The sequence below is a fragment of the Dendrobates tinctorius genome, unplaced genomic scaffold (genome assembly GCF_039654945.1).
Source record: "Dendrobates tinctorius isolate UK_male_01 unplaced genomic scaffold, ASM3965494v1 ptg000015l, whole genome shotgun sequence".
NCBI lineage: Eukaryota > Metazoa > Chordata > Amphibia > Anura > Dendrobatidae > Dendrobates > Dendrobates tinctorius.
Genome location: NW_027361683.1, coordinates 36260326 through 36332414, shown reverse-complemented (window position 1 = coordinate 36332414; position 72089 = coordinate 36260326). Strand labels below are relative to the sequence as shown.

The 72089-nt window shown below is 42.9% G+C and overlaps 1 protein-coding gene and 1 long non-coding RNA gene across 4 annotated transcripts; one reads left to right on the top strand and one right to left on the bottom strand.

Annotated features, from left to right (window-relative positions):
* Positions 1 to 35429: 35429 nt before the first annotated feature.
* Positions 35430 to 59964, bottom strand: LOC141074820 (uncharacterized). The gene is made up of 3 exons (XR_012227213.1): positions 59919 to 59964; positions 37752 to 37817; positions 35430 to 35564 (listed from the first exon to the last, which is right to left on the bottom strand). It is a non-coding gene; the product is annotated as an uncharacterized lncRNA (long non-coding RNA).
* Positions 59965 to 62428: 2464 nt separating this feature from the next.
* LOC141076253 (cbp/p300-interacting transactivator 3-like) lies at positions 62429 to 65348 on the top strand. 3 transcript variants are annotated; one of them, XM_073563620.1, is made up of 2 exons: positions 62429 to 62549; positions 63973 to 65348. In XM_073563620.1, exon 2 carries the CDS (start codon positions 63978 to 63980, stop codon positions 64521 to 64523), a length of 546 nt encoding a protein of 181 aa, XP_073419721.1. In that variant the 5' UTR covers positions 62429 to 62549; positions 63973 to 63977; the 3' UTR covers positions 64524 to 65348. The 3 variants fall into 3 exon arrangements, with proteins under 3 accessions (XP_073419721.1, XP_073419738.1, XP_073419729.1); XM_073563637.1 differs by having other exon boundaries at positions 62469 to 62648; XM_073563628.1 differs by lacking the exon at positions 62429 to 62549 and adding an exon at positions 63470 to 63492.
* The last annotated feature ends 6741 nt before the right edge of the window (positions 65349 to 72089 follow it).

The window sequence follows — 72089 nt, the reverse complement described above, 5'->3', positions numbered from 1 at the left end:
GCGATCTTGCTAGCGAGATCGCTATGTGTGATGGGGCCTTTAGGCCTCTTTCACCCCACCTTTATTCCCCGCCCAGCACCTGCTTGACTGACAGCTTCTATGTTATACAACTTCCAGGATGAGTGTTATGGATCGGGCTTACACTGGAGAGGCATGACTAAATGTCTACCGAGTTTTCATTAGAGCTCCTGATGGTGAGGATAGGGTGGGCAGGCAGTATAGGGTGGGCAGCCAGTAGACACCAGGTACCACTCCAGGGCAGTTCCTGATTTTACAGCAGTTGACTGGCGGGTCAGAGACACGGTAGGAGGTACAGGAGGATAGGAGCAAAGATGAGGCTAGACAATCTGGAATCATGGCAGATAGCACAAGTTCAGTACATGTAGCTGAGGTCAAGAGCGTAGAGGTCAGAATAAACAGTAAATGAGCCAGGTGAATAGCAGGAGATACTGAACAAACATGCACCTGTAACAACTCTGTTGTCAGAATACCCAGGGCCAAGGACTCCTTCCCTGTCCCTACCTACTGCGAGGGGCACTCTAGCTATCCCTGCTCCCCAAATTACTTCTGATGGTGGAGAAGCTGGGGCCACGTGCCTTGCTGAACTCCTGAATCAGCCCTATATCTCCCCCACCCAGGGAAGTGGGGAGTAATAGTGTATGTATATACACAAACTATACTAACAAGGGAGGACGTACAGGGATAAATGAAAATACCAAACATACAAGTATGTACTCATAGATAGAAATGAGTAAACTTGTTCAGAAAACGATGGACAATCTAAAATTCAGAACAGATGTAGCACATTTGTATTCGTGTTCGGATTCCCGAGATTTTCCCTCAAAGTCTGCAAAATTTGGGCATAGTTTGGTAAATGATTGTGCTTCCAACAATGCTTTTGATATGACTGTGGCTAGGATAGTGGTTCTGTATGATGAGCGGGGGGGTATGTTTGATGAAGGAAGTGGATGGGTTAAGGTAGGAGACGAGGAGTAGCGACGGACTGCAATTTTTTTAAACTTAATGGGTGGAAATTTCGGCAGCCAATCAGGGCGCAAAAATAAAAAATTCACAATGTCCAGATACTGTACAAGGGTTTCTGTAATTGGCTGCGGAAGCCACATGTCCCTCTCCATATAAAAAATGGATATGTTGTTTTGGTGCCATTATGTCAGTGTAACAGCGCAGAGAGGATGCTCCTGCTGCAAGTAGTCAGATAGTTAAATAGGCGATTTCTTTTCAGCTAGATCAGATAGATAGGATCCTGTGTGAAATCGACCTTCAAGCATGTAACTCGTTTGTGCTAATATTGTGCTGCATGCAGGAGGCCACATTTGCTAATCTAAATAGTGTGTGATAATGTTGTAGTACAGTCAGGAGGCCACATTTCCTAATCTAAATCGTTTGTGCTAATATTGTTGTGCAGGAAGGAGGTCACATTTCCTAATCTAATCGATTGTGCTATTGTGGTGCAGGCACCAGGCCACATTTCATAATCTAAATCCTTTGCGCTAATACTGTGGTGCGGGGACACAGTACATTTCATAATCTTAAGGGGGTTTTACACTAAGCGATATCGCTAGCAATATCGCTAAAACGTCACTGGTTTTGTGACGTTATAGCGATATTGCTAGCGATATCGCTATGTGTGATACTTACCAGCGACCGGCTCCCCCGCTGTCCATCGCTGATCGCGCGAGAATGTCCGGCTCCATTTTTCGTCGGGCGCTTCCTGCTGAGACTTCCTGCTGTGACGACGAGCGACGCGTGGAGGCGGGCGGGAGGACGTCAGGATTGCTGTGTGTGAATGGTAAGTATCGTGCGCTGCGTCGCTGTTGCATCACTGTGAGATCTTTCTGTATGAAAGCTCACTAGCGATCATTTAGCGATGCACCAGCGATCCTGACCGGGTCGGATCGCTGGTCGGATCGCTGGTGCATCGCTAAATGTAAAAGGGCCTTAAGTCGTTTGTGCTAATACTGTGGTGCAGGCACCAGGCTACATTTCATATTATAATTTGTTTGGAATAATACTGTGGTGCAGGCACCAGGCCACATTTCATAATCTAAATTGTTTGGGCTAATTTCAGCATATCAATACTTTGTGCTAACACTGTGGTGAATGCAACACAGTACATTTCACAATCTAAGTTGTTTGTGCTAATACTGTGGTTCAGGCACAAGCCCACATTTCTGAATCCAAATCCTTTCTGTTAATTCTGTGGTCCAGACACACTATCTCAGCAAATAAATAATGATTGTTAATTTAGTGACAGGAGACTGACATGTCTTAGCCTAGGATTGTGAAACAACCGGTTTAAAGGGGGGAAGTGTACATCCAACATGAGTGTGAAAAAGTGAGGTTGTGGTGGAAGTCAGAATAGGCTTGGTGTTCTAGGTGGTAATGTTACTGAAAGCTCTACTGAACAAACACTGGCTCGTCCTATCCAAAGACAAGTGATAACTTCTGTTACTGGATGGGCTTCTCGACTACCTTTACTTGGTAATAGCACAGCGGTACGCCTGGTATATGAGGGCCAGAAAGAGCATGTGCTCCAGTGGATGGCAAGAGCTGCATCAAGTGACCTCTCCTCCTCTTCCTCCACCTTAACATCACACACAGTACAGTCCTCAGAGGTGACACCCCAATTACCCTTGATTCCCCCCTGCATCACAACTCTCCAACCACCCAACTGACCCAAAGTACATATAGTATAATTGCGCAGCATGAATGCATGGAACAGTGCTTGGACCAGCATTTCTAGCTTAAACATTGATCAGCAACAGGTGAATGACTGACAGGTGCAGGCCTGGTGCTCGGAGAGCCCTTGCCAAATTCAGGCAACACACATGAAGGAGACCCAACTTAGAGTCCAAACATTTCCAAAAATTATATATACCAAAAAGATCAAGGAAGCATAATGCCATAAAATGTAATTTACTTTATTGAATGACGTATAACAAAGATAGACATAAAAAATAGACATAAAAAGAGATGGATATATCGGTGGATATCACTGGTACAAATGTGCTAAACGTGTACAGATACACAAAAAATGATATACCTAATAATCCGATGTCGAAGATATCATAACCAAGTGTATCAATAAGAGGTATAAGAAGTATATAACGTATGTGCGTTCTTAGGCGACTGGATTGTAAAATGCTATAGTAATATTACTATCAAGAAAGAGAGCTATAGGCATCCATGGCAGTGATATGGCCACCACCCAATATTTATGACCCAAATGGCCAAAAAGAGCTCTTAGCAGCTAATACATTAATATGGCCAAGTTAAGTGCACGACATTACTATAATACTTTGGACAAAAATTCATGTCCTAACAGAGAGGTAATGATATATGTATTCACCCCCTGTCACCGCTATGACACTGCATAGACACATATACTATTATAATATAACACTGCTATAATTTGGACAACCCAGTCCTAAAAAAGTGCTAATAGTGCAAAATGTAAGTCTGCTGTCACAGCTGTAACATTAAGTAAACGTGCAAAAAGAATAGGCCAGAATGTTCAATGATTGTAAATGCGCTGTTTTAGGCAATTAGAATGCCAGGTAGCATAAAGTAGTATATACCCACATAGTCATATCACAGACATGGGTACAAGGAATGACACAGAGTGTGCATAGCATATAAGTCCCCATAGAAATGCTGATAAGCCCCCTTAATTAAGAGCACATATGACCTGAGATACCGCGGTCCCCGACGCGCGTTTCGCCTTAGCTTCGTCCTGGGAGGTAAGTGAGTATGGCTGTGGGGTGTATTAGAGTATATATAGCAACATGATTGCAAATCATTCACCGCTGAGAAATCATCCGGTGCCCGGCGTGTGACGTCATCATGGCGTGCGTCCCCCGGCCGCACAGCCACTCCCCATCATACACGTCATGATGTGGAGACGGCTGAATGAGGCCAGGGTGAGCGCGTTGCCACGGCGACGCACCACGCTGCAGGATGACGCTGCAGATAGGTAAGCCACTCCTCCACCCGACGTGTCAGGGAAGAGAGGCAGGCTTAACCCATCCAACAGACGTATCCGCACAGAGTGTGCACGGTGCTCTGGGAGATGCATAGAGATTAAGGTATGATAAAGTGTCTTGAAATCATGTTGCTCAAATGCATCATTTATAAATAAATGATAGACTTAAATAGCGTCCTGTCAGATTATATATACAGAAATACATGTTTCCAAAATTTTCACCATTAAACCATACAATATACATGGGTGAATATCTATTGATGAGATATAAGGAGAAAATTCTAAAGATTATTAATATAGAGAGAACTGTATGGTTAATAAAGATTTAGGAAGTTGAGCAGTAATATATATAGCGGCAAAGTTGAAAATTTCAACTGCATACAGTATGAATCACATCGTACACTAGAGAATTGCAATCAAAGGCATATGATGTCATGAATTATCCCCCTAATTGTCAACATAACTAGAGCAACATTACACCGTTAAGTAAAAGATGGCCATATGGAGATGTGAAAATGTAACATAACGTATCACTACGTATTCCTTCCCTAAATACTTTGTATGGAAATATAGTTATAACCAGGGTGTCAACCATGTGCAAGTCAATTAGCACATGACTATATTGAAATTACAAAGGTGAGGACTCCAAAACAGGTAATGTGTGAACCCAAGGACGTACATGAATGTACTAATGAGTGCACACTCTATCTAGACATCAGAGTCCACAGTATAGACATACAGCAGTCCTGAAAAATAAATCCCACGATGATCACATTCTCTCTTGATTTCCCATGAGTGTCGACCAATAGATATTCGAGTCCCTCCAATATCAGATGGGATGTAACAGCTTCTCAATCAGTAGGCTTGGAGGTGTCGTCCTGACCCGATGTCCAAATACACCACACACCAATGTAATACAGAAACTAGGAATAAAATGAGAATAAAAAATATAAAACAAAGAAAGCCAACCTACACCTTACAACAATAGCATCCTACAGAAATGGGGCAAAGCTCAGAACCTCATTGAGTCCCCTTGGTTGGACCGTTCCCAGCTTGTATATCCATTCGGCTTCTTTTTGAGCTAATATTTTCTTCCAATTTCCACCACGGTGGTCAATATGAACCTTGTCTATTCCACAGACCTTGAGTAGTTTGGGATTACTCCCATGGACCAATTTAAAATGTCTCGGAACTGATTTGAGAGTTGTGTTATCCTCGGTATCAGAGGCATTTCTAATGTCCCTAAAGTGCTCCCTAACTCTGATTTTTAAAGGCCTGGAGGTCATGCCAACATATATTTTTTCACATGGACATACAGCATAATATACTACACCAATAGAGTTGCAGGTAATGTGCTGCGTGATGTTGTATGTTATGCCACCATCACTGGATTTGAAAGAAGAAGTCTGTTGCATATTAGGACATGCAATGCATTCCTTACATGGGAAGAAACCCCATTTGGGACCCTTCGACCCAAATGCTCTCTCAGGTTTTAAACCCATATGATAACTGTGCACCAATTTGTCCCGTAAATTGCTGGACCTCCTATATGTAATCGAGGAATGTTTGGGGACATATTTCGCTAGAGTTCTATCAGTCATGAGGATTGGCCAGTATTTATCTAACGCCTGTCTCATTTCGTGCCACTTAACATTAAATGAGGAGATAAATCTCACTTTTTGTGTTTCTAGAGGTCTATATTTAGGAACAAGCAGATCTATTCTCTTCGCCTGATTAGCCTTTCTCATTCCTCTATGGATGCTTCGTCTAGAGTACCCTCTAGACGTGAACCTAGATGTAAGATCCTCTGCTTGTCCCTGATACGCTTCCTCACTCGAACAAATGCGTTTTGCCCTGAGAAATTGTCCTGTTGGAATCCCTTCCACCAGTGATCTGGGGTGTGAAGAAGTGGCGTGTAAGATAGAGTTTACCGCCGTTTCTTTGCGGAACATATCGGTATGTAGAAAGCCGTCTGATCCCTTGAAGATTTTAATGTCCAAAAAGTCTATGTCGGACTGGCTATGCTTACACGTAAGCCTAACATTAATGGAATTATCATTAAGCATACTGAGGAAATTGAGAAGGTCCTGTTCTGTTCCCTGCCAGATGAGAAGAATGTCATCTATATAGCGGGCCCAGAACAGGACCTTCTCAATAAAGGCAACCGGGCGGGTAAAGAACATGTCCCTCTCCCATTTGCCCAGAAATAAGTTGGCATATAATGGGGCAAACGCTGCCCCCATAGCCGTGCCCTGTTTTTGTAGATAAATAGTTTCCTTGAACATAAAATAATTGTGCTCAAGGGCAAATTTTAATAGTGTCACCAGAAAATCAACAAACCTCTCTTCATAGTCCGCCATCATTAAATAAGTCTGAGTAGCCCGTATACCATCCTGATGTTGGATGGAGGTGTATAAGGACTCGACGTCAAGACTAACCAACCACATGTCCTCTTCAAATGGGATGCCTTCGATTTTACGAAGGACATCACTGGTGTCTTTCACATAAGATGGCAAGTCAAAGACCAAGGGTTTCAAATGGAAGTCCAAATACTTGGACACAATTTCACATAGACTCCCATTGCCCGACACGATTGGTCGTCCAGGTGGGGTAGTACAATCTTTATGGATTTTTGGTATAAAATATATACATGCCACCTTAGGAAATTCTGGTACAAGGTTGTCTCTAAGTTCCCGATTGATCAGCCCGTCTTCAAAGGCATGTTCCAAAATTATTTTGATTTCCTGTAGATATGCTGTGGTGGGATTGAAGGTCATTCTCTGATAACATCTCTCATCCCTCAATTGCCTGAATGCCTCCCTCTCGTATGCTATAACGGGCCATATCACCACGTTACCCCCTTTATCGGCAGGTTTTATCACCACCTCTTTCATCTTACTAAGTTCTTTAAGTGCTTCCCTCTGAGCGAACGACAGGTTACCATGTGAGACATGTCTCGAAATCTTTTCAAATTCATTGGTAACTAGCCGTACAAACATTTCAACATTTGAATATAGGTTAAGGGGGGGAAATTTTTTTGGAACCGGAGGTTTGAACTTACCCTTATTGACAGGTCCTTCATTCTCTTCATTAAGTTCCTCTAAGATGGCAATAGCATCCATTTCTTTGGGACTCCATGTATCCCCATCATTGCCCTTATCATGTAGTTTTTTAAGTATTAGTTTTCGTGCAAATAAGTGGAGGTCTTTTACCGCTGTAAAACAATTAAATGGAGCCGTAGGTGAAAAGGAGAGTCCTAAACTTAAAACTTCCATCTGTGATTGAGTCAGCTGGGACTCTGAAAGATTAATTACCTGGAGTCTAGAGGATGTCAATAAATCCATCCTATTATCCCTCTTTCTATAATGTTCATTCCTTCTTTTATTGGTATTTTTTCTCAGATTATAGACCCGATTGCTGGATCTAAATTCATCTTCTCTAGAAGAGATAGAGGATATGGAGGACGATCTAGAAGTCTCCAAGCTGCCCTTGGTATTAGTTTGCCACCTATATATTCGGCCATTTTTAGAGTCATCAAGATCCCTTCGGAATTTTTTGGCCTTAATGTCTTTTACTTCTTTTTCCCACATGTTCAATTGGGCATCAATTTCCTTATTAAAGGCCTCCACCTCTGATCCAGATAGTTTCTCAAGTAATTGAATTCGAATCTGCTCAATCTCTGAATCAATTTTATCTAGACTCTTTTTATTATTACCAATAAGTAATTCTATGAGGGATCTTGAACATACATTGCAAGCCTCCTCCCACCTTGTACGAAAGGTGGAATCTTCCACAGGGTATGATGGCATGATTTTAACCCTTAGACCACGGGGTATGAGATTTCTCGCCAAATAATTCTCTAATGATGCCTTGGTCCACCACATCCTAGTTCTTTTCTTTAATAAAATCTTAATGGAACTCTTGAGGTCTGATCTTTGCCCACTCTCTGCAGAACCACCAGATACACCATCTCCATTAAAAACAGTGTCCATAGACGTTAACCAACATTGGTCTCTAGCTTTTGTATCCATAACGGCCCCACAGCTCTGTAACAAAGTACAGAAACCAATAAGTATACAAATATCCACAATTCGGGCCTGAAAATACATGGCACTCCCCAACTACTGTATATACCAAAAAGATCAAGGAAGCATAATGCCATAAAATGTAATTTACTTTCAAGACACTTTATCATACCTTAATCTCTATGCATCTCCCAGAGCACCGTGCACACTCTGTGCGGATACGTCTGTTGGATGGGTTAAGCCTGCCTCTCTTCCCTGACACGTCGGGTGGAGGAGTGGCTTACCTATCTGCAGCGTCATCCTGCAGCGTGGTGCGTCGCCGTGGCAACGCGCTCACCCTGGCCTCATTCAGCCGTCTCCACATCATGACGTGTATGATGGGGAGTGGCTGTGCGGCCGGGGGACGCACGCCATGATGACGTCACACGCCGGGCACCGGATGATTTCTCAGCGGTGAATGATTTGCAATCATGTTGCTATATATACTCTAATACACCCCACAGCCATACTCACTTACCTCCCAGGACGAAGCTAAGGCGAAACGCGCGTCGGGAACCGCGGTATCTCAGGTCATATGTGCTCTTAATTAAGGGGGCTTATCAGCATTTCTATGGGGACTTATATGCTATGCACACTCTGTGTCATTCCTTGTACCCATGTCTGTGATATGACTATGTGGGTATATACTACTTTATGCTACCTGGCATTCTAATTGCCTAAAACAGCGCATTTACAATCATTGAACATTCTGGCCTATTCTTTTTGCACGTTTACTTAATGTTACAGCTGTGACAGCAGACTTACATTTTGCACTATTAGCACTTTTTTAGGACTGGGTTGTCCAAATTATAGCAGTGTTATATTATAATAGTATATGTGTCTATGCAGTGTCATAGCGGTGACAGGGGGTGAATACTTATATCATTACCTCTCTGTTAGGACATGAATTTTTGTCCAAAGTATTATAGTAATGTCGTGCACTTAACTTGGCCATATTAATGTATTAGCTGCTAAGAGCTCTTTTTGGCCATTTGGGTCATATATATTGGGTGGTGGCCATATCACTGCCATGGATGCCTATAGCTCTCTTTCTTGATAGTAATATTACTATAGCATTTTACAATCCAGTCGCCTAAGAACGCACATACGTTATATACTTCTTATACCTCTTATTGATACACTTGGTTATGATATCTTCGACATCGGATTATTAGGTATATCATTTTTTGTGTATCTGTACACGTTTAGCACATTTGTACCAGTGATATCCACCGATATATCCATCTCTTTTTATGTCTATTTTTTATGTCTATCTTTGTTATACGTCATTCAATAAAGTAAATTACATTTTATGGCATTATGCTTCCTTGATCTTTTTGGTATATACAGTAGTTGGGGAGTGCCATGTATTTTCAGGCCCGAATTGTGGATATTTGTATACTTATTGGTTTCTGTACTTTGTTACAGAGCTGTGGGGCCGTTATGGATACAAAAGCTAGAGACCAATGTTGGTTAACGTCTATGGACACTGTTTTTAATGGAGATGGTGTATCTGGTGGTTCTGCAGAGAGTGGGCAAAGATCAGACCTCAAGAGTTCCATTAAGATTTTATTAAAGAAAAGAACTAGGATGTGGTGGACCAAGGCATCATTAGAGAATTATTTGGCGAGAAATCTCATACCCCGTGGTCTAAGGGTTAAAATCATGCCATCATACCCTGTGGAAGATTCCACCTTTCGTACAAGGTGGGAGGAGGCTTGCAATGTATGTTCAAGATCCCTCATAGAATTACTTATTGGTAATAATAAAAAGAGTCTAGATAAAATTGATTCAGAGATTGAGCAGATTCGAATTCAATTACTTGAGAAACTATCTGGATCAGAGGTGGAGGCCTTTAATAAGGAAATTGATGCCCAATTGAACATGTGGGAAAAAGAAGTAAAAGACATTAAGGCCAAAAAATTCCGAAGGGATCTTGATGACTCTAAAAATGGCCGAATATATAGGTGGCAAACTAATACCAAGGGCAGCTTGGAGACTTCTAGATCGTCCTCCATATCCTCTATCTCTTCTAGAGAAGATGAATTTAGATCCAGCAATCGGGTCTATAATCTGAGAAAAAATACCAATAAAAGAAGGAATGAACATTATAGAAAGAGGGATAATAGGATGGATTTATTGACATCCTCTAGACTCCAGGTAATTAATCTTTCAGAGTCCCAGCTGACTCAATCACAGATGGAAGTTTTAAGTTTAGGACTCTCCTTTTCACCTACGGCTCCATTTAATTGTTTTACAGCGGTAAAAGACCTCCACTTATTTGCACGAAAACTAATACTTAAAAAACTACATGATAAGGGCAATGATGGGGATACATGGAGTCCCAAAGAAATGGATGCTATTGCCATCTTAGAGGAACTTAATGAAGAGAATGAAGGACCTGTCAATAAGGGTAAGTTCAAACCTCCGGTTCCAAAAAAATTTCCCCCCCTTAACCTATATTCAAATGTTGAAATGTTTGTACGGCTAGTTACCAATGAATTTGAAAAGATTTCGAGACATGTCTCACATGGTAACCTGTCGTTCGCTCAGAGGGAAGCACTTAAAGAACTTAGTAAGATGAAAGAGGTGGTGATAAAACCTGCCGATAAAGGGGGTAACGTGGTGATATGGCCCGTTATAGCATACGAGAGGGAGGCATTCAGGCAATTGAGGGATGAGAGATGTTATCAGAGAATGACCTTCAATCCCACCACAGCATATCTACAGGAAATCAAAATAATTTTGGAACATGCCTTTGAAGACGGGCTGATCAATCGGGAACTTAGAGACAACCTTGTACCAGAATTTCCTAAGGTGGCATGTATATATTTTATACCAAAAATCCATAAAGATTGTACTACCCCACCTGGACGACCAATCGTGTCGGGCAATGGGAGTCTATGTGAAATTGTGTCCAAGTATTTGGACTTCCATTTGAAACCCTTGGTCTTTGACTTGCCATCTTATGTGAAAGACACCAGTGATGTCCTTCGTAAAATCGAAGGCATCCCATTTGAAGAGGACATGTGGTTGGTTAGTCTTGACGTCGAGTCCTTATACACCTCCATCCAACATCAGGATGGTATACGGGCTACTCAGACTTATTTAATGATGGCGGACTATGAAGAGAGGTTTGTTGATTTTCTGGTGACACTATTAAAATTTGCCCTTGAGCACAATTATTTTATGTTCAAGGAAACTATTTATCTACAAAAACAGGGCACGGCTATGGGGGCAGCGTTTGCCCCATCATATGCCAACTTATTTCTGGGCAAATGGGAGAGGGACATGTTCTTTACCCGCCCGGTTGCCTTTATTGAGAAGGTCCTGTTCTGGGCCCGCTATATAGATGACATTCTTCTCATCTGGCAGGGAACAGAACAGGACCTTCTCAATTTCCTCAGTATGCTTAATGATAATTCCATTAATGTTAGGCTTACGTGTAAGCATAGCCAGTCCGACATAGACTTTTTGGACATTAAAATCTTCAAGGGATCAGACGGCTTTCTACATACCGATATGTTCCGCAAAGAAACGGCGGTAAACTCTATCTTACACGCCACTTCTTCACACCCCAGATCACTGGTGGAAGGGATTCCAACAGGACAATTTCTCAGGGCAAAACGCATTTGTTCGAGTGAGGAAGCGTATCAGGGACAAGCAGAGGATCTTACATCTAGGTTCACGTCTAGAGGGTACTCTAGACGAAGCATCCATAGAGGAATGAGAAAGGCTAATCAGGCGAAGAGAATAGATCTGCTTGTTCCTAAATATAGACCTCTAGAAACACAAAAAGTGAGATTTATCTCCTCATTTAATGATAAGTGGCACGAAATGAGACAGGCGTTAGATAAATACTGGCCAATCCTCATGACTGATAGAACTCTAGCGAAATATGTCCCCAAACATTCCTCGATTACATATAGGAGGTCCAGCAATTTACGGGACAAATTGGTGCACAGTTATCATATGGGTTTAAAACCTGAGAGAGCATTTGGGTCGAAGGGTCCCAAATGGGGTTTCTTCCCATGTAAGGAATGCATTGCATGTCCTAATATGCAACAGACTTCTTCTTTCAAATCCAGTGATGGTGGCATAACATACAACATCACGCAGCACATTACCTGCAACTCTATTGGTGTAGTATATTATGCTGTATGTCCATGTGAAAAAATATATGTTGGCATGACCTCCAGGCCTTTAAAAATCAGAGTTAGGGAGCACTTTAGGGACATTAGAAATGCCTCTGATACCGAGGATAACACAACTCTCAAATCAGTTCCGAGACATTTTAAATTGGTCCATGGGAGTAATCCCAAACTACTCAAGGTCTGTGGAATAGACAAGGTTCATATTGACCACCGTGGTGGAAATTGGAAGAAAATATTAGCTCAAAAAGAAGCCGAATGGATATACAAGCTGGGAACGGTCCAACCAAGGGGACTCAATGAGGTTCTGAGCTTTGCCCCATTTCTGTAGGATGCTATTGTTGTAAGGTGTAGGTTGGCTTTCTTTGTTTTATATTTTTTATTCTCATTTTATTCCTAGTTTCTGTATTACATTGGTGTGTGGTGTATTTGGACATCGGGTCAGGACGACACCTCCAAGCCTACTGATTGAGAAGCTGTTACATCCCATCTGATATTGGAGGGACTCGAATATCTATTGGTCGACACTCATGGGAAATCAAGAGAGAATGTGATCATCGTGGGATTTATTTTTCAGGACTGCTGTATGTCTATACTGTGGACTCTGATGTCTAGATAGAGTGTGCACTCATTAGTACATTCATGTACGTCCTTGGGTTCACACATTACCTGTTTTGGAGTCCTCACCTTTGTAATTTCAATATAGTCATGTGCTAATTGACTTGCACATGGTTGACACCCTGGTTATAACTATATTTCCATACAAAGTATTTAGGGAAGGAATACGTAGTGATACGTTATGTTACATTTTCACATCTCCATATGGCCATCTTTTACTTAACGGTGTAATGTTGCTCTAGTTATGTTGACAATTAGGGGGATAATTCATGACATCATATGCCTTTGATTGCAATTCTCTAGTGTACGATGTGATTCATACTGTATGCAGTTGAAATTTTCAACTTTGCCGCTATATATATTACTGCTCAACTTCCTAAATCTTTATTAACCATACAGTTCTCTCTATATTAATAATCTTTAGAATTTTCTCCTTATATCTCATCAATAGATATTCACCCATGTATATTGTATGGTTTAATGGTGAAAATTTTGGAAACATGTATTTCTGTATATATAATCTGACAGGACGCTATTTAAGTCTATCATTTATTTATAAATGATGCATTTGAGCAACATGATTTCAAGACACTTTATCATACCTTAATCTCTATGCATCTCCCAGAGCACCGTGCACACTCTGTGCGGATACGTCTGTTGGATGGGTTAAGCCTGCCTCTCTTCCCTGACACGTCGGGTGGAGGAGTGGCTTACCTATCTGCAGCGTCATCCTGCAGCGTGGTGCGTCGCCGTGGCAACGCGCTCACCCTGGCCTCATTCAGCCGTCTCCACATCATGACGTGTATGATGGGGAGTGGCTGTGCGGCCGGGGGACGCACGCCATGATGACGTCACACGCCGGGCACCGGATGATTTCTCAGCGGTGAATGATTTGCAATCATGTTGCTATATATACTCTAATACACCCCACAGCCATACTCACTTACCTCCCAGGACGAAGCTAAGGCGAAACGCGCGTCGGGGACCGCGGTATCTCAGGTCATATGTGCTCTTAATTAAGGGGGCTTATCAGCATTTCTATGGGGACTTATATGCTATGCACACTCTGTGTCATTCCTTGTACCATGTCTGTGATATGACTATGTGGGTATATACTACTTTATGCTACCTGGCATTCTAATTGCCTAAAACAGCGCATTTACAATCATTGAACATTCTGGCCTATTCTTTTTGCACGTTTACTTAATGTTACAGCTGTGACAGCAGACTTACATTTTGCACTATTAGCACTTTTTTAGGACTGGGTTGTCCAAATTATAGCAGTGTTATATTATAATAGTATATGTGTCTATGCAGTGTCATAGCGGTGACAGGGGGTGAATACATATATCATTACCTCTCTGTTAGGACATGAATTTTTGTCCAAAGTATTATAGTAATGTCGTGCACTTAACTTGGCCATATTAATGTATTAGCTGCTAAGAGCTCTTTTTGGCCATTTGGGTCATATATATTGGGTGGTGGCCATATCACTGCCATGGATGCCTATAGCTCTCTTTCTTGATAGTAATATTACTATAGCATTTTACAATCCAGTCGCCTAAGAACGCACATACGTTATATACTTCTTATACCTCTTATTGATACACTTGGTTATGATATCTTCGACATCGGATTATTAGGTATATCATTTTTTGTGTATCTGTACACGTTTAGCACATTTGTACCAGTGATATCCACCGATATATCCATCTCTTTTTATGTCTATTTTTTATGTCTATCTTTGTTATACGTCATTCAATAAAGTAAATTACATTTTATGGCATTATGCTTCCTTGATCTTTTTGGTATATACAGTAGTTGGGGAGTGCCATGTATTTTCAGGCCCGAATTGTGGATATTTCCAAAAATTAGGGGCAGACATCAGAAAAAGTGGCATCAATTGAACCACTTTAGAAATTTCATAATGGCACAGCAGCAGTCAGGCATGGGCCATTTATGAGCCAGGATCTGGACCAGCATTTACAGCTTTGCATTTAAGTTCAAATTAAGAGGTGGGTGAGGGACCCGTTTAGGCCTGCTGTGCTGGGAGCCCAGATACCTGATGCAACAGCTCAAACTGCTTTTCTGCTTAGGGACCCTCAGGTAGCACAAATATCAGCTTTGTAAACTACTATTGTTTAAAAAATATAAAAATAGTAACACATGTGGTTGACTGAAAGTAAGATCAGTCCTGCCAGTCTGAGATCCCTACTGCTACAGGCAACACACATGAAGAAGACCCAACTTGGAGTCCAAACATTTCCAAAAATTAGGAATGGATAACACTAAAGTGTCATCAATTTCCTCAGAGTAGAAATAGTATAATGGAGCTCTATCACCCCTTTCACTACAGGCAAGCCAACAGATGTTCCTCCATTTGTTCCTCGGGTCCTACACCTTCACTAACAGTTTTTCTGGTACCATAAGCCCCCATCGATCGCTGTAATCCACCCTCCCATGGCACCCGCCAGTGCAACGACAGTCCAGAACTTAGAAATATTGTTATTCCCTCCGCATTCTACTCTACTTCCTCCTCTTCCTCTGGGACCACCAAAGGCCTCCTCTAGCATATTATTCAAAGTGTTCTCCAGCATGTAGATGACCAGAATAGTGATGCTAATGATTGCATCGTCAGCGCTAACATCTTAGTAGCCATTTCGAAACTGTACAGAAGGATGCATAGGTCCTTCATTTGTGCCCACTCTGCAAGCATGATTTGCACCACGTCTGTACTGCGTTGGCCCAGGCTATGCAAAATGACATACTGCACCAGGGCTCATCACTGCTGCCACAGTCATGGCAACATGTGCAGAGTGGAATTCCACCGTGTCAGCACATCGCATATCAAGCGGTTAACCGGTAGCCCAAAAGGCTTCTGTAGCGATGCAACTCGATGACCCGTGGGGTGTGAATGGTGCAAGTGAGCACACAGCAACCGTGCTTTCTGCAGCAGCGCATCCAGGCCAGAATAGTGGCATTGAAATTGCTGTACCACCAAGTTGAGGACATGAGCCATGTAAAGCACGTGTGTGAGGTTGACCCGACGTAGGGCTTCCACTAGATTTGCACTGTTATCGCACACACCTTTCTCTGCCTCCAGGTTCAGTGGAGACAGCCATTGCTCAAACTTGCCATGGATAGCTGTCCACAACTCTTGAGATGTGTGCATGCGATCTCCAAGGCATATTCATTTAAACACTGTCTGATTGCGGTGAGCTCTAACTGTACAGTATGGAGGTGGGGGTATTCTCCCTGCACTATTGGAATGCGTGTCTCATTAAGGGACAGGTTGAAGATGCAGATGGAGGCCCTAGAGGAGGCGGAGGAGGCATAAGCAGCGGAGGAAGTGTTAGATACAGTGGTTTGTCCTTCAAGCTTTGGGAATTCCAAGACTTGGTGTCTAGGGGTTTACTTCACCATCCCTTGGTGTGTAGTTGTTTAGTTCTCCATCCCCTGGTGTGTAGTGGTTTAGTTCTCCAACCGCTGTTGTCTAGTAGTTTAGTTCTTCATCTACTGGTGTGTAGTGGTTTAGTTCACCATCCCTTGGTGTGCAGTGGTTCAGTTATCCAACCCTAGGTGTTTAGTAGTTTAGTTCTCCAACCCCTGTTGTCTAGTAGTTTAGTTCTCCATCCTCTGGTGTGTAGTGGTTAAGTTCTCCATCCCCAAGCGCCCTACAAGCCTTGGGAATTCCAAGACTTGTGGACCACACCCTTAACCACCTGCCCCCACAGGAAATCAGAGTCACCCAATGCCCAGTCACCGAGATATAACGCCCCTGGCCATGCTTACTCGTCCAGGTGTCAGTGGTGAAATGCAACCTGGCAGATCCATAATTTTTCAAGGAACAGGTGATGTCTATGTTATGCTTGTGTAGTGCAGGCACATCTTTCTTAGAGAAGTAATAGTGACAGGGCAACTGATACTGGGGGACTGCAAAGGCCATCAGCTTTCAGAAACAGATTGGAGATGGTGAAGTTAAAGCTCTTAGCTTTGGCATTTGTAGGAGGAAACAATCTTTTACGTAACTGCGGGACCGAGGGCTGGCTGCTGTGCTGAGAGAGGGTGGATTACGGTGAACACAAAAAAACTGCTCGACAGTGAATGAGGTGCAGGTTGAGATGTTATAGTTCATTGAGAAATATGTGATGTGCTTGGTGTCTGAGATCGGTCACCAAAAGCGGGCATGTCCACTTCCGTACCAGCTGATGGGCTCTCTCACTCACCCTGACTGTAGCGCTTAAATAAGTGGAGGTTCTGCGGCCAGATAGCTGTGTGAGAATACTTGGAATGATTACGGATGAGGAAGAAGAAGCAGATGGGGTTGATAGGACGGCGGGTGGTTGGCGACCCCACTAGTTCGCATTTTAGCACAGTGAGATTCCCACACTAAGGCATGTTGTTCGTGCATATGCCGGTTCATGCATGTAGTCGCAAAATTATTGCAATTTTTGCCTCTACTGAGTTTTTTTTTGCAAAGTTTACAGATAACGTGTGTTGGGTCATCCTTCGCGGTCTCAAAAGACGCCCAGGTTAGGCAACCCTTGCCCCCTGCAAATTGCACACTTGCGATGTGTGCTGGCGACAGCCAGAGTTGGGGCTGAGGATGCAGTGCTTGTCATGGTTGCATCATTTTGTGTCTGTGTGAGAAGCTGCAACATAACCTCCTCATCTTCCTCTTCTGCTGAGCTACTCAGCTGTGTACCTGTGGGTTCACAGCAAGTGGGATCTACAACCTCATCATCATACTCTCTGTTCTCACAATCCTCAGCCTGAGAGTCACCCTCCTCCTCTTCCTACCCTTACACCACAGTACAGTCCACGTGCACCTCTGGTATTTGAGTCTCATCAGGATCACCTTCACCATTGGTGGATAACGGCTGATGACGAGAGTCTGGATTCTGCCCTGATCCTACTTCATCTGGCCCCAGAACCAACATGAAAAAATTTGGGGCATCAGTGCAAATGCTTTCCTCCTCTGGATTCTGTAAATAGCTATGTGACAACAGTTGCCACAGTGATGAAGGAGGAAGAAGCAGCAGATGCCGTTAATGGTTAGTGAGTCCCGCTAGGCCGCATTTTAGTACAGTGTGATTCCCAGATTAGCACATGTTGATCGTGCATGTGCTAGTTCATGCATGTAGTAGTCAAATTATTGGAATTTTTGCCTCTACTGAGTCTTTTTTTTACAAAGTTGGCCGATAACGAGAGTTGGGTCATCCTTTTCGGTCTCAAAAATGCCCAGGTTAGGAAACCCTTGCTGCCCATGCGAACTGCAGACCCGTGACCGCTGCTGGCCACAGCCACAGTTATGGCTGAGGATTCAGTGCTTGTCGTGGTTGCATCATTCCGCGTGTATGTGGCAAGCCGCCTCCTAGACCTCAGCTGAGCTACTCCGCTGCGTGCCTCTGAGTTCACACCAAGTGGGATCTACAGCCTCATCGTCATCTCGCCCTGAGAGTCACCCTCCTCCTCTTCCTGCCCTGACAGCACAGTAGAGTCCACATGTGCCTCAGGTATCTGAGTCTCATCAGGATCACCTCCTTCCGGGGGTTAACGTCTGGTGACGAGGGTATGGATTCTGCTCAGATACTATTGCGTCCGGCACCGGATACAACTGAAAAAAGATTTGGGGCATTGGTGCAGAGGCTTTCTTCCTCTTAAGTCTGTGAATCTTTGGAGCAGACCTCTGATGCCCATGGAAAAGAATGTGTAAACAGCTCTGCAGACTCACGCATTTGTGGTTTCTCACAGTTAGTTGGGCGGTTGGAGAGTTGTGACGTTGGAGGAAACAAGGGTAATTGGGGTGCCACCTCTATAACAAGAGGAGGAGAGGCAACTTCGATGTAGCGCTTGCTATCCACTGGAGCACATGTTGTTTCTGGCCATCATCTACAAGGTGTAGATGACGGCGTCCCTCAAGGTCGCTGCCTCAGGGTAACTATTGACTCTGATCTCTCCTTCAAAACACATATCCATGCCCTTTCCACTTCCTGATGACTACAACTCAAAATTATTTCCCAGATCCGTACATTCCTAAATCAAGAATATGCAAAAACTCTAGTCCATGCAATCATCATCTCCCGCCTCGACTACTGCAACCTGCGGCTTTGTGGCTTCCATTCTAACAGTCTAGCACCCCGTCAATCTATCCTAAACTCTGCTGCCCAATTAATCCACCTATCACTCAACTATTCCCCAGCCTCTCCTCTCTGTCAATCCCTTCACTGGCTCCCCATTACCCAGAGACTCCAGTTCAAAACCCTAACCATGGCAAACAAAGCCAATCATAACTGGTCTCCTCCATATATCTGTGACCTAGTCTCCCAGTATTTACTTGCACGCCACCTCCTATCCTCACAAGATCTCCTTCTCTACTTTCCTCTTCTCTTCTCTTCCCACAGTCGCATACTAGATTTCGCCTGTGCATCCCCCCTACTCTAGAACTCTCTACCCCAACATATCAGACTCTCGCCTACTATGGAAACTTTCGAAAGGAACCCGAAGAACCACCTCTTCTGACAAGCTTACAACCTACGGTAACCATCATTCCATCATACCAATGCACGACCAGCTCTACCCTCACCCCTCACCTAGTGTATCTTCACCCATCTCTTGTAGACTGTGAGCCCTCACAGGCAGGGTCCTCTCTCCTCCTCTACTAGTCAGTAACTTGTATTGTATAAGATTATTGTACTTGTTTTTATTATGTATACCCCTTTTCACATGTAAAGCGCCATGGAATAAATGACAACAGATAGGAGAATCATGGAGAAAAGGAAGGAGAATCAAATAGGAGAGGATGAGAATTTTGCACATAGCCAAAACACCAAGCAACATTCACAGATAAACACTCCAAACTCTTCTACCAACAACTGACACCTCCATTCCACCCCAGGCAATGTAAGACTAACACTGGCAATGCAGATTGCCAGAGGCAAGTATATATAGAAGAGGCCAATACTGAGCAGCAGAGATTATCCAAGCAGGAACGCTTCAGAGGCTCTAATCTGAACAGTTTAACCCCTGCACTGCTAACAGAAACCTGCACTGTTTAATATGAAGGAGAAGTCCTTCTAATTAGTGCAGGAGTACGTGAAATCAGAAAATGCGTCTTCTAGACCCTCTCTGTCACGATAAACCTGTGACAGCACCCACATGATCCATAGGCAAGTAAATTGGAACCAACAATCTGGCCAGTAGTGGTGGGAGGAGCTGCCTAATAAACCCACTGCTGCCTAGGAATAGGCTGAGGAAGGTAAATCCTGCAAAACACAGCAGGGTTAAATTCCTGTAGGATCTGGCTGCGCCAGTCTGTAGCCAGGTGGAGATTTTCTAGGACTAGAGCTCACAGTGAACACAAAGCAGTTCCAGGAGATAGTCTGACACTGGGGAAGCAGAGTGATGAATGCAGTGAGTTAGGGCAGTGCTGAGAAGGTGTGCGAGACACCAGCATGACAAAGGGACAGCGTTTGGTGGAGAATAGAGTCGATATGACAGAGACTTCAGATATAGCATAGAGCTTCATCCTCATTTGAAAATCAATGTGCAAAAATGACCACTGCTTCATGTGTGTCTATGAAACAGATAGAATGGATATCTGTATCAGTCCCATAGAAGTGAACCTGGAGATTACCTACTGCTAAGTCCACATCGCTGTCTGGAGGATAAAGGTTGAAAAATCCATTAGATTCCAGTATTCAGTTTAGTGCAATGCCAAATTTATATCAACCCAGTGAGCCTACACATCTCTGGAAGGCCTTGGGATGTTGTAAACCTAACTGCTTTCTTCCAGGAACTGAGCCAAGCCTGTCCGTGAGTTGTGTCTGGTTGCACAAGTTCAGACTTCAGTACTTCAAGGTCCATGTACAGATTCAAGGTTCAAGTACAGATCGCAATGTCTTTACCAACTGCGGATCCCCTAAACAGAACTTATAGCTTCATAGGCACATATGAGGCTGTACATTTTTGTTAGGCAATGCATGGTTAGTCCAGGCGTTACAATCCGTATAATGACAGCGAAATTCGCACGTCTGAACCCGGCCTTATTAGCAGGTTGGTCGGCAAAACCAAACACAACCTGTAGACAGATGTGGCACTGTTTTAGGGGAAAAAAATCTGACTTTTTCCCTATAATTAATAAAATGTGAGCTACCTGCAGCTGCTACTAAGGGCGCTTAGAAGCTTACAGCATGATGGGCTATTATCAAGTTTAATGTATAAACAGTATGCCCCAAGATTCTGTGCTTCGTCTAGTGCAGAGGTCCAAAAACTTTTCTGGTCCAAGGACCACATTGTCAGATTAAAGGTAACCTGTCTGGTCCTACATGACCTCCAACCCAGCAGCATTTATTGATGTATTACTAAATTCCCTGCCTAACCATCCATTTATAATGTTAGTCACTTAAATCCATGTTTAAAAAAGTAATTACAAACTCCGTTTTCTTATGCTAATTAGGCCTTTTACTAGTCGATGGGGCATGCAGTATGTTTCCCCAGACTGGTCGGCCCTCTTTGTATGTGATTTGCAAGAGGCGGCGTCATTGCCAACTCTCTGTAAACCTTGTGCATGCATGTGACTTTCCTCTGGCACGTCATTGCGTCTCTGAAGCTGGATGTACGCTTCCTGGCTTCAAAAGCGCATTGCGCATGACCGGAAGTGCAGAAGACGACTCACGCACATTTTCTGCAGTTTTGGTCACGAGAAATCCACCTAGGACGCTGGGAAGTGTACACCTGGCTTCACAGACATAATGATGCTGCCAAATGGAGCCTCGCATAAGCGAGATTTGCAGAGAGCTGGTGATGATGCCGACTCTTGCAAATCATGTTATTATGCTGAGGACACGATAACATGTGGAGAGGGCCGATTAGTCCGGGGAAACTAACACCCCATCCACTAGTCAATGTCCTAGTTAGCATAAGAAAAACAAAGTTTTAAATTCCTCTTTTAAACATGGATTTAAGTGACTAACATTATTAATGGATGGCAGGGAATTTAGTAATACATACATGAATGCTGCTGGGTTGGAGGGCACAGAGGACCGGACAGGTTCCCTTTAAATCAATTCTAAGGGCCACAATAAAACCTGAAGCGGTATTATAATTTTGGCCATTTTTATATTATAAAAACCTACATATATATAATGAGAATTAGGTAAGTGGGCCAAAAATGCACATACATAGAAGAGAAAACCTATACGAAATGAGTGCAAGGCACATAAAGTGTATGAATAAAATTTTCATTGAAAATGAGATTAAAATTTATAATAAGTAGAGACACAAGACATACATAGCTGGTAAATAAATATCAATATTGACAAGCATAATACAAATGAACAAAATTCATTTATGAATAAAGAGCAATTAAATAAATTGTAATGGACTGGGTGGTGGAACCACTGTGCTGTGAACTGAGGAAAGCCTGCAGAGGCATAACTAAGTGCCTCACCAAGTTCAACCTCGGATGCAAGGTGGCTGACAACACCGCGATCCGAGGAGGGATGAGAGAGGCGAGATCAGGTGCTACACCAGGACAGACCTCAGGTGGATGGCAGCTGACCCCCAAGGACAGGAGGCAGAAACGGCCAGGATTGGTAGACTTGGCAAGTACAGGCTGATACGGCTGGTGTAGTGACTGGCACGACAGACACACAGGCGGCAAGTACAGGTGAGCACGACTGGCACTTGTGCAGGCGGGCACAGCTGAAAGACAGGCAGGTACGACTGATATCCAGGCAGGAGGCACAGCTGACATACAGGCAAGTAGGCGGGCATGGCTGATATACAGGCAGCCGGGCTGATATACAATAATAAGTGTCTCCCAGCCATTGGCTGGGGACATTGTAGGACGACGCGCGCTCTCTTGTAATTTATGCAGGTGGCTTCTGCCAGACATTACCTGTTCTTAAGAGAGCAACACCAGCGGATGAGCTGAATTCCTGTCTAAAATCTTCTTGTCTGTGGACACATGTTCAGAAGCGCCTAAAAATAATAGTGTCAGCTCCATAAATCTACTAATTCAGGGAAGGCTGCCTGGTCTAGCGACGACATATATGTCCAGTAATCCAGTCATGGACAATGAACAAGCCATAATGTATCCATTGGAGTTCCTGAATTCTTTGGAGCCTCCTGGAATGCCACCGCATAAGCTCACTTTAAAAATAGGAGCCACAATAATTTTGCTTCGGAACCTTGACCCACCAAAAATGTGTAATGGCACAAGATTGTACATTAAGAGTCTCATGCCCAATGTTATTGAAGCCTCTATTCTTATGGGAAACTCTAAGGGAGCAAATGTTTTCATTCTGCGTATCCCTTTGCTACCAAGTGACATGCCCTTCAATTTTAAGTGTCTGCAGTTCCCAATCCGACTTGCATTTGCTATGACTATAAACAAAGCACAAGGTTAATCACTTAAAGAAGCCGGCATTAATTTGGAGAGCCTGTGTTTTTCACATGGACCGTTGTACGTTGCTTGATTTAGAGCGGGTAACCACAAAAATCTTTTCATATATGCACTACAATAGATAGTTGTTTTACTGTAAACCAATTTTACTCTTTTGTCCGTGAACTACTTATAGATTACACTGGAGGGAGGGGGAAGAGTTGCACTATGTTGTTAATTGGGTGTAAATGTTTTATATGTTTGTGTAAGGTGCTGTGACAATCCATTTTTGGATCTGTGGCAGATCTGAATTCTCACATATAAACTTTTTTTCCTTTCAGGCCATCGGGGTTAATGTCTGTTTTCCGCCGGTGGCCACTGGTGTAATTACTTTGCTGCTGGTGAGTTTGCTGATGCAGGTGGTGACCACTCCCATCTTCCTTTAAAAGATCACCTGATGCATCAGCTGACTGTTCGTTATACAGGTCCTTTTGGATACCAACCGCACTGAAGACAGGAGGTTGCTGGTGCATTAGTGCTTCAGCTGAATGCTGATATCTGGTGCCTTACTCTGCTGTGCAGTGCATTGCAGTAGAGAAAGCTAAGTGTGGTTTTTGTTACCCTGTTCCTTTTGTTGTCTGTCTAACCTTGGTGTTGTATTAGTGCAGTGGTGGGACCAGTGTCCGCACTTGCCAATTCCCTACTTAGGGATAGGTGCAAGGCAAGAGAGGGCTAAGGTATCCTGCTCGGCGACGGTTTGAAAGAAGCCATATAGGGACGTCAGGATAGACCAGGGCACAGCCTTAGGAAAGTGCAGGAGGTGTCAATTCCCCGTTTCCATTCGCAGGGCCCACCGTTGTAATTGTTTCCCTGGTGTTCCCTTGTTTGTTTTATCGTTTAGTGACCGACCGATTGTTGGGCCTGTTCATACCAGGTCAGTCGCATCTGTGACATTAACACCGACCATCTCGTTTTTTTCTGGTGAGCCATGGCCCAAATGCAGATTTTTGCCCAACTTCTTCAGATCCTCACTGATGAGCTTAGGGTGCTGCGTGGTGAGGTGATGCAGCTGCTACAGCCATTAGTGGGGTTCGGGGCCTCAGCTCAGGTGCAGGCTCATCCAGAAACCAAGATATCTCTCCCTGACAGGTTTTCTGGTGGGAAAGATAAATTTTGGGTTTTTCAGAAGGCCTGCAAGTTGTACTTCAGGCTCTGCCCTCGTTCAGCAGGGAATGAGGAACAACGGGTGGGATTCATCATATCCCTTCTTAAGGGAAATCCTCAATCCTGGACCTTCTCCCTGCCGGCTGATTCACCTTCGCTATGGTCAGTAGACGAGTTTTTTGCGGCTTTGGCGAATATGCCCCCTGTAGTCCTCGCTAGGGAGGAGGACACAGTGGTGCAGTCAGATGAGCCCATGCAGGCGGGAGGAGTTAGTTCCCAATGGTGTCGCCTGCAGTTCGTAGTGGTGTGGGGGCATGTTTTTACTGTGGGCAGACTGGTCATTTCATCAGTGTCTGCCCAGCTCATGCCAAAATATCTGTACCATCTAAAAAGCCGTGTCCCCCTGGTCGTGTGGAGGGAGGCGACCAGGGAGTGTATATTTCCTCCATTTTTTTCTCCTCAGTGTACCTTACCTACTGAAGTGGTGGTTGGCGGGGTAACTGAGAGTATACCGGTGCTTGTGGACAGTGGAGCAGGTGTCAATCTGGTGGATGCTCACTTTGTCCAGACCCATGGCCTGAGGTGTAGGATGCTAGCAAAACCTCTAAGCATCCAGGCAACTGACTCTGTCGCACTTAGCCAGGGGAGGGTGACCCAAGTCGTGGATGATATACATCTGCGTATAGGGACTCATCATGAGGAGTCCCTGTCATGCTACATCTTGGGGGGAATGCCATCACTCATCGTTTCAGGCCTTTAATTGGTTGAAAAGACACAACCCGGTCATAGATTGGCGGTCCAAGGAAGTTGCCAGCTGGGATCAGTCGTGTGAGGGCTGTTACCCAGGGGCTACTGTCTCTGCCATCATTCTACAACCGTCCCCTTCTTCTTCAGTGGGGGCAGCAGAGGTGCTTCCAGGGAGTATGGGAAAGGCTAAACCCTCACCACAAGCTAACCCTGAGTGTTGGAGTCCTCTTAGGAGGAGGGGTCAGAGGAGGGTGGTGGTTCCTTCTGAGCATTGTGGGGGGTGTGAGTGTGATGACACAGGGGGATGCCTAAGTTGTTGGTTCTGAAAAGAGTTCACCATCTTGTGGCAAACATGTGCGTGGCAATAAACGTGCAGGTCCGGACCTGTGTGTGAATGAGTATGTATGGGTGTCCACCAAAAACATCCAGTGGAACTGTGCTGCTGGGGCCTGGAGTTCTCGGTGATCGGGCCATATCGGATGTCATACATTCTCGCCCTGGGGACTTACCAGCTGGAGTTACCCCCAGTAATGTCCGTACACAACTCATTCCCCAGGTTGGCACTCTGGAGATTTGTGGCGCCTCCGGAACACATGTTGTCACTTCCATCAGTCCAAGTTTGCCATAAACCTGAGAGTCAGGTGACTGCCAAGGTGAACTCTGGTGGATCGAGGCATCCTCACCGTAGGTTGCTTTCAGGTGAGGTCTGGTGATGAGGGTCCAGAGGCCCCCTCATTGAGGGAGGGGTGCTGTCACAATCCATTTTTGGATATGTGGCAGATCTGGATTCTCACATATAAACTTTTTTCCTTTCAGGCCATTGGGGGTTAATGTCTTTTTTTTCCCCCGGTGGCCGCTGGTGTAATTACATTGCTGCTGGTGCGTTTGCTGATGCAGGTGGTAACCACTCTCACCTTCCGTTAAAAGGTCCCCTGATGCATCAGCTGACTGTTCTTATACAGGTCCTTTTGGATACCAACCGCACTGAAGACAGGAGGTTGCTGGTGCATTGGTGCTTCAGCTGAATGCTGTTATCTGGTGCCTTACTCTGCTGTGCAGTGCATTGCAGCAGAGAAAGCGAAGTGTAGTTTTTGTTACCCTGTTCCTTTTGTTGTCTGTCTACCCTTGGTGTTGTATTAGTGCAGTGGTGGGACCAGTGTCCGCACTTGCCAATTCCCTACTTAGGGATTGGTGCAGGGCAAGTTGCGGGCTAAGGTATCCTGCTCAGTGACGGTTTGAAAGAAACTGTATAGAGACGTCAGGATAGACCAGGGCACAGCCTTAGGAGAGTGCAGGAGGTGTCCATTTCCCGTTCCCTATTGCAGGGCCCACCATTGTAATTGTTTCCCCAATGTTCCCTTGCTTGTTTGGTCATGTCACACAGGGCCAGTCACTTCGTGACAGGTGCATAAATTTTTATTTTTGATAAAAAATAGTTTAAAAAATTGTAATAGTTTATACTACATAATATGTATTGAATATGTAAAATCACTAAAAATGTTAAAATTAAAAAAAAAAATTGTTCACATCAATGTTACGACAAATTAGTAAAATGCCAAAATAAAAATTTAAAGTGTAAAAAATTTTTTACTGTAGCACTCTGAAAATGTCAATTTCAGGGTGATACTGAAAATTTTACTTTAGCTACCATGACCAACAATTTAACATATTTTCCGCGAGCGAAGCCGTGGGTATTCTACTAGTAATATATATATAGAAACAAAACAAAACAAACTAGTGATGTAAATGAGAGAATCAGAATAATGAAGATGTATAAAAATAAAATAAAACATACATAATAAAATAAGCCTTTATTGTAAATTTGGCCAGACAACAACAACGGCAATAAAAATATATGTGTATAAAAAAAGGCAAGAAAAACCGCTCATTGAATAAATCAACAAGTATCTATGCTTATAATAATATCACCACTGTATAGCAAAAATAGTTCAGATAAAGCATATGTAACGTTCCCCATGTTGAACAGCAAAGAGACATATATAATAAGTGTAATAAATGGTGAAGTGATAATAATGACAATAAACAATAAACATAAAAATAAATGTATGTGTATATATAAATCAATGTTAATAAATAGTGCAAAAAATGCTGTGAGAAAATTGTATATATATATATATATATATATATATATATATATATATATACATACATACATACACACACACACACACACACACACACACACACACACACCAAAAGTGAAAGCAGTGATGGTAAAAGCAATAATAACGACAAGGCTCTTTGCTGAACAACCACAAAAGACGCTAAACAATAATAAAAATAGCGCTGTAGACAATAAGCTGAATATAGAGATAAATCCAATATTCTTAAAATAATGGTGCACTAATAAAATAGATAGTAAATGTGCACCATATAATGACTATACAAAAGGTCACTGAAAGAAATCATGCAAAGTGCCATGTAGTAGAAATGGGCCAAAGACAGGAATCAGGCAGCACACACGCTGGACAACGCTGCACAATTGAAAAGGGCCGAATCAAATACAGACCCAGCACAAAAAAGCGCAAAAGGTAATAAGGCGCCTGTTAGAAACTGGAGAAAAGAGGAACCGGCCCGAATAATCCAGCACAATACAGCGCAGTGTGCTGCCCACAAGGCAATTGACCATGCAATGATGGGACCGATATACTAATGGGACATACCCTAATACAATGCCTATACAATAAGATATACAGCGCAATGCAACATAATGTATTACCTGAAAAGCAATAAGGCAGACAGTGGTGAGAGCGGTGTGCCTAAAGAACGCGCCCTGACGCGCGTTTCGGAAAATCTCCCTGCCCAGGAGATGTGGTATGATCAGACCATGTTCCTGCACGGTCAGACACGGCCATTACACAGCACACAGCAGGAGCACATTTATAAGATTATCTCAGCACAGGAGTATTTTTTTTAAACACATTCGATTGTGGAAGTTATTATTATTCCTAGATGTATTGATTAAAAAGAACTTTTGTTTGTGTGAAAAACGCTAGAATGTGAGTTGCTAAAATGTTTTTCACTACTCCTTTAAAACTAGATTCAAGAGAGCCTTGTTCATGTATGAACACCTCTCCACATCATCAGCTTCTTTGTAGAGTGGGGTCAGTAGACACCCAGTTTGGTAATATTTTGTGAGCTCCAGAGAGTGACACTGCCATAAGTATTTACCCTTTCCAGCTCTACACTACGCCACACTTCTCTCTGGCAAAGAATATACATGTCAGAAGCAACAGAAACAAACATACTGTACATGTCTATGATCAGATGATTGGGGGCTGCACAGTACAACATCACAAGCCATATGTAGCCCTTGGGCCATAGGTTGTGTACCCCTGGTCTAGGGCATTGCTGAGATTTATCATTTATCTATATGGACCAGAACAGTGAGACTATGGAACTCTCTGCCACATAATGTTGTAAAGGTTGATTCACTACAAAAGTTCAAGGAGGCCCTAGGTGCTTTCAGACAATATTACAGGTTATTGTTACTAGCTTCTGTAATGGAACGTTGATCCAGGGGACTAGTCTGATTGCTGAATATGGGGTATTTAACATCTGCCTTGTGGGGTTTTTGCTTTCCTCTGGATCAACATGTTAGGCTATAGTTTAAACTTGATGGACTTAGTTCCTTAAAAACTATGCCGGAGATTTGTAACCCTATGTCACAAATAAGGAATTCTTACCAAAGATATATTAATGAATTAAAAATATAGTAGTAAGAAAGAGATGTTCAGACAAGATTAAGCATGCACGTAGTCTTAACATTATGCTGCTTCCAAAAAACGTTAAAAAAAAAACCAATTAACTATGCTTTCCAGTCTATCTGTACAGACATTATTGGAAATAAATTTAGTTCCTAAATAATCCTAATATATATGGGACATGGGCATCTCCACTCAAGAGCAATGAATCACTTTCATGTATTGTATTTTGGAGTATCCATTGGGCTATTGTTGTTATGTAAAATCAGAATGGTTCCACTTAGATCAAGTAGTTCATTCATAAATTGCAGAGGGCTTTTCTATTAGCTTTGACAGCTGCCTGGAGTCTGTGTTTTCTCAAGCTGCCCTCAGCAGGCATTTACGCATTTATGTCTAAATGCCAGCTCCTCCTCTTCACACCCCTGAAAGAATAAACAGTGAAAAAAGTCTGTGCCCTTTCTGTGATGGCTTCATCCTAGCAAGCAGTAACAACTGTGCCTATACCTAGGATCCATTGAATACTTTACCTAATTCCATATCCCAAGCTTACAAAAAATATATAGAAAAAGGGTTGAGTATAAACCGACTTACTGAAAAAACCCTATTAAAATGTAACTTTTATTAAGTACCTTTAAAAAAACCTTAATCCTGATTTTTGATACAAATATCCCCTACTCCATGGGCTAACTTGGCTTCCAGCATTACTAAAGAAAAATGGATGATAACTTGCAGATGAAACTGATCTACCCAGTCAAAAAGCCAGTTAAATGTATCTGGCCAGATATAACAAACTGCAACAGGAAAAAATTCCTGCAAGAACAGCCTATAAGAGCCTCAAAAAAAAGAAAAACGAAAAGGGAAGGGACAAGAACAATATGTACAAGAATGATATATAGTGCTGCACTCTAATTACAATTACACTCAGCTGGTGTGTGGAAAAGAGTGATCTTGCCCTATAGATAGCTTGGCCTAACTGAACACCTACCTAGGTGCGGAGGTTGGCACCCTAAGAAACACGAGAATTGCGCCCCCGCTCGTGCGTCGCCTGTCCCTATATCTCCCTATAAGACGCAAGATCAGAAAAAGAGAGCCAGATGGCCTGTATCCACTTGTTTATGAGATCATCATGGATGCAATAGAGTATTTTATACAATCAGATATAGGTGTTCAGAAAGAGTAAAGGGGGCGTGGCCTGAGCTGCCGATGGTGTAACACGCACGGCTCAGGATCTCTGAGGAGGCATCTCCTAAAGCGGCAAATAACCCACGGAAGGATTGTTTTCTTGTTACTCAGAGCCCTTGTCTGAGCTTAGGACATTGAAAAAGACATTTTTGAAATCTGAGGACTTTTCCCGCCATTTTACTGCAAGGTGACACCATTTTGAACCATGAGTGGAAAAAATCCTTTCCCTACTCCCTCCATTACCCACCGGCTGTCCTTGTCCTCAGAAAAAGTATCTCCACGCTTGTCTCCCACATTTTAAAGATTTTTATTGTCTTTTGGAGATTTTTTTTATAAAAATCCTGTCATATACCAGCTGATTGGCGGAAGGATACAAAATGGTCCCTACGCTGTGCCTAATCTGACAGGATTTCTCTCGTTGCATAATTAAAAGACATTGACTTTTTTTTGGAATCTCCTCTTGTCTGTTTTAGACCCTTTGGAAGTCCCAGGGTGTCCTAATTTAGCTATATTCCCCTGCTTTGTGCGTGGCTGCGGGAGCTATAACAGCTGCGGAGGGATCTCTTCCATCTCAATGTCCTATCTCAAGTACGCCATTTTCCTGTCATAACAGATCTGTGAGGCGGAAGGACACAAAATAGTCCGTGATTTGTGCCTATTTCTATGCTACCTCCGCTCCCCACCTCTCCTGTGCGGCTCCACTGGGGTGATCTGTCTTTCTTCGACGGTTCCGTGTATCAGCTGCCGGCTCCCCTGTTGCATATTTTGTGAGCGGGGACTGACGTCACTGAGCCCTGTGTGAAGACTAGCCGCCTGTCACGGCTGCATTTAAAGTCACAGGGAGCGCGTCTATATCGGCGCGCAGTTAATAAATTATTTTACTGTATGCATCATACAATATTAAAAGTGCCATCTGATTCTGTGGTGCATCTCATTCCTCACGGTCCCTTTTATAAAGAGGCATAGGAAGACACAAGAATTTTCTATATTTTTAATGTTTATTCAGTATAAACATCACCAATAATATCAATTCTCTCTAATATAATCCCTGCAAGGCAGGATTCAAAAAAGGGCACAAGATGAGTCACAAGGCTACTCCAGTTTCCAAATCAACGAAAGTGTCTAATACGACTCCTCAAAAAGCACAAAAATTTCAGGATTCTTACAATCCTCACTTTAAAGATCAAGTGGATATCGTTAACCCATTTAAGGCCAGATTTCCTCATAAAGAGGTCATGGATACATCTCTCTTATCAAAAAGGAAAAATCCTGGTAAAACTTCTGAAAAATTCACATCGCCAGCCGACGCTTAAAGTCCCGATTCTGGAGATAATTCACCAAACTTTTCGCCGGAAAGGTCAAAATTTAAGATGGATAACACCAATCCTTCTCCTTCCCAAAATCTGGATGTTATATCCATACACTCTTACATGGATACTCTCGCCCAGAAAATCACATCCAGTATGTCTCAATCATTTGAAAACCAAAATAAAATTTTACAGTCCACCTTGGATAAATTTAGCAGTAGGTTAGACAACCACGAAAAACGGCTAACTGTAGTGGAAGAACACACTGATGATTTATCAAAAGACACCCATGACCTCAAATCTGAATTTCACAGACTTAAATTTAAAGTTGCGGATATAGAAGACAGGAACAGACGAAACAACTTGAAAATAAGAGGAATACAAGAATCTATCTCACCGGATAAACTAGAAGACTTCGTCAAGACAATTTTCAAAAAATTACTACCGGCACTTACAGACCAGGATCTCATAATAGATAGGATCCACAGACTTCCCAAACCACGGAATATCGATAAAGATCTACCTAGAGATACCATCTTAAGGGTCCACTTCTTCAAGATCAAGGAAAAGATTCAAAAATCGGTTAAAGATCTAGGAGGTTTTCCAGAACCCTATGCTCACCTTCAGCTATTCACGGATCTTTCAAAGGAAACGATTGAAAGAAGAAAGTCTTTTAAGCCAGTCACCTCCACCTTGAGGGAAAATAATATCCCCTATAAATGGGGCTTTCCACTTAAACTTTTGGTATTCTACAAAGGAAAGACGGCCGTCCTATTCTCACCTAAGGAAGGAAGAGATTTCCTGTGCTACTGCAGGTTACCCGACCGCCATAGAAACTCTAACTCTCAAGACCCCAGGCCCTCTTCAGAGACGGGATGATCCAACGGAAAGACCCTGCCTACATATTTTCTCTCCTGGTTAAAAGGCCTCTCTACACTTTTTGATTATTTGTTCAGTGTATTACTCTGCTTATTATTCTTCTTTCCACAGATTTTCTTACATCTCTACTTCTTTATGGACTCATATATCACATGAGATTATTTTCCTCCTAGGAACAGTGCAGTTATGATTGACAGCTAAAGGATGCCTCTAATGGGATCCTTACACAAACTTTCCCCACTAAGGAATTAGAGCCTACTGGCTAGGCTCTTTCTGAAGGACAATTTTGTTCTTACTGTTTTGTGTTTTTCTGTTTTCGGTTTTAAACAGGTCTTCAGTTTTAAGTTTGTTTTTTTTTGTTAACTAAGTTCTTCAAAGGTAGGTGCCCTCTGGTTTCCTCATTTTATCTACCCCACTTCATACGGTCCTTGCCACTCTTGTAACATGAAAATAAAAGTTGTGTCTTATAATGTCAGGGGGCTAAATAGCCCTTGGAAGAGATTTTCCATTGGTAAAGAAATTAACGGGTTACATCCTGAGGTTGTATGCCTCCAAGAAACTAAAGACCCCGCTACACATAGCGATATCGCTAGCAATATCGCTGTAACGTCACCGATTTTGTGACGTTATAGCGATATTGCTAGTCATATCACTATGTCTGATACTTACCTCTGACCGGCTCCCCCGCTGCTCATCGCTGGTTGCGCGAGAAGGTCCTGGATCATTTCTCATCGGGCAATTCATGCTGGGCTTCCTGTGGCGCCGACGAGTGACGCGTGGACGCGGGCGGGAGGACGTCAGGATCGCCATGTCTGACAGGTAAGTAGCGACCCCCGACCCCTGTGATGTCGCTGGTGAGATCTGCCTGTGTGGCAGCTCACTAACGACCACTTAGCGATGCACCAGCGATCCATATCGTTGTCGGGATCGCTGGTGCATCGCTAAGTGTAACGGTACCCTAAGTTCAAAAAAGACAACCACCCTTCTATAAATCTCAAAAATCTCCCATTTGTATTTGAGTCTTGCAGCCCACGAAAGAAAGCTGGGGTTTTAACCCTGATTGGTAATTCAATTTCCTTTGAATTTCTCTCTGAAGTCAAGGATGTAAAAGGTCACTATCATATTCCCCTATGCAAATTGAACGGCCACACCTTCACAATAGTTAATACTTATGTTCCCACCATCAGACAACTTAGCTTCCTAAATAAGCTAATGAAAAAAATCGACACCTTACGCTCAGGAACTCTACTTTTATTAGGTGACTTTAATATGGTGCCAGATAATACACTAGACTCCACCTCCCCCAGCAGAAAAAGATTGCAATCCTTGAACAGCTGGATTTATAATCACGAGCTATTCGACTCATTCCGCTGTTTGAACACCACATCTAGAGAATTTACTCATTTTTCTGATGGCCATCAGTCGGCCTCTAGAATAGACTTGATACTCACAGATGTCTTCTCCTTGCCAAGGTTCTCCTCCGTCTCCATGCTTAATAAATCTATTTCAGATCGTTCTCCGGTAACTAGAAGAGAACACACCGACACTGGATATAATATATTATTCTATATTAAAAATAATAACAATAATAGTAATAATAAAATTAATAAAATATATCACCAGTGTCCAGTGAAATCAGTGATAACACACTGTTAAGATAAAATACACCAACCAACCAATCAAAAGACCTCTATACCAAAGAAAACCAGACAGGGTGTACTTATTAAATATTATTTTATTATATTTGTGTTATACAGGTGGTTATATTAAAACCAATTAAAACAAAAAAAGTGCACGTATAGGAACAATGTAACAATGTTCAAAGGAATAATAGGACCCAATTATTATATCAAATAAGTATACCACATATATTATGAGATGACCATTTTCCAAAAGAGATTATAAAGAAAGTGCAAAAATTACATAAAAATAATAATATAATATTAAATAAATACCACACATGAAAAGGAGCAAAGTGCAATGTGCAAAATTATCACATAATAATATTATACAAAAATACAAAAATATATGTGCCTTTTAAATACATGTGCCTTTTAAAACCACATTTATATGTATCCACAAGGTTTTCCACATGTCCAAAATAAAGTGCAGAGTGCCTGTGCAACCAAAACTGTGCACAAAGAAACAAACAGTGCCACCTTTATCTCTGGAAAATAGCAATTAATTCATATATAGCGCGGTATAACATAGACAGATCATTACCTATAGGGGTCACCACGTCCCTATCACGCGCTCCCCGACGCGCGTTTCGGAATCTTTCCTTCATCAGGGGGTGGCTACATAAGGGATCCGGGGGGTTTTTATATGTGGACACAAGTAGCGCCAATCAGCATATGAGCGCTGATTTTGATAGCAGTGCTCCGGGTGTGGGGGTGGCGCATGCGCAGTCTGGAGGTCCCACAATCCCAAGCGCCGGACCACGTGACCGGAACACACAGGCACTAAGCCCGGCGTTACCAAGGTCACGAGGACGCGGCAAGTCAGGACGCCGGACACGGAGCACGCATGCGCACCACCAGGAGCATCGCATCAATAAGATAGAGTGGAAATAACCGCAATCAATACAATATTTTATATCGATCAATTGATACTGAAAATAACATACATATTCAAAGAAAAATAAGTGAATTACAATGTAGTATATAATAAATGATAAAAAAATATATAATATACAAGAAATAATAAATAATAATATTTATATTATTAAATACATCAATAAATAATAAAATATATATATGTGTAATTACATATAATAAATAACAATTAATGTAAAAATAAATATACAAAATATATATATATACAGCCATGAATCAAAAAATAAAAAATAAAAATTAGAAAATAATAAAAATAAAAAATAAAAAATAATAATTAATAAATAATGAAAGTGATAAATAATAAATAAAATATATACAAATAATATAAAAATAATAAATAAGAAAAAGAAAAAATGTGATAATATATAATAAATTAAATAATGTACATATATATTCATTAAGGATAATAATACACATACAATATGAGTAAAAAATGATAATTAATGTGCAAAAAATATATAGAAAAATAATAATAATAATATAATATCTATAATAAAAACACAATACCAATAATTCTAAGGAAATATTGTATATACATAAAAACCATAACTAATAATGAAGAATACATAATGTAATATATAGTATTACTAAAAACTAAAGAGTAATATCCAACAAATGTGAGCCTTCATAACAGCTTCTTAGTTCCACATAATATCCACGAATCCAGGAAAAATATCGTTGCAGCCAGAATATTATACAACCATATGCGAAATCAAATAAGTCTATAAAAGATAAAAAAAATATAAGATTAAAAACACGAAACGACTTAGAATTAAGTAAAATTGGTTTAAAAATTATATAGAAAAATTGATTAAAACTAGGCAAGGTTTACAAAAAAGGAGTAAAACTCAAATTCTCATTCAAGCCATTGGGAGACACAGTATCTAGAGTCCAAATCCACCTAATTTCTTTTTTAGCTAAAAGATTCCCTATTTTTCCTCCTCTTTCATTGGGTTGTACCATATCTATCCCTATTACTTTCAATAGTGAAGCATCACAATTGTGGTGAACCTTAAAGTGTCTAGGGATAGTTTTTAGTAATGAAATGTCATCAATTTCTTTTGCGGCAATAATCCCTAATATATGTTCCCTAACACAAATTTTCAATTGGCGTATGGTCATTCCCACATAGATCAAAGAGCAAGGGCACGTCGCATAGTAAATAACTGCTCTAGTTGTACAAGTTATTGAATGTTTAATCCCATACGTCAATGTATCCTTTGAGTTCGAGAAGTTTTGTGCCCTACTAATATTGGGACATGCCACACATTTCCCACATGGCTTAGAACCCAATGATTTTTTCATATTTGACAAGAAACTAACAGGGGATGGAATCGATACATAGTGACTTTTCACCAAATAATCTCTCAAATTCCTTGATCTTTTGAAGGTAATACTCGGTGCGTCCCCTATATAATTGGACAATATCGGATCTATTTTTAAAATTCCCCAAGATTTGGTCAAAACTTCTCTCATTAGATCAGTTTGGCCGTGATATTGCGTAATGTATCTCACACATTGGTTTGATTCTCTAGCTTTATTCCCATATAGCGCTTGATGTCTGGTGGTATTTTTTGCCCGATTATAGGCCTTTTTAATGGAACGATGGCTATACCCACGTTCTAAAAATCTCTGTTTTAGTTCTAGAGCTTGTATTTCAAAATCCTCATCTCTTGAGCAAATTCTTCTCAGTCTTAAGAATTGTCCAACTGGGATAGATCGTATCATGGCCGGTGGATGTGATGAATTTGCATGAAGGAGGGAGTTAACGGATGTTGATTTCCGAAAGATGTCAGTGTGTAAACAGTCATCCTCACCTCTCCTAACACTAACATCTAAAAATTCCATTTTATTTTTGTCAAACTGATATGTCAAATGTATATTATAAGGGTTATTATTCAAACCTGACATAAATTCATGGAGAGATTCCACCGACCCTTCCCATATCAAAAAAATATCATCAATGAAACGTACCCACATTAGGATACGTTCCATTGATGGTGCCAATCCAGAAAGAAAGAGGTCCCTCTCCCACAGCCCCAGGAATAGGTTTGCATAAGCAGGCACAAAAGAGGCACCCATTGCAGTGCCCTGGAGCTGTAGGAAGAAGGACCCCCTAAATAAGAAAAAATTATGTGACAGAGCAAATTCTAAAAGTTCCACAATAAATTGACGCATGGAATTAGGTGTAGTAGATGAATATAAAAAGTATTCCAAAGCTTTAATACCATCATTGTGGCGAATATTCGTATAAAGTGATTCCACATCGCATGACACTAAAAGGGTGTCACTGCCAATGTGGAGCCCATCTACCTTCTTCAAAAATTCATTTGTATCCTTGATAAATTAAGGCAATTCCTCCACTAATGGTTGTAGTCTAGAGTCCACAAATCTATTGACATTCTCCAAATAATTTCCACATCCAGATATGATGGGTCTACCTGGCGGGATTGATTGATTTTTGTGGACTTTAGGCAACAAATAAAATGTTGGTATCTTCGGTTCAGAGATCTGTAATGCCACAAATAAATCCTTTGAAATAATATCCATCTCTAATGCCTCCTTTAAAATACCCATCAATTCAGTTTGAAATTTATCGGATGGATTGTACGTCAATTTTTTATAGCATGATTCATCCTTTAACTGCCTAAAGGCCTCTCTTTCATAAAGTTGTTTGGGCCAGACAACCAAATTACCCCCCTTGTCAGCTGGTTTGTATACTACATCCGGTATTTCCTGCAAATGTTTTAGAATCATTCTTTCTTTCTTGGTAAAATTTTCCAAGTGAGGAAATTTGGGGATTTTATCCAATTCTCTACTTACAACTTTTACAAATGTCTCAATCACTGGATAGGCTGACAAGGGGGGAAATTTCTGTGATTTCGGGCGTATTGATTCCGGAATCTTACCTCCCTCCAGTTCATTATGCTCTTGGGCCAATTCATTCAAGGTAGCTAGTGCCTCCTGTTCCGCCTCTGTTGGAAACAATTGCAGTGTTTTATCATTATGAAAGTATTTTTTAAAAATAAGTTTTCTAGCAAACAAATGTAAATCCTTTATAGCAGAAAATGTATCGAATTGAGCTGTAGGGCAAAACATAAGACCCTTATTCAAAATTTCCATTTCAATATCAGAAAAATTATGTGAACTTAAATTAATCACCTTTAGACTGTTCTTGTAATTCTCAGGGGAATATCTAAATGTCCGTTTGACTGGTACATAGCGAGGTTCTCTCTTACGTTTAGGTGTAGATATTGCAGAGACAGAAGCGGAAGAGGAGGCACCAGAAATGTCCCCCGCCACAGGATTAGATGACAGAGAGATGGAACGATCACGATTTTTCTCCCCAATTTGGTATCTGCGCCATCTATAGATTCTTCCATCAGCTAGATCTCTTTGATCTCTCAATAATTTATCAGTCTGTTTTGCCTGAATCTCCTTTGTCCATTGGTCAATATGTTTTTCCAATTGACCATCCATCGATTGATATAGCTCAGTAGATAGACAAGATTTTGCTTTAGCGAAGGACTCCTCCAATTGTTTGTCTAATTCCACCAAATTTTTAGAATTATATTTTACCAATAACTCCATCAATTGTCTAGAGGCCATATTGCAGACAGTTTCCCAGTTCTTTATAAATTCATCATCATTGACAGGAAAAGAAGGGGTGACCTGAATTCTCAAACCCCTAGGTATCAACTGATGTTGTATGGAATTTTCCAAAAAAGCACGATTCCACCAAGACCTCATGCGTTTATATATCAAGTTCTTTATATTTCTAAACAACTCATCAAATTGCAAACCATTGCCAGGTGTATTTGTAGAACCACCATTAGTAAATACTGCGTTGATCCGTCCCTGCCAGGACAATTCTCTGGCCTTAAAGTCCATGTTCGGTAGTTGAAAAGAACCTGTGCTGAACACAGTAATTAATTAGAAGAGAACACACCGACACTGGATATAATATATTATTCTATATTAAAAATAATAACAATAATGGTAATAATAAAATTAATAAAATATATCACCAGTGTCCAGTGAAATCAGTGATAACACACTGTTAAGATAAAATACACCAACCAACCAATCAAAAGACCTCTATACCAAAGAAAACCAGACAGGGTGTACTTATTAAATATTATTTTATTATATTTGTGTTATACAGGTGGTTATATTAAAACCAATTAAAACAAAAAAAGTGCACGTATAGGAACAATGTAACAATGTTCAAGGGAATAATAGGACCCAATTATTATATCAAATAAGTATACCACATATATTATGAGATGACCATTTTCCAAAAGAGATTATAAAGAAAGTGCAAAAATTACATAAAAATAATAATAATATTAAATAAATACCACACATGAAAAGGAGCAAAGTGCAATGTGCAAAATTATCACATAATAATATTATACAAAAATACAAAAATATATGTGCCTTTTAAATACATGTGCCTTTTAAAACCACATTTATATGTATCCACAAGGTTTTCCACATGTCCAAAATAAAGTGCAGAGTGCCTGTGCAACCAAAACTGTGCACAAAGAAACAAAGAAGTGCCACCTTTATCTCTTTCCTTCATCAGGGGGTGGCTACATAATTACATAATGTAATTACACACATATATATATATTATTTATTGATGTATTTAATAATATAAATATTATTATTTATTATTTCTTGTATATTATATATTTTTTTATCATTTATTATATACTACATTGTAATTCACTTATTTTTCTTTGAATATGTATGTTATTTTCAGTATCAATTGATCGATATAAAATATTGTATTGATTGCGGTTATTTCCACTCTATCTTATTGATGCGATGCTCCTGGTGGTGCGCATGCGTGCTCCGTGTCCGGCGTCCTGACTTGCCACGTCCTCGTGACCTTGGTAACGCCGGGCTTAGTGCCTGTGTGTTCCGGTCACGTGGTCCGGCGCTTGGGATTGTGGGACCTCCAGACTGCGCATGCGCCACCCCCACACCCGGAGCACTGCTATCAAAATCAGCGCTCATATGCTGATTGGCGCTACTTGTGTCCAAATATAAAAAACCCCCGGATCCCTTATGTAGCCACCCCCTGATGAAGGAAAGATTCCGAAACGCGCGTCGGGGAGCGCGTGATAGGGACGTGGTGACCCCTATAGGTAATGATCTGTCTATGTTATACCACGCTTTATATGAATTAATTGCTATTTTCCAGAGATAAAGGTGGCACTGTTTGTTTCTTTGTGCACAGTTTTGGTTGCACAGGCACTCTGCACTTTATTTTGGCCATGTGGAAAACCTTGTGGATACATATAAATGTGGTTTTAAAAGGCACATGTATTTAAAAGGCACATATATTTTTGTATTTTTGTATAATATTATTATGTGATAATTTTGCACATTGCACTTTGCTCCTTTTCATGTGTGGTATTTATTTAATATTATATTATTATTTTTATGTAATTTTTGCACTTTCTTTATAATCTCTTTTGGAAAATGGTCATCTCATAATATATGTGGTATACTTATTTGATATAATAATTGGGTCCTATTATTCCTTTGAACATTGTTACATTGTTCCTATACGTGCACTTTTTTTGTTTTAATTGGTTTTAAAATAAGCACCTGTATAACACAAATATAATAAAATAATATTTAATAAGTACACCCTGTCTGGTTTTCTTTGGTATAGAGGTCTTTTGATTGGTTGGTTGGTGTATTTTATTCTCCGGTAACTGCAGAATAGCAAATAGGACCTCCAACTCACCCCCAATTCATGAGGAAATTCAACTCCTCTTTGCTTCATAACCCCTCCACCAAATCTGAAATCAGCTCAGCCTTGCAGAATTATTTTAGTGAAAACAACTCCATCCTCCTAAATCCATTTTCCTGTTGGAACGCTCACAAGGCGGTATTGAGGGGAGTTTTGATCCAAATTTCCTCCAGACAAAATAAAATCCTTACCCTACAACAGTCAATTAAATCTAAAGAAGAGGAACTTTGTCGATCCTCTGTTTCCTCTAGCAAACAAGCTGTATTATCAGAACTTACCAATCTTAGAATGCAATTAAGGAAACTCATTCAATTTTTACGACTCAGCTATTAGATCGGCAAAATGCAAGCATTACTTATCTATAAATCGCCCTTCAAAATACATGTCAAACAGAATTAAGAATATACGGAAACGGAATAGAATTGACACTATAACTTCCTCTAATCGTACATCTCTGGTCCACCCTAAAGATATTGTAAAGGCTTTTGCCGATTATTACAAAAATCTGTATAATATTAATCAGGATAACCCTAATTTGCAGCCAACTACCTCAGAGATTGGATCATTCCTTTCCAGCATGAACCTTCCAAAACTCAACTCTGAAGACTTATCTTTTTTGTCTTCTCCCTTCACTGAATAAGAAGTCCTGGAAACTATAAAAAAACTTAAAACATTTAAATCACCCGGACCAGATGGGTTTAGTAATGATTATTTCATGTCTTTTATTAATTTATTGGCCCCTCACCTTGTAAAAGTATTTAATTCAGTTTTCCAATCAGGTCAATTTCCCAAAGAGATGCTGGAAGCGACCATTGTTGTAATCCCTAAACCAAATTCTGACACTAACCAAGTTTTTAATTATAGACTTATATCCCTCATCAACACAGACGTAAAAATTTACGCAAAAATCTTGGCTAATAGACTAAATCAATTTCTCCCGACACTAATTTCCAACGATCAAATAGGCTTCATTAAAGGAAGACAATCCATAGATGGTACGAGAAGGCTCATTAACATAATTAAGCTCATTTCCTCGAAAAACCTCAAAGCCACTGTTATCTCTCTTGATGCTGAGAAAGCGTTTGACCGCCTTAATTGGTCTTATCTCGAAGCGACTCCCAAAAAATTTGGAATTAATTCTCGACTCACGGGAGGTATTATGGCTTTGTACTCCGGCCCTGAGGTGAGGGTATATTCCAACAATCATCTTTCCCCTACGTTTAATATAGCTAATGTCACCATTGCTTTTTGCATTGGCCATTGAACCTCTGGCCAAATTAATCAGGAATAGTACAAAGATCTCAGCAATTAAAACCTTGCATAGAGATTTTAAAATAGCGTTATATGCAGATGATATAATTCTTATCCTTACTGATCCAAGCAACTCTATCACTGGCTTACAAACTCTAATCCAGACTTTTTCCAAGGTCTCTTATTTTAAAATAAACAACTCTACATCCAAAATACTTGGCTTTAACCTGGGAATAGACCAAGAAAAAGTTGAGGGCCTCTCGCCTTGGGGTTGGGCTACTGATGGGCTGACCTACTTAGGCCTAAAATTTGTCAAAAATATAAACTCGCTTATAAAATTAAAGTTAGAGATTCTTACCAAAAAGCTTTTTAATGAATTTCGTATATCTAGAGATGATGGACTCTCTTGGTGGGGAAGAATCATGATGGTTAAATCATACATCTTCCCAAAAATCCTATATCTACTTCGGTCTCTTCCTTTAAAAGTTCCCACTTCTTCTCTTACAAATCTCCAAGCCTCATTGAATTCCTTTATATGGAATAACAAAAGACCCAGAATAGCAAAAAACATTCTCTACAATCATAAATCTCATGATGGAGCTGGTTCCCCAAATATCACTGCTTATTACACTGCAAATTTAGTCAAACAAAGCGCATTCTGGTGGCCACATGATAAGACACCAGCTTGGCATGAACTAGAATTGTCTTTTAACAATTATAAGCCTCTTCACCTACTAATTCTCAACCAACTCCTTCATAAAAAATTAATTGAAAACTCTCATCCAATTTTTCAAGCTATTTCTGAAGCTTGGAAAAAATTTTCTGTTCCAAAAAGAGGCTCTAATAAAGAAGTCACATTAAAAAATTTGACCTTATCAGTTATTTTTCAAGCATCCAATCAGACTATTGACCCCGTTTGGTCTGCACTTGGTCTCAAAAGACTCAAATATTTATACGATGGTGCTCTTTGTACACCTTATAACAAACTCAAGAATAGATTTCAATCTACTACTCCTGCTTTCTTAAGGGCATGTCACACTAAGAGATATCGCTAGCAATATCGCTATAACTAGTGACGTTATAGCGATATTGCTAGCGATATCGCTGTGTCTGATACTTACCTACGACCGGCTCCCCCGCTGGTTATCGCTGATCGCGCGAGAACGTCCAGGACTGTTTCTCGTCGTCAGCTTCCTGCTGTGACGACGAGCGACGCGTGGAGCCGGGCGGGAGGATGCAGGATCGCCTGGTGTGACAGGTAAGTAGCGACCCCCGTTCCCAGCGATGTCGCTAGTGAGATCTGCCTGTGTGGCAGCTCACTAGCGACCACTTAGCGATGTACCAGCGATCCTGACCGCTTCATATCGCTGGTCGGGATCGCTGGTACATCGCTAAGTGTGACAGTACCTTTACAATATATCATCCTTAAAGACAAACTCCATGAGTTCCTTGCTATTTCACCAAGAATTTCTGAACCAGCAGTTAATCTTATTTGTAATATAGACCATAATATTTTCTGGAGTTTTGAGTATACTTGCAAGTGGTGTAATAATAGCTTTGCAGTGGTCAAGACTCAAAATATTATCAAATGGGAAAACGAATTACATACAATAATTGACCCTCCTGACCTTGAACAGGCATGCTCCCTCTCGTACGCCTCTACCATTTCCTTATCACTACAAGAGACCCACTTCAAACTTTTAACGAGATAGTATTATACCCCTGTAAGACTCCATAGAATCAACCCTGACAATTCCCCGCTCTGTTGGACGGGTTGTGGAAGGCCAGGAAATATTTTGCATATATTTTGGCAATGTCCCAAAATTGTTCCCTTTTGGAGAAAGGTTTCAAATCTTATCGATTTTATCTTAGGAACGCGACTTATTTTGTCTCCTCGTCTGGCCCTTCTTTCTCTAGACGCTGACAAAATTGACCCTACTAACAGGCTGTTGATTATGCACATGTTACTAGTGTACAAACACAATATCGCTTTCTTTTGGAAAAATCCAAAACCTCCACAAATTAACGATATTATAGACAAAATTAGCCTTCATCATTCCTTTGAACTGAAATTTGCACATATGCATGATCAATTTGCCAAACATGCTAGGAAATGGTCTAGATGGCTGGAGCTGTTCTCTTAAGGTCTTCAACCAGAGTGCGCCTTTGGGGTTAGGGCTTTGGCTTGGAACAAATTTAATATATTATATGCTTAAATACTTACCTTTGTAATAGTTCATTGTATAATATGCTTCTGCATTAACATGTTACATTTTATGTATTCTTTACATTTGGACATTGTTGTCCTTCCTCTTTTACTTTTCATCTTTCCTTAGCTCCCATACACCTTCTTCCCCATTTATTAAAACTCCAATAAAACGTTTGGAAAACAGAAAGAGTAAAGGGTCCATGCAGACTAAGTTGCTTCACACCACTCACATTAGATAAGTATTAGACAAATTGTATGATACAACCTAAAAGTCCCTACCCAAAAAGAAAAATCCACTAAAATAGATATGCAATATATGATTAGTCACAGCAAATATGTCTATTGATCCATCATGTTGCTACAGTGATGCCATTTTTGCATGCAAGGGTAATGATACCAACATATCTGCTGACATACACACATAAAGATGAACTAAAGCCTCGATCCTGGACTCTAGACAACAGCAGTATACCCTCAAAGCAAATCCGTAGACACCAAAGATGGATCACATAAGGTAACAGGTTCACATACTGATGAATGCATACAGTCAGTGGCTATACACCACTATAGATACCTTAAGCAGATATACAGATGCCCATCTATGCATAAATGTGAACTCACACATCAAAAAGCCAAATTTTGTTCTTATCTGTGACCATCAGTTGCTGCATTCATGAGGCAGCCTCATGAATTGGACAACGTTCCACTGCCAGACCGCTATGACCGCAATGAGTCTCTCCTGATGAACCCACAGAGGGGGAAACGTGTTGAGAGTGGGCAGACGCCATCTGAGTGATCATACTATCGTGTACTTATGGGCTTATACTATGCAGCAACTAATGGTTACAGAGAAGTACAAAATTTGGCTTTTTGATGTGTGTGTTCATATTTATGCATAGATGGGCATCTGTATATCTGCCTAAGGTATCGATAGTGGTGTTTAGCCACTGACTGTTTGTATGCATTCATCAGTATGTGAACCTGTTACCTTATGTGATCCATCTTTGGTGTCTACGGATTTGTTTTGAGGGTATACTTCTGTTGTCTAGAGTCCAGGATCGAGACTTTAGTTCATCTTCATGTGTGTATGTCAGCAAATATGTTGGCATCATTACCCTTGCACGCAAAAATGGCATCACTGTAGCAACATGATGGATCAATAGACATATTTGCTGTGACTAATCATATATTGCATATCTCTTTTAGTGGATTTTTCTTTTTGGGTAGGGACTTTGAGGTTGTATCATACAAATTATCTAATACTTATCTAATGTGAGTGGTGTGAAGCAACTTAGGCTGCATGGACCCTTTACTTTTTCTGAACCTCTATATCTGATTGTATAAAATACTCTATTGCATCCATGAAGATCTCATAAACAAGTGGATACAGGCCATCTGGCTCTCTTTTTCTGATCTTGCGTCTTATAGGGAGATATAGGAGAATAGGGACAGCCGATGCATGAGTGGGGGGGGGGCATTCTTGTATTTCTTAGGGTGCCAACCTCCGCACCTAGGTAGGTATTCAGTTAGGCCAAGCTACTGTATCTATAGGGCCAGATCACTCTTTTCCACACACTGGCTGAGTGTAATTAGTGTGCAGCACTACATATCAATTTTGTACATACTGTTTTTGTCCCTCCCCTTTTCGTTTTTCTTTTTTTGAGGCTCATGTGGTATTTGCAGGTATGCAGGATGCAGTGACGAGTTGCGAGACAATTTGGTGCTTTCTAGAATAACGTTTATAAGACTAGAGGGAACTTTCCTCAGTCATGACCTGATCAACAAAAGGGGTAACACGGGTTGCCCTCGCAGGGGCTCTATACAAGCAAACACAAACGGGTAGAACACGACTACTTCCGGCAATAGCCGGTCACTATAGGGCCGCGGTATGGCCGACTACAGGTCCTTAATTATATAGCCAACTTAGCTGTCCAGACGTCCCTCGCCGTTCGGGTTGGTGGTCTTTCGGCGTAGTAGTCGCTGGACCCAGTTGCTGAGGCATTGGCGAAGTCAAGCCGATGACACTGGAGCCCCACAGGCCCCGGCGGAGTCCTTGGACGGATGGGCCGCAGCCCCCGGACTGGAGCAAGCGGCAGCGACGTGGGGTGGTGAGGGGCAAGCCACCTGCGCAGCTACCAGCTGCGACGGGGAATCCGTGGTGAGCAACGGCCCCGTCGGTAGACGTACAAGGCCGTAACATGTTGCAGTGCACAACCCGAGTGAGAGGTGCGTTGTTTCCTTCAGATTGTATTTCATACACAGGCCCGTAGGGGCTTATTCGGTGCAGCACTCGGTACGGGCTCAGCTCCCACCGTGGTTCTAACTTGTTTTGGGAACGTTGATCAAGTACGAGTACCTGATCCCCAGTCTGAAAGTCAATGGGTGGGGGCAGTATTCCCCCCTGGTGTTCTAGATCCTGGAGCTTCGTATGGATGATATGGTGGAGGGTCTGCAGCCGGTGCCGGTGGTTTCGGACCCACGAGGATATCACGGTCCAGGGTTGGTGTTCCTCCTGGTTCAATTCCACCTCAGTAATTCCTTTGCCTTCCCGTCCGAACAGCAATGAGTAGGGGGTGTAACCAGTCACTTGATGCACCCGATTGTTATATACCCACACCAGCTCGGGGACATATTCAGGCCAGCGGGCCTTGCGGTCGCTCTCCAGGTGCACAGCATTTGGATTAGCGTACGATTGAATCGTTCGCAGGCTCCATTTCCTTGCTGGTGGTACGGCGTAGTCCGTGATTTATCGATACCGTAAAGATGATGTAGCTCTTCCATGACTTTTCTTAGGAAGCACGCTCCTTGATCCGTATGTATTTGTTGTGGACAGCCGTACACTTGTATAAAGTTCTTACAAATCGCATAGGCAGCCGACACCGCAGTTTGGTCTCGGGTGGGGGTGACCAAGGCGAACTTGGTGAAATGGTCCACCATAACGAGACAATGTTCATACCCCTGATAGGCCGGACCTATGGTTAGATAGTCCACCGTAGGAAGCTCCAGAGGGGCTGATGTTACAATAGTTTGCACCGAGGCTCGTTGCGCGGGGGGTTTAGAGAGCTCGCACGGGCGGCAGGTTCAACAAACTTCTTCTACAACAGCGTGCAAGCGTGGGTGCTACACTATCTGCTGCAACCATTGTAAAGTCTTTTGAGCACCAAAATGAGCCCCCTTCTCATGGGCTTCCCGGGCCAGTTGGTTGAGATGGGCTCCGGGCACGATTACCTGCCATATCGTCGCTGACGTGGTTCGTGACATGGCTTTTCGATATAGAAGCCCCTTTTTGATGACTAGCTTTTCCCACTGGCGCAACATCAGCAACGTATCTTGAGTCAAAGTCTGTCTCTGCGAGCCTGTGGGCAATTTACCGGTGGCCAACCATCGGCGCAGGAGCCCAATCTCTGTATCTGCCTGTTGCTGCTGAATCCATTTGATGCGAGGCTGTTCCAGCATCCCTCCTAGGAGTCCCGGATGAGGCGCTTCTTGCGTGTTGACTGTAGGCGCGGCGGTGGTAAGGGCGAACGGCGTCTCATCTGCTTCTAATTCGTCATCTTGACTTCTTCCTGGGGTGGTGTGTTGGATTCTGGAGAGCGCGTCGGCGTGCACGTTTTCAGCTCCCCGTTTGTAGATGATCTTATAATTGAATTTGGCCATCCGAGCCACCCACCGCTGCTCTAGGGCCCCCAGTTTGGCATTCTCCAAATGGGCTAACGGGCTGTTATCGGTCCGCACTACTACTTCAGAACCCGCCAGGTACTCTGCGAATCGCTCCGTCATTGCCCACACTACCGCGAGGAGCTCGAGCTTAAAGGAGCTGTAATTGTCCGGGTTGCGTACTGAGTCGTGCAGCGACCGGCTACCGTAGGCGATCACTTTCTCCTGGCCGTCCTGCACCTGTAACAACACAGCTCCTAGTCCCTGGAGGCTCCCGTCGGTATGCAGGATGAACGGTTGCGCAAAATCCGCATACGCCAATACCGGGGCGTCCGAGAGAGCAGCTTTGAAATCTTGAAACGCATCCTCTTGCGGTTGCTGCCACTGGATCTTCCGTCCATTCGCCCCGGCGGTTCAGCAGGTCTTGCAGGGCTCGAGCTCAGTGTGCAAAATTCTTCACGAACCGACGGTAGTAGCCGGCCAACCCCAGGAAGGCCCGCACGTCCTTCACCATCTCGGGGGTAGACCACCCCCGGATGGCAGCGACCTTTTCCAGGGATGGTCGGACGCCCTCTGCTGAGACGGTATGCCCCAGGTATTCGATCTGGGTGCGGAACAGGTGGCATTTCTGGGGCTTCACCTTTAACCCGTACTTCTGCCGGCCGAGCACCTGCCCCAACCGCCTCAGGTGGTCCTCGAACGTGGCGGAATAGATGATAATATCGTCCAGGTATATCAACGTGGCTTCAAAGTTGAGGTCGCCTAGACACCGCTCCATCAACCGCTGAAAAGTTCCTGGGGCGTTGGCCAGCCCAAACGGCATCCGATTGAACTCGAACAGTCCCATGGGAAGGATGAATGCTGTCTTGGCTCTGTCTTCCTCCGACATCGGCACCTGCCAGTACCCACTGGCCAGGTCCAGGGTTGAAAAGTATGTAGCGTTCCCCAGAACGGACAGAGACTCCTCTATGCAGGGCAATGGATATGAATCCTTGATGGTGCAGGTGTTCAACTTCTGATAATCCACGCAAAAACGCAGAGTGCCATCTTTTTTCCGAACCAGAACAATAGGGGCCGCCCAAGGGCTCTGGCTTTCTCGTATGACCCCCTTCCGGAGCATTTGGGCTAATAGAGTTTTCACTTCCTGGTATAGCTGCGGTGGTGTTTGCCGATATCGCTCCCGGATGGGGTCCGCCCCCGCCGTGGGGATCCCATGTGTGATGGCCGTGGTACATCCGAAGTCATCCTCGTGGCTGGCGAAGACATTGTAAAATTGTCCAAGAAGTGTCTCTACCTGGAGAAGCTGGGCTGGCGCTAGACCGGAAAGTTCAGCCCACATTTTCTCCAGGATGACTCGCCCTTTTTCTTGAGCCGAGGGTGCGGCAGTCTGTTGGGTTCGTACCGTTACAGCCCAGGGATCTTCGGGTTGCACCCTGAACTGGACTGCGGAGTCCGGCAGCATCTCCTCCAAGGGCCTTACTAGTTTGGCCATTTTGGCCCGGGGCTTCAGAACGATATCCTGATCTTCCAGGTTGACACATCGTACCAAGACGGTCCCTTCCCGCACTGTGGCCAGGGAGCGGGCCACCAGGATGCAGTAACAGGGTTCCACCTGCACCTCCACGCCCTCCAGTGGCATCGGGGCACGGATCGGCAGAGCCACCACCGTCTGCCCCAGAGGAAGCACGAGCGGGGGGGCCGCCGGCGCGATGACCTTGCCCAGCGCCTCACCCTCCTGACACTCCTGGAGCACTCGTGCCTCCCGCACCAACCGCTGGAAGACCTGACCCTGGGCCGTGCGACAACCCCACTGACTCAGGGTCTCATGCGTGGAATCGTTGAGGAGTAGATTGCCGAACTCCCGCAGTATGTTCATGCCCAAGATGATCGGACGTTAGTCTCTCCTTGGGTTAGGACCACTCCCTGGCGGCCGAGGGATTTACCACACAATGTCATCTGAAGCCACACCACTCCGGCAACAGGTACCGGCAGTTGGTTTGCGGCCACTAGTCGTATCATGGGCGCCCACTGGGGACTTGCGCTTCCAGGAAATGCTGTCGGATGTACGTTGCTGGCATGGTCGTTATCTGCGATCCTGTATCCACTAGACACCGCACAGCACGACCCTCGACTTCGGCCCATACTATTGGGCACTTAGCGACCAGCTCTTCGGGACTTCCACCACCCCTTGTTGTGGCTTCCGGCTCCGAGCGGCATCCCCTATGCCCAAAGCCTTCTAGTTTAATGTCCGCCGGGGTGGGTATTTCCCACGCCACGGACACTCCCGTGCGAAGTGGCCCAGTTCTTCACACTCATAACACCGGGGCGGTGAGGCTTGGCCACCCCGGGTATTGCGAGGCCCCCAGGGCCCAGAATTGTGGCCAGGTCAGCCAGGCGCGGGCTCCGTTCTCTTCTTCACTTCAGACAGCTCGCCCCGAATACTCTTCAGTTCTTGTCTCATTTCCTCAATCCATTGAGGCTCTTCGACAACGCTTACGGAAGACTCCATGCTCCGGGCCTTCCCCACAGGAGCCGTCATCCCCTGCTCTTGCTCTCACACCCGGGCCTGACTCCCCACTTTGGAGAAGGCTAAACGTGGGTTCACTCGGACCTGTTCCCGCAATGCCTGCTTGATTAGCGGGTCCCAGAGTCCAGTCACTAGCAGGTCACGCAGGGTAACGTCGTTTGGCCCCACCCCTATTCCGTCCTTCCTTTCTATGGTGTGTATAGCTCCTGGAGGGCGTTCATATACTGGGTGATGATCTCCCCCTCCCCCTGCATCCGACTGAACAACCGGGTTCTCAACTCCCCCACGTCTGTTGGATCCCCGTGGGTCTCTTCCAGGATCTGCAAGACCCGGGCAAAGGTGTTGCGACGCCCCGGGGGTCTCAACATTACCCACTTCCGAGCTTCCCCATCTAGCGCCATAAGGGCCACCTCAGCCTCTAAATCGGGGGTCATGGGGTGCATGCGGAAAAGGCCCCGCATGCGTTCTGTCCAGCTCCACAACAGCGTATCGGAGCCAGAAAACCGTGGCAAGTTACTTAGCATAGCCCCCAAGGAGATGCTGGAGCGGGGGCCCACATTATCAGCAGCGCCCGTAGCCCCACTCTGCGCTCGGAGACTGCATCCTGCCGACTACACCAAATGTGGTATTTGCAGGTACGCAGGATGCAGTGACGAGTCGCGAGACAATTTGGTGCTTTCTAGAATAACGTTTATAAGACTAGAGGGAACTTTCCTCAGTCACGGCCTGATCAACAAAAGGGGTAACACGGGTTGCCCTTGCAGGGGCTCTATACAAGCAAACACAAACGGGTAGAACACGACTACTTCCGGCAATAGCCGGTCACTATAGGGTCGCGGTATGGCCGACTACGGGTCCTTAATTATATAGTCAACATAGCCGTCCAGACATCCCTCGCCGTTTGGGTCAGTGGTCTTTCGGCGTAGTAGTCACTGGGCCCAGTTGCTGAGGTGTTGGCGAAGTCTTCGCGCGCTCCGGCGCGCCGATGACACTGGAGCGTCACAGGCCCTGATGGAGTCCTTGGACGGATGGGCCGCAACCCCCGGACTGGGGCAAGCGGCAGCGATGTGGGGTGGCGGATGACAGGCCACCTGCGCAGCTAACGGCTGCGACGGGGAGTCCGCGGTCAGCAGAGGCTCGGCCCCTGCTGCAGACCGGAGCGGGACAGTAGTGGCCGCCAATGGCACTGTACTTGCCGCGGCCACTGGTAAGAGCTGGGTGGCTGCGGGTGGCGGGGAGCGGGCCGCAGCCGCTAGCTGGAACGAGACGGCAGTGGCCACGGGCGACCGCGGGTAGGCCGCAGCCACGGGCTGAGGTGAGGCGGCAGCGGCCGCGGGTTGAACTGGGGCCGCAGTGGCCACGGGCTGGAGCGGGGCAGCAAGTCTCGGAGGATCGCCTTGGCACCGTCCCTCTGGAGTCCTCAGTGAGCGTCTTCCCTGGCAGTGGTAAGTCGCTATAGCTTTTAGTCGCTCCCGCCGTCTCCTGCTGCCTCTGTACCGGTCTGCTGACTCATCGTCCCGGGAATTCCCCGCCTCCTTTATACTGGTCGCTCCCCCAGCCTATCTGTCTGTCACAACGGCCCATCCCTGAACTCTGTCCCCCGGGGACAGTTCCCCCCAGAACCCAGATGACAGCTCCCTTGATTCCGGCCCGGACACTCGACGGGGGTGGGTTCCTCCCACAATCTTATGGGCTGTTCTTGCAGGAATTTTTTCCTGTTGCAGTTTGTTACATCTGGCCAGATACATTTAACTGCAAGTTATCATCTATTTTCTAGTAATGCTGGAAACCCAGTTAGCCCATGGAGTAGGGGATATTTGTATCAAAAATCAGGATTAAGGTTTTTTAAAGGTACTTAATAAAAGTTACATTATAATAGGGTTTTTTCAGTAAGTCGGCTAATTCCATATCCCGTAGCAGATTTTAGACCACAATCGCCCAATAGTCCAGAAATAGGCTGAAAGAAAATAGGGGAGTAAAGGGTGAAAATGCAAATATCTGGTAGAATCATGCTCTGTAAAAGAAGTGTCAGTGATATAACTCAGAAAATCAATCATTCTCATGAATGGAGGGACTTTACATTTTATAGTTTAATGTTCATTGTCTAGATTACCAGCCATGTCTGTGGTCTATCAGTGGTGTCTGGTGTCTTAGGCTAGTAGTGCAGCACTTACAAGCTCTTTACAACAGAGATATATAGCTGGTAAGCTCTGCTCTGAAGTGGGACAGATTTCTGGATCTAACCAGCTTCTGTGCCTCTGTCCTCCTCCATTGCTGCAGAGTTAACGCTACCTGTGTTTGCAGTATCATAAAGTGAACAGTTTGGGACAGAGGCTGAACCATGTCCTATCTGACAGTCAGGATAATACCGCCCCGCAGTATATCGGGAGGCAGGGGAGCGTTTCTGTACAACAGCTGCTTAAAGCAGCAATTAAAATATAGCTGGAGCGCCCTCAGTCACCAGGGCAATGGGGTACTCGGTACCGGGCCCGTTGATCTCAATGGGGAGATGTCACAGCAGCTGTGACCCGGCCCGTGGCCCTGTGCTCCATTGTAAAAAGGGGGGTAAAGTCTATTGATGATTCGTTACGCCACCTGTGGTGTTCGGCAAGGGAGGCATTAAGCCGACGCTGCATGCAGATCCCCTGGGACTGATGGTGTGGTGCAGCCAAGATGTTTTAGCCCTCCACGGGCAGGGCTGGAATCCCAGGGCAGTGTAGTAAATGAAGAGACAGGGAATAGGTGCAGACAGTGTAGTGGATGGCACCGAGATGTAGCCGTGCTGAATGTGTTGGTGCAGGAATAAGTGGAGGACACCAGGGCATGTAGTTCCAAAGCTTTACTCACAGTCTGTTGTGCAAGCAGTTGCCCGCTTCCGTGCCGTGTCCTCCAGGTCAGGGACTCAGTCAACCTCCAGGCCCGATGAAGCACTCCTTTCCAACACTCCGCCAACATGTGCCTTCTCTGAACGTCTCCTCTTATAGCGCCTAAGAATGAAGTACTCTCAGTACTGAGTTACACTGGAGTGCCTCCTGTCAGATGTTCCTATGAACTCTACTTGTACGGCAGACAGCTGTAGCCTGCTTCGGGGACTCCTTGCTACTAAGTCCCGGCTCACTATTATGTTGCTGTTGTGCCCCCAAGTCTTGTGTGGGAATAAAGTGGTCACTACTTCTATTCCTCCGGTGTCTGCTGCAGGACCATTAGTATCCGTACAACCTCAGGGACCGGGCCGCGGCCTTGCGCTTAGAACTTCTAGGAAGGGTTCCCTTCTAACCCAGGTCCTCTGTTCTCTTTTCTCCTCACGTTCCGAACTATTCTTTCCTTCTTATGGAGAATTAGGCTTTCGGTCTTTGTCGCTCTCTCACGCTTCCTTTCCTGTGCCAGCAGACCCACTGGGATCTGCTGCAGCACTTCCATCCATCCATCCCTCTCTCTAGGGATCCACTCAACCACGCTCGCTGAGCGTGCAGTACCTCTGTGGCGACTGAAGCCTTAGGGGCGCCTCATAGTGATACATAGAAACAGGTACGGACTGGAGCTGAAATTCAGCCTTGGCATTTGAAATCACACAGGCCCATGGTATCACCGCCCCTGAGCAATAAATGAGATATATTACTACTATTATTACCCTGGATGGAGGAAAGCAAGATTTCCTACAAGACCAATATTTCTTATGATACCTGTGGCCTGTTGGGATAAGTGACGGAGCAACTTTGAGCTTCGTCACAACTCTTAACAGTATGGGTGTCTTGAGAAGACTGATTCTGCTAACAACGTAGCACACAAGGCGGCCGAGACCAGACAGGCCCTTATGGCATTTACCAGAATTGCCAGATGGCCAGTCCGGCCCTGCATAGAAAACCTCTGCCTAATCTATAACACTAAGGTCCACTTACATGACCATTCATGAATAAACTGAATTACATATAGGTATCTTCTACAGTTACATACTGAAATAATACATTTTAATGGAAAAGCAACTTTTTTCTCTATTATAGCGTGCAGCTGTATGCATTCGAATTTTAGTATTGCCTTTTTTTTACTTTTCAAGCATCTATTGTAGCTGAAAAACATTAAAATATGCTTTTCGTTCAAAGATTCCAATAGCAGAAGCTAACATGGACCGACCAGTGGCACCAAAAGACCACCATTCGTTAAACCTTTACTAATCGGCGGTCGTTTAATAGCCTGTTTACACAGGCAGGACAAATGAAATGATGAAAGATGGACTTGTGCACTTGACCCTATCCCATCTCCCCTCCTCCCCAACATCACCACCACTCTTATCCCATCCCTAACCCACCTCTTCAACCTATCACTAACTTCTGGTACCTTCCCTTCTGCTTTCAAACATGCCACAATCACGCCTATCCTTAAAAAGCCAACCATCGATCCAACAGCCACGTCCAGCTATCGCCCAATATCGCTGCTCCCATTCGCTTCTAAACTCCTGGAGCAGCACGTCCACGCTGGACTCTCCTCCCACCTCTCATCTAACTTGCTCTTTGACAATCTACAATCTGGCTTCCGCCCCCATCACTCCACTGAGACAGCCCTGACCAAAATTACCAACGACCTACATACAGCCAAAGCTAACAGACAATATTCTATACTCCTCCTTCTAGACCTGTCCTCTGCATTCAACACAGTTGACCACTGTAAGTGATATCTGTAATTTGTATGTAACCCCTTCTCATGTACAGCACCATGGAACCAATGGTGCTTTATAAATAAATAATAATAATAATAATGGTCACTGAGTGAGCAATTTGTAAGAGATTGCTCAGTGCACATAGCTGCCATGGTTCTAGGCAGTGTGAGCCCTATAGGACGATGTGCTGCCGAGGTTGATGACTTTTTGGCGCTGTGTAAAAAGATCATTTCACCAGATGGACGAGCATTTTGCTCTTTCGTCAGGTGATCGTCACTCTGATTACACTGACAATTACACTGACGTTTTTAAGAACGCTCATTCACGATTATCTGTCAGTGTAAATATGCCCTAAGAATGGCTTTATGTTCTCCTCGGCTTACACGGCACACATGGACATTGTGTAGAGTAGCTTAGTAGAAGGGTCTTGCCAGCCCTAAGTAGCAGTACAGCAGATGTTCTCTTCCCATTATTCGGAAGGCTGACGCATTATTTCTATTACTCTAGGCACCTACAGTCCCCAAGGGTACAGATGCTATCCATTTGTGCATATAGTGTGTTCAATGCCATGTATGCATTAACTCTTCCCATACAGGATAATCTGATCTCCTTCTTTTGTCCTGGAAATAAGGACCCTGTTCCAGCTCAGCACACAGACCCAGGGCTCAGAGTCACTGTTTGTTGTCTGTGACAACAAAACTATTGCTTTGTCTTTGCCATGCAATCCACACACCCAGCACTAAAAATAAATGCACATAAACACAAGAGAGCTATGAATCAGATAAGGGTATAATTAAGGTTCAGCACATACAGTACATTCCTTTCTCGGAATGTAAAGGATTTATGGTTTGTAAACAGGGCAGACTATATCATAGACTATATCAGATGAGGAACTTACACTATACAAGCATTGTATATTTCATTGTCAATTGAAATGATCATAGTAATCGATGATTTTACTGAAGTCCTCCATACATACTGGAGAAAAGTTGGACTACAGATTTCATTGAGACTGGCCAAATATCTTTTGCTTTTGAAGTTCTCCCAATCCTATCTTTTTGTTCTCACGGGAGTTATGTCACTGTTAAACACCTCTTCTCAAACGAAAACATGTGTGCTCACCCAAACCCAGCTTGCAAGTACAGTGGGGAAAAAAAGTATTTAGTCAGTCAGCAATAGTGCAAGTTCCACCACTTAAAAAGATGAGAGGCGTCTGTAATTTACATCATAGGTAGACCTCAACTATGGGAGACAAACTGAGAAAAAAAAAATCCAGAAAATCACATTGTCTGTTTTTTTTTCATTTTATTTGCATATTATGGTGGAAAATAAGTATATGGTCAGAAACAAGCAATCAAGATTTCTGGCTCTCACAGACCTGTAACTTCTTCTTTAAGAGTCTCCTCTTTCCTCCACTCATTACCTGTAGTAATGGCACCTGTTTAAACTTGTTATCAGTATAAAAAGACACCTGTGCACACCCTCAAACAGTCTGACTCCAAACTCCACTATGGTGAAGACCAAAGAGCTGTCAAAGGACACCAGAAACAAAATTGTAGCCCTGCACCAGGCTGGGAAGACTGAATCTGCAATAGCCAACCAGCTTGGAGTGAAGAAATCAACTGTGGGAGCAATAATTAGAAAATGGAAGACATACAAGACCACTGATAATCTCCCTCGATCTGGTGCTCCACGCAAAATCCCACCCCGTGGGGTCAGAATGATCACAAGAACGGTGAGCAAAAATCCCAGAACCACACGGGGGGACCTAGTGAATGAACTGCAGAGAGCTGGGACCAATGTAACAAGGCCTACCATAAGTAACACACTACACCACCATGGACTCAGATCCTGCAGTGCCAGACGTGTCCCACTGCTTAAGCCTGTACATGTCCGGGCCCGTCTGAAGTTTGCTAGAGAGCATTTGGATGATCCAGAGGAGTTTTGGGAGAATGTCCTATGGTCTGATGAAACCAAACTGGAACTGTGTGGTAGAAACACAACTTGTCGTGTTTGGAGGAAAAAGAATACTGAGTTGCATCCATCAAACACCATACCTACTGTAAAGCATGGTGGTGGAAACATCATGCTTTGGGGCTGTTTCTCTGCAAAGGGGCCAGGACGACTGATCCGGGTACATGAAAGAATGAATGGGGCCATGTATCGTGAGATTTTGAGTGCAAACCTCCTTCCATCAGCAAGGGCATTGAAGATGAAACGTGGCTGGGTCTTTCAACATGACAATGATCCAAAGCACACCGCCAGGGCAACGAAGGAGTGGCTTCGTAAGAAGCATTTCAAGGTCCTGGAGTGGCCTAGCCAGTCTCCAGATCTCAACCCTATAGAAAACCTTTGGAGGGAGTTGAAAGTCCGTGTTGCCAAGTGAAAAGCCAAAAACATCACTGCTCTAGAGGAGATCTGCATGGAGGAATGGGCCAACATACCAACAACAGTGTGTGGCAACCTTGTGAAGACTTACAGAAAACGTTTGACCTCTGTCATTGCCAACAAAGGATATATCACAAAGTATTGAGATGAAATTTTGTTTCTGACCAAATACTTATTTTCCACCATAATATGCAAATAAAATGAAAAAAAACCAGACAATGTGATTTTCTGGATTTTTTTTTCTCAGTTTGTCTCCCATAGTTGAGGTCTACCTATGATGTAAATTACAGACGCCTCTCATCTTTTTAAGTGGTGGAACTTGCACTATTGCTGACTGACTAAATACTTTTTTTCCCCACTGTATATGGAAAAGTCAGAAGGTTCTGCCCATAGCCAGTGTGTGGGCACCTTCACTTGGGCTTTCTTGGGCTTCACATTATGTTTAGCTTAGGCTGATTCTTATCATGCATGCTTTTACCTAGTATAAACTGTATACCTATTGTCATGTGCAGTCAGGTGCCACCACATACTGCTCTGAAATGCCATTTAGATAAGCCTCCCCACTGGTATCTGCAGCAGGACACAACTGTGCTTGCCCTCTGGCCATCAGGACATGTTTGTTATTTGTCACCATTGAGCTTAAACTGCCCAAACAACTTAGAATTCAGCTTTTAGAAACATTTGTCTTCCACTCTTGAGATTTAAGAGCATTGCTATTTTTTTAAACTTTCTTTTGTTCTCTTGGGTTTATCAGGCATAGGAGGTGTCACTCAGCCATTCACCCCTTTCCTTCATATATACACTATTACAGTTATAGGATTATTTCATTATCTTCTGCAGGAGCACACTGCTCCCCAGCCTCCTGGCTCCCTGCTTGCTGGGGGTTGGTAGTATGCCCCAACCTGAATCCCAGTTTGTTACCAACGGCATTGTTATGTTACTGACCTGAATTATGCGCTGATTATGAAAACCATCAGCTTTTGCTTTGCACCATTGGAGGAGCACAGTATCACTGGAGCTAACCATATGCTTCAGTGATCCCTGATAACTTCATATCAGTACTAAGAACCTTTGTTGGAAAAAGCTTGTAAGCACAGCACGTTAGCCACTGCTAATAGTCTGCAGCGCTGGTCGGTAACCTAGCAATGAACAGTTAACACTAAATTTAAAATCCAACCATTTACTTTATTAGCAAGTAAATTTCAATTGGTGTTTTTTCAAGCACTTTGCAATTCTAACCAATTAGTGATGAGCACAAGAGTTTGTTACTTAAGTTTGCCGAGGGTGCTTGGGGACACACTGAGCAGCGTGAATGCGCGAGTGAGATGTTCGCCTCCATGTGTCTGCATGTTTTGCGACTGTTAGCCACAAAATATGAATGGATTGGCTGACAAACATGGGCAATCCCTTATGGGCGAAACGCGCGTCGAGGCAGAGGGACCTGACTCTCATGACATCTTTAGCAGCTTGTTATACTATTTGGTAATGGCTTTCTTAAACAAAAACATTAAAAGGGTATGTCTACACACTGCGTACTGGCAGCACTTTGGACGCAGCGGAAACCCCACTCTGCCCAAAGCGCCGCCCCCTGTTGAACGCGCGGTGATTCCTGATGTGTTCATTGAACACGTGCGGAATCACTGCATCGAATCTATAGATTGGGTTATTTATCTTGCGGAGATGGAGCATCTCCTCAAGATAAATAGACATGCTGCGGTCTTGAAAGACGCACCGCATGTCCGGTTATGCAGGGCCACTGGACGCAGCCCTGCACGCAGAGTGGAGACGGGATTTCATAAAATCCCATCAACTATGCTGTAATATCTTGACGCTGCGGATTGGATGCTGCGGCTGTATGCAGTGTCCAATCCGCAGAAAATACTGAAGTATAACGCCACGTGGAGACATACCCTTAAAGCGCCGTCTCACATAACGAGATCGTTAGCGAGATCGCTGAAACGTCACCAATTTTGTGACGCAACAGTGACCTTGCCAGCAATCTCGCTACGTGTGACACATAGCGGCGACAGGCCCCCCGCTGGATATCGCTGATCGTGTTCGAATGTCCTGGGCCATTTTTAGATCACTGGTGTCCCACTGACCAGCGCACATCTCTGTGTTTGACGCCAACGAGCGACCTCGTTGGCGACGCAGAACTCGGTGTGAGTTGTCAGAAAAGCTGGTGTGTGACAAGGTACCAAGGACAACCAAGGTCGTTATACGGATCGCCGTATCGTTGCTGCGTCGTTGAAGAGATCTGCCTGTTTGGCAGCTTACTAGCGACGCACCAGCAATCCTTACCAGGTCGTATCGTTGTCGGGATTGCTGGAGCGTCGCTATGTGAAATGGGACCCTTACACTGCTCCTTGTGCCAATGCCAGATCAGATATACCTATCATAGATTGCAACTTAGATATAACAAGAGAACATAGAATGGCAGATTTGCAAAAATTTGCAAAAATTCTCTGCAGCCAAAAATATGGCAGTAATCAGCAAGTGCCGAACAACAAATACAGGGTATTTAGTCGATACTTTTTTTGCAAAAAAATGTATACCAAGCTGCCTCACCAACATCAAGGTAACCCGTGTCGCAGCAGTCCCTATCTAATGTATTTAATACCTGAACATCTGAACAGTGTCTTGACATGAACAGGATTCAGACAGGCTGCTCCACAGTGTGGGCTTATGGTCTGAGACAGCTCTTTTGTACACCTCACACAGGAGAGGGGTGGGGTCTCCCAAACCATGTTAAGCAAGGAAAAAATGGATTAAAAACACGATTGCAACTTGCGGAGATTAACTGCAAACACCAGCAAGCAGTGGTATACACTTTTATGTGCACCTGCATGTGGATGTTTGGCAGCTACTTATACTCTGCAATCTGCAATAGCCACTTTATATCATCTGCTCTGTCATTTACCATTTAACATGAAATGAACTAAATGAGAAGTTTTTGTAGCAATGATGTGGATCACCAATGACTGTTTGTTCATACTATAGTAATAACACTTTAAAATCTTATGTACTGGGCAACTTTATTGAATGTTATTACCGGGGGTAATTTCTTTATCCAATTAGGTCTTTTCTTTGACATAATATATATCATCTCTCAGGTTCCCTTTAATCAGGCATATTAGTAGAATTGAGGCTGGGTTCACACGTAGCGTTTTTTTTTTTGCGTTTTCACGGCGATTTTAAATGCGCGATTTTGCCACGAAAACGCAAAAAAACAGCATCCCATGCAATCCTATGGGATTCCGCAATGCTGTGCTAATGCTGCGGATTTTCCCGCAGCGGAATCGCATCTCGGTAAAATACGCAGCATGCTCATTAATTTTGTGGAATCACGGCGATTCCGCCCACATAGGAATGCATTGTTCTGCTTATTTTCCGCATGTGGCTGTGCCCACCATGCAAAAAGTAAGCAGAACATTTGCGGATGGTACCCACGGTCCGAGGAGAGGAGACTGTCCTCCAGGCTGTGGGTACCATATCCCTGTAAAAAATAGAATTAAAATAAAAAATATTGTTATTCTCACCTTCCGACGGCCGGCGATCTTCTTCCCGCCTCTCTCCACGCTCCCGGCATCTTCCGGTCCCAGTAATCCTTTGCGAGAATGACCACGATGATGTCGCGGTCTCGCGGGAGTGCGACGTCTTTGCACAAAGGATTACTGGGACCGGAAGATGCCGGGAGCGTGGAGAGAGGCGGGAAGGCTGCGCGGGACGCCGGAAGGTGAGAATAACAATATTTTTTTATTATTTTTTACATCCTATCTTTTACTACTGATGCCGCATAGGCGGCCTCAATAGTAAAAGGTTGGTCACACTTGTCAAACACTATGTTTGACGAGTGTGACCAACCTGTCAATCAGTTCTCCAAGCGATGCTCCAGTTCGCTTGGAAAACGCTAGCATTCTGCAAGCTAATTACGCTTGCAAATCGCTAGCTTTTCCGTGGGAAAATCGAGGGAAATTAAAATGCGATTTTCCCGCGGAATGGAATTCCGGAATTCTCGCTGTAACTTCTGCGGGAATTCCGCTACGTGTGCACTTAGCCTGAATCTAAAACACTAGTTTAATCAACTCAGCCCGAATTCTGTTCCCTTGTTACTTTCTGGGATGCCTATATGGCATATTATTTTTGGATTTGCTCATAGTTAGAACTGATATAGTCCCAATGTAAAAAATAAAAGGTATATATTCAACATACATATTTTTAATGGATACCATTGAATAATGTACTGCACACTTTTTTAGCAGCACTGACGTATACCGACCTGGTCAATCTTTTGGATACATTTAGCGGGTATATAAGGAGCTTTTCCAGTATACAAACCAAACATACATTAGTTACATTGGTTTCTTGCTTTGGCAAGTTTTGGGAGGTCTCCACCCCTCCCTTGTGGGCTGTGCACATATAAGCCGTCTTCCACAGCGTGTCCACATCAGACATTACCTTTCTGAATCCTGCTGATATAGATACTGTTCACATGGTTTTAAATACGTAGGTTAGGACTGCTCTGAGGTGTATACCTTGGCGTTTTGTAGAGCGGCTTAGTATACATTTTTTGCAAAAAACCGTATCAACCAAATACCCTGTTTTGTTATCTTTTTACTAGCACTTGCTGTTTTCTGTTATATATATTTTTTTACAACAGACTATTTTTACACATTTGTTATACTTTGTTTCTCTGTGTTTCAGTCTTTTGGTGGTGTGAACACTGTCCTACAGACTTGTTCGCTGTGTGCATGGCCCATGCATTTGTATCCAAACATACATGAGCCCTGCTACTGGGATATCATTTATCTGGTGTCTCATCTTTCCTGTATATAAAGGCACTTCATCATACATGTGAGACCCAGCAAATGCTGAGTACAGCAGACGAGCCAGACTGGAGGCTAGGAGCTTATAATCTATAAGGAGTATATTATGTCCAAGGCTCACTGACTATATCACTGTCATTTTGGCATTGTTGTACATTGTGTAAAGGCTGACTGTCATTTCCCATAGGGCACCGTGCCTCAGAGGCACAACCGTCTGCTAGGCAGCAGTTCATGGAGTGTAACAACAACACATGGGCGGGGCTCCAGCTAGAGTGGCTATTGGCCAACCAATGAGGGGCGAGCCTAATTAGCCGCCACCTCCTTGTAGTCTCTGTCCTGCAAGTCCTCACTGGTGGAGGAGGTAGTCAGGAGGACTGTGCAGGGTTCCTCGCATTTACAAAGGAAGGAGCGAGCTTCAGCTTTGGGTGAGTGCATTGACCCTCTTCTTAGGCTGCTGGAATCACAGTTACACCTTTTGAGTCAGTTTTTCTTTAACCAAACCCAGGCGTGGATACAAAACAATGGTGATGTATCAATCTTTCCTTTCTTCTCTTTGATTTTTTTTGCCACAAACTTGCACTTGTTACTCCATCCTTAGTCTTATTATATTCTAGTATTACTGTTCCATAGCATGTTTGTTTTTTATATTGTGCTGACATGTCTACCAGGCTAAAACTAACCCTAAAACTCAGATGAGTGCTGCAGACTGAGACAAATCACAGAATAAATCACAAAGCAGTAAGTGTGGAGTCATTTTCCTTTGTTCCAATAGCCGAGCAAATCTGTGACTTGTTAAGGGTTAAACTTGTTCTGTGGAAACTCTTTTGTTTTCGTTGTTAAATCCCCTATGACTTTAATACACATTCAGATGGGTGTGAAAAGAGACACTGGATCCTGTCAGAGCTGCTACACAGGGATACACTTGGCTTTCTAGTGTTCCCGATTCTTCCGGATCACAAGGCATGTGCCCCACTGTATTACATTAGAGAACCATATCATCAGCTTGTGTAATCCTGCCTTATAAATGACTTTATGGCAAAGAGCAAACCCTGTGCCATGGTGGCTGAGACTAGAAGTTTCAAGCAGAATTCCAATAAATCTGTACAAAATCTAAGACTATATCAACATTACTGAATACTACAATCTATTGGCGTCTTATTGATATCCGTCCTTCCCTTAGATTGCCCAACTACAGACACCCAAGCAAGCATTTCAGAAGACTAATGATCGGCATCACGCTATAGAATGAGATCAGTATGCTAAGCGGAAATACCTGCAACTAACAATCACAGGCTGCCCTTACTGCTCATGTCCTCCTGTACTCAGCTGGGTATATCCAGTAGGCATTTCAGCGGTGCCTTGTACTTGGTGAGGGAGCTCACTTCTTGTTTCCTAACATTCATATTTGCATGAATTGTTGCCACAGAGGCTAAATGGATTGTATAAAGCCTTTATATTTAGGATTTTTGATGCAAGATCCCTAGGAAACTATCTAATGTGGTATAGCTACACGTAAAAACGCAGGAATTCCATAGGAATGTGAAGAAGTGTGATCTAGAAGATTACTATTGATTAATGGAAGCGATCTTTTAAAATCTGATAGGTTGCACCTAGTTTGGCGAGTCTGCCATTTATAGGGTCTGTGGCACTGCTAAAGTAGTAAATTGAGGAATATCTGGACTTGAGGGCCTGCTTGCCATTATGTACAGTTAGTAGCTCACGACTGGCACCATTTCAATATCGTCTGGAAAGCCAAGCAAAGGACATTCTGCTTGGACTGAAACATATATTTATTGTAAATAAATATTACAGTATCGTAAAAATAACAATTTACTCTTTTCCTAACAGAGGGAATGGCAGACCCAATGATGATGCAAGCCATGCAAAACGGACACCCTACATATAGGATGAACATGACCGGTATGCAGCCTCAGCCTCATCCTCATACCGCTAGAAGCATGCCTTCAGTACCCATGATGCAATATGGAGTTGTTCATCCAGATGGAAATATGAGGGCACGGATGAATATGCACCAGCATATGGCTAACTCTATGATGTACCCAGGACAAGCGCAGTCCTGCATGGGAACCCAGCAACTAATGGCTACAATGCATCTTCAAAAACTCAACACTCAGTACCAGGGACATCCCATGATGACTAATAATGGACTTGTACAGGGACTTCCAGCTTACAAAATGGCTCCAAGTCATCACCAGAACATGCCTACCTTAAATGTGATGGACGCTGACCTCATTGATGAGGATGTATTAACATCTCTGGTGCTGGAGTTAGGTTTGGATAGAATTGAAGAGCTACCTGAACTATACTTGGGGCACAATGAGATGGACTTCATTCTGGACTTTGTAGGCAAGCAGCAGGTCGGCACAATAACCTGCTGATGGACAATTCAGTAACAAGACAACTGTGAAACTCCGCGGCACTGTACATGGCTTCTATTGGTCCTAGTTTTAACAACCCTTCACCAATGCCCTCCCCTCTAAACAGACCTTGGTCAATTAAGGCTGTTTGGCCTAGACTTTAACCATGAGAGATACTGTTCAATAATCACATCTGTAACTGAAGGAGTCCAGAAATAATATATGGAAAAAGTTACCATAATGCATTCAGCGTCAGACTTTGCACTGAACCATGGCCACCAGTGAAGGTTTCTTTGTTCATATTGATCACCAATAACAATTCTAATCACTAGCAATAGCTGTGTTCCTCTGATTTCATGCCACTGTACCGGTGAGGGTTTATATTCTCTTTGTATGTACAATCAGTTTTCCATATGAAAAACACTTCTTATTCACATGGGACAAACAATTATTGTTACAATTTGCTCCTGATTTGCACTAGCCTGCTAAAGGCTTATTCCATGGCTGCCACCAGAGCTGACCTATTAAGGTGGTCTAAACCTTTGTAGGTCGGGTTCACACAGTGCAGTTTTTGATGTATTGTCTTTTCTCCAAAGCTAGGAGGCGATCCGAAAGAGAAGAAAACTATACCTGCTGGTTTGGTCAGAAAGATGTATCATAATTAGCAATGAATGAACTGTACGGCGATGTCAGGTCCCAGAGTTGTAACGGTACTATTATAGACGGATAAAAAAAGCGACAAACTGGGGTCACTGTATAAAGCCAGCAATGGCTTATCCGCAGGTATCTACCTAATGGCAATGTCAAACAAGTTTTAGAGAATTGGAAATAAAAGTTTGCACTATACAGTTGGGAAAGTGATGTTTGTGGAAATAATGGTAACTTATTCCATTGCAGGAATTGGCTGTGAATCGGGGCGAGAAACACAATTGGGTAGTCACACCGAATAAAAGATAGACAATGACCCTGCATTTCTGGTTTTAATCATGAGTATTAAGGTTAGATCTGAACAGAATAAACTTTATTTCTGCATAATACGGCCTTACTGAAATTCTGCTCTTTAAAGGGACTCCTGTTATCCCTACTAAGCATAGAGATGTTTTTACGCCTTCCCCTTTTAAGAGCAACCACCACTTTAAAGGACACTGCCGTCCACATTACACGGTCTACCGCTCCTTTGCATAGGTAGACACAGCTGCCCTACAGCCAATCCCTAAAGGTTAGAGAAGCTGGCGTCTGTGTTGTCTCTGCGATCCAAGTAGCAAAAGGAAATATGACTAGTAAGAGATAAAGAACACATCGTACATTGGATTTCTAGATCTAAGTGATCTAACGCTTCCTTCCTGCTTGCTGGGGACTTCGCCATGAAATGAAAGAATATTGAATTTTACTGAAGATGCAGAAAATGCTTCTTGTCTGTTCCTGTTGCTCACACAATCTGGAGGGCTGATCCTCTTCTATGCTGAAATAGGCAGCACTATTCTAGGAATCTGTTCTTGAATTAATGACACAAATGGAATAAAATAATCACCTTGTCGCTTTTCATACGCAGAGATAGGATGGAATTCTTTACTATATCTGGGAAAACACGAGACCCATCATCTGTGCTTCTCACAGACACAGTATTGGTATGGAATGTCACTTTATTGTCAGGATAAAACAACATCAGATTGTGGTATGTTGGGCCTCGGAGAGGGAATATATAAATACACCCTAGATGCTAGTGGACTGGCTCCAGAAGTGGCTCAGGTAGATTGCTAGTTGTCCTGCATCACCTTTCCTTACAGATTTTTTATGGCAATCTGCACTGCAGCGTGTGGACCGAAAAGACTTTTGCACTGCCCTGTCTGTGCTCTCGGGATCACAATGTGGCAATGTATTTACAACATTCTTTTTACCTATATGTAGAGAACATTCAGAGAAACAGATGCTAGTCTGCATGTGACCCAGGTAGGCAGATTGCACACTTGCAGTCACATCACCACCCATTAGGGAATAGAAGGGAATCCAAACAGTGTGCACATTGCACACTGTCATGAGTCTGCAGCAATACCTGGCTGCCACGTAATAAGCTATTTGTTTCCACTAATGGTAACATATTGCATCTAAGAGACAAATGAAAGGAATTGGGCAAAATATAACATTTTGGCATGGACTTCCATAATAGACGGTGAGGTCCAGTTGTCGCCTCAATTTGTCAGGTGAGGCCCAAATATAAAATGTTTGAGAAGCCCTGGTATTATGTGTGTGGGTATCTGCAGAGGGAAAGAAGAATCAGGGATGTTGAGTTTCAATTTGCATTTTTTCTTCTCCGCTACTGCGAAATATGTGTCAGTGGCTTATATCCTATGAAAACTGCCTTCTCGTGGCAGCCATCTGAAGTAGTGTTGGGCAGATAGCTATTCAAGATGTTTGGGTATCTTAATTTTTTGTTAAAAAAATGCTGAAACTAAAGAATCACAATAAAAGAATAACAAATACATTTTCACGTGGTACTGGTCTAATACCTGCTACTGCAATGTTATTCCCATTATTTCCAATAACACAAATGTGCTGCAGGTAGAACGCTATTTCTGACACATAGGAATGGAGAGACTGTAAAGCCTTATTCAGACATCCAATTTTTGCATATGAGTGATATCCATGATTTTCATGGATAATACTTGTACCTATGACAGTCTATGGGGCCATTCACATGTCCGATTTTTTTTTTTCCTTGGATCAAGTAGTCAACGGAAAATATCAGAGACGTTTGATTTTGATCCGAGGGTCGGCTCAAAATCGACCATAGAAGTCTATGGGTCCATGAAAAAAATGAGACTGCACTCAAATTACATCTGATTGCAGTCCAATTTTCATGGACTCTCAGAATGGAGGATAATTTTTTTAATTTCTCCACATACAAGAAAATTGGATGTTACTCAGACCATACTCTCTCCAATCAGAATAATCAATCCAATTTTCTCGTACGCGCAAACATCAGAAGTCTGAATGAGACTACAGCGATCTGCAGCCTTCCCACTCTGCCCTTAGGCAGGGATGGACATCAGACAATTTATGTCTGGTGCACCAGACTGATGGATCAGTTCGGATATGAAACAAAATGTCTATTTTTTACTAGAACATGGACAAGCTCAACCCCACTATGCTGATGTCAGGGACCCTGAAGCCCCCACATAATACCATATAAGGCTGTAAAAAGATGAGCTGGTTAGTTGGAATTGTCATCTATAAGGGCATGTTGCAGCAAGTGCTTACACTAAAATGTTCACGGTTTAATGGAATGCTCGAGTTTTCCCAATAGCATTGCTTTCCGTATTTTCTATACCACTTTTATTATCCAATATCCTGCAAAGAATCAGGAAGCATATGCCAAGTAAAATAAATATACTTTATTAATCAAAAAAGATAAAAACCTAACATAAAATCATTTTTTCAGGGAGATACAGTACAGGTTGCAAAATAACTGCAAGGAAAAACATGCTAGTGCCTAAAGGATCAGTATCATTATACAGGCATTTATTCACAACCTAGTAAAGCGTGCAATTAATCTATCTCAAGCTGTATAATTAATTTGCAGGAATTGGATAAATCAGTCACATCCATATAGTATAAGTATGTAGCTAGTCAACTGTCCTAAAACAGAAGCTAGAAGGTCCTAAAAATATATATATACATTCAATAAGGCACAGTAGCTAGTTTTAATAAATATGGGCTATTACTACCCCGCTACATAAATGTCCAATAGATTGCCAAAATTACATCTGGACATTAAAACACAATAACTAAGCATGTTTTTCCTTGCAAACAGTTATTTTGCAACTTGTATCTCCCTGAAAAATGATTTTATGTTAGGTTTTTATCTTTTTTGATTAATAAAGTATATTTATTTTACTTGGCATATGCTTCTTGATTCTTTGTAGGATATTGTTTATATTCAAAGTGACGTTTTTTAATTTATTAAACGTTTCTAATATTTACCACATAAGCAAATAGATGAAACAATGAAATGTATTAATGGCTAAACATAATAGTGACTAGTAATGACCTGTCAGATGTGGGCAGCACGGTGGCTCAGTGGTTAGCTTTGTTACCTTGCAGAGCCCATGTCCTTGGTCCAAGTTTGTATGTTCTCCGTGGGTTTCCTCCTAAAGACACACTGACGGGTAATTTAGATTGTGAGCCCCAATGGGGACAGTGATGATGTCTGTAAAGCGCTGCGGAATATCATAGTGTTCTACAAGTAAAATAAATAAGTTGTGCTGTACTCAGGCTTTTGAGGATTTTAAAACCACAAATCAGTTTTTCCTCTGAATCTGTTATGGAGGTGTCTTTTTACTGAAGCGCTCTTTGCCGTTTCATTACCTTGTCTGGAAAGGATTTCTTCAGGATCCACTGCACAAAAGTGACAGACATGCTCTTTGGTTTTTCTACCAGGCCATTTTCAAAACCTCTTCAGGAAGAAAAAGATTTTTAAAAAAACAGCTGCTCATATAAACAGCAAAAGAAAATTTCCCATAGAAATGAATTGGAAGCGTTTTCCAAGAGTATTTGACACCGTTTTCTGAGGAGGATTTCAGAGAGAATCTAGTAAAAAGACAAAATTCATCAAAAAACTTAGTGTGATTTCCACAGTATTCATACCTCAATTATTGGTCAAATGGGAAATAATTAAACACTCCAACATAGCCATAGGTTTACAGAAGCAAAGTACTGTCCGAATTTTATCTTGGCCTTTTTTCAGAGAATATGAATGCTACCACCAAAACTTTTTCTCCACTCATGGTTAGTGGTTGGATGAAGCCATTTATTGTCAAACTACTGTGTTTTCTCTTTTCAAATCTTAATGACAACCCAAAACATACAAATGACCCTGATCAAAAGTTTACATACCCCATTTCTTTATACCGTGTATTGCCCCCTCTAACATCAATGACAGCTTGAAATCTTTTGTGGTAGTTGTGGATGAGGTTCTTTATTTTCTCAGATGATACAGCACCCACTCTTCTTGGCAAAAAGCCTCCTGTTCCTGTAAATTCCTGGGCTGTCTAGCATGAACTGCACGCTTGAGATCTCCCCAGAGTGGCTCAATGATATTGAGGTCAGGAGACTGAGATCACCACTGCAGAACCTTCACTTTGTTCTGCTGTAGCCAATGACAGGTCAACTTGGCCTTGTGTTTTGGATCGTTGTCATGTAGGAACATCCAAGTACGTCCCATGCACAGCTTCTGGGCTGATGATTGCAAATTTGCGTCCAGTGCTTGCTGATAAAGTGCTGCATTCATCTTTCCTTCAACTTTGCCCAAGTTTCCTGTGCCTTTGTAGCTCACACATCCCCAAAACATCAGTGATCCACCTCTGTGCTTTACAGTAGGAATGGTGTTCCTTTCATCATAAGCCTTGTTGATCTCGCTCCAAATGTAACAATTATGGTTGTGGCCAAAAAGTTCATTTTTGGTCTCATCACTCCACATTACCTTGTTCCAGAAGTTTTGAGGCTTGTCTCTGTACTGTTTTGCGCATTTTAGCGGAAATACTTTGTGGCATTTGCACAGTAATGGCTTTCTTCTGGTGATTCAACCATGAAGCCCATTTTTCTTACAAGTGCCTCCCTGGTTTTTCTTTGCATCTTGAACAATTTTCCTGGCAGCTGTGGATGAAATTTTTGTTGGCCTACCTGACCATGTTTTGTTTTTACATAGCCCCTGATTTTCCATTTGTTAATCACAGTATGAACGCTGCTGACTGCCATTACCAATTCCTTGGATATCTCTTTGTATCCCTTTCCTGTTTTATACAGTTCAAATACCTTTCCCATAGATCCGTTGACAATTCTTTTGCTTTCCCCATGACTCACAATCCAGAAACATCAGTGGCTGGATGAAAGATGCAAGAGTCTGTCTGGATCCCAGAAACTCACTCAGCTTTTATGCACACACACTGATTACAAGCAAAGAGGTCACAGGTGAGGATGTTACCTTTAGTAGCCATTCAAACCCATTTGTGTCAACGTCTGTGAAAGTTATCAGGTCAAAATCACCAGGGTATGTGAACTTTTGTTCAGGGACATTTGGATGTTTTGGGTTGTCATTATGATTTAAAAAGAGAAAACAAAGTAGTTTGACAATAAATGGCTTCACCCAACCACTAACCATGAGTGGAGAAAAAGTTTTGGTGTTATCACTCATATTCTCTGAAAAAAGCCAAGAAAGCAAAGATTCCGCCGGGGTATGTAAACTTTTGAGCACAACTGTATATTTCACATTTTCTCTTTGACTGAGTGCCTCCCATTGAGGACATTTGGATCTGGGACGTCATTGGTCAACAATTGCAAAGGGATTTTGATGGTTTACTTGCCCAAGTGCACTAAGTGTGGCAGAACATTCCTCAGACATCCATTAATAACCTAAAGTGTGTAGGTGTGAGGATTACTGCATGTGAAGCTCATACTCAATACTGAATAAATTGAGATTTTTTTTGTTAATTTTGTTTCCATTTTCATCATTTGCAGATTACTAACGGGTCTATCCATCCTCTGATTTCCATAATTCCACAACTTTTCCTACTTGGCGTTGCAATTTCAATGGTGAGGAGTATATATCCATGATAAAATGCTCTCACAAAAGATATATGAATGTAACATGTATCTATTCAAATATTGATTACAAGAATATTGTGTATAGAAAATATTAGCATACAAACATACAGAGCTATATATATGTACACATATGTATAGATACATAGATAACAGACACAGCATGTATGCACCAAGTACATGGACATATATATATATTGCAGTACAGTCAGCACATGCTTTTTCAGAGACGAAAACATGTTCATGATGATTGAGCCTCAGATAAAAAGGAAAGGAATAGGAAGCACATATCAACCACAATGTAGGGCAAAAGCATTTACTCCAGAGGGTACTATGCTCACCAATAAAGCTCCCTAATCAATCCTTGCACTTCTGGTACTTTTGACAGTTTAATTGACACCATTAAAATCACTGGATTTTCCCGCATAGCCAATCATTTACAGATATCAGGAATATATTTGTTCAGTGGAAGTTCCTGCTCTTCACATGTCAAAAAGTGCCCCATGAAATGGGTTTCATTGGTGTAGGAGGTACAGCCATCTACTGCCCCCTACTGTCCCATGTGTTTAATGTCATGTTTGCTTATTTGTAAATATAAGTCATTATGCTAAACACTATGGGCAGATTCATCACTTCCACTTTTTTAAATCACTTTTCTTCGTCTAAAAAAAACAACCAAAAACTGACTTTAGATTAGGGGTAAATTCAAAAAAGAATAAGAAGCAAATGAAAAACAGCTAATTTGGGAGTGTGGCTAGAGGGGTGCTATCCAGTGACTCCAAATAATGGCCATCAATCTAATATATAAAGCTCAAAGTGTGTATGTACAGTATGTATGTATGTGTGTGTGTATGTATGTGTGTGTGTGTGTCCGGGATAGGCATCCGCACCGTCGCAGCTACAGTCACAAAAAGCTTCATAGGCTATGTTGTGAGGTGAAATTTTAACCCTGCACGTTCCAATTCACCAAACAATTTTGTCCCTATCTAC

Bases quoted from the DNA above. Each gene is read 5' to 3' on its own strand.
- LOC141076253 (XM_073563620.1), top strand. From the start codon at position 63,978: ATGGCAGACCCAATGATGATGCAAGCCATGCAAAACGGACACCCTACA.